The sequence below is a fragment of the Quercus robur genome, chromosome 3 (assembly GCF_932294415.1).
Source record: "Quercus robur chromosome 3, dhQueRobu3.1, whole genome shotgun sequence".
NCBI classification, from domain to species: domain Eukaryota; kingdom Viridiplantae; phylum Streptophyta; class Magnoliopsida; order Fagales; family Fagaceae; genus Quercus; species Quercus robur.
The window spans coordinates 38,985,733-39,057,821 of record NC_065536.1 but is presented as its reverse complement, the minus strand read 5'-3'; the positions used below and the strand labels follow the sequence as shown (position 1 = coordinate 39,057,821).

Genomic DNA, 72,089 nt, shown 5'->3' with positions numbered 1-72,089 from the left:
GAGATGGTTTTAGGATCTACATGCTTCATTGGAGGAAGAGTCTTCTGCTTCCTTTACTACCCACTAGGGGGTCCTTGGTGACCTTTTGCCTAATTGGGGCAATCTTGATAATTTTTTTTAAAATTTTTTTAATTTTTTTTTTACCATTCATGACTAAACTACACGTAGTTTAGTGGTGAGGCCTAAACTACACGTAGTTTATCCATTAGGTGTGTTCCTACCTCTTCATTTTCCCAATGGTTATCAACCGTTTCTTTTTCTTCTTCATTCTCTTCATCTCCATCTTCTCTTCACATTCTTCATAACTCTTCAACTTCCCCTTTTTTTTCTACAAAAACTTCCCTCTTCTCTCTTTTCCTCATATCAACTGATTCTCCCATTCTCTTAAAACTCCCTCATTCTCTCATTTTCTCTCCAAACTTTATTCATTTCCTTCAATGGCACCCAAGGCCAAGAAAACTTCCTATATCATTTACTCCGATGCATTTCTCCTCACCCGCTAGAGTGGAGCAATGAGATTGATGGAGCCTGCCTCATTGACATACTGGCCAGAGAACCACATCCCTATAGCTGAATCTATAAGTTATTCAAACTTTTCTCATTTTCAAGTTTCTCTTTGATTTTCCATTTTGATGTGTTTTCGGCCATTCAAATGCTTAGGTTTTGTTATGGGATGGGTTTAGATAAAAACCTGATACATTGGGTGGGTAGGAACATGTTTAGGAATGATTTTGGATGATATATGTTTAAAAATGTCGAAGGCCACTTCCTATCTATGCTTTTGCATGCGTGGGCTCAAGCTTGCGTATGCAACTTGAACTTATGCGTAAGCAGGTCTATTCTTACGTATGCAGGTCTGTTCTTGAGGCTCTACATATGTGGGTTCTAGCCTGCAAACTCAGGTCCTATCTGCATATGTGGGCCTTGAGTCACATACGTAAGATGCTTGGCAAAGGCCTTATGCTACCCATTTTAGCTTCTTTTTCCATTGTTTCACTTCTATATGCAATCCTAAAACCAATTTTTGTCATTTTTGCATATGAACATCATTGCTTCCTTCTTTTCATCTTTATTCTTGCATTGAAAACATCATTTTTCATCATTTTCACCTGAATCGAGAATCTAATGTTACTTTCTTCTTTTGCAGTCTTCATCCCCTTATGCTGGAAGGGGAATCACTAACAAGGTGGTGAAGTGGTACAACCTCCTTGTTCCCGAAACTAGAACATACATCCGGGAAGTGGGCTTTAAGCCTATCCTGAGCCTTTTGCCGGAAAGGTTTGCAAGTGCTACTTTGGTGCAATGCCTTATTGAGAGGTGATGGGGGTACTACTCATACCTTCCATATTGCTGAGCAAGAGATGACGGTAACTCCCTATCACTTCCACTGCATGACCAGCCTTAGCTTTGAAGGAGCCATCATTAATTTAGATAGTGTGTCAGGCATCTAGTTGGGTCTTGACACGTTGGGGAGGTAGTACTCCACCAAGACCATTTGTTACTTTGACTTGATGTTAGACTACAAGCTTCTCCCTCAAAGGACTATGGAGGAGTGCATCCGGATGGCTAGGGCTTATCTTCTACATTTGTTGGGAGCTTATCTCTTCACCAATGGTGGGAAAATAGCGTCCTTAAGGTGGTTGACCCTTTTTCAAGACTTTGCAGATGCATGGAGGGCCAACTAGGGGCAGGCATGTCTGGCCTATCTTTACTCTACCCTTGATGCTTTTAGCTAGGGCACCTTGCGGTAGCTTGTAGGGCCTTGGAAGCTCCTTAAGGTCAGTTCTCTTTCCATCTCTTCTATTTTTATTTGTAGCTTGTAGTCTTGCAAACTGTACCATTTCATATCTAACCTATGGCTTATGCTTCCTTTTACAATGATAGATTGTTAAGTATGGCCTCATAACTCTGGCCATCGATCTAAATTTGAGGGAATTCCCTCGAGTGAAGGCCCACCTTGCTGGGTTAACCTCGGATGAGGTAAGTTTAAGAGTTCCAATTTTCATGCTTCTTCATGCATTTCCCCTAGGACACTCTTCTTCTAACCATGTATCATTATAGGTTAACTGGATTCCATGGGCTGGCTAGCCCCTCCCTTCTTCTTTGGATTTGGAAGTTTCTACCATCATTGCTTTGGAGATTACCTGGCCCTTCGAAGAAGTGGGCTTGAGGGCATTCTAATTGGCGAAGAGGGTGCGATGTCAACTGATAGGAAGAGATGACCCACAAATTCCGATGGATCCTCCAAAGTTCATGCTTGCCCCACACTCCTTGACCAATGCTGAGTTTAAATTATGGGGGAGTGGCATTCCCTAAGCTGGGCAACTCCTCGATGGATTGGAATATGATGAATTCAACATCACTCGCCTCATGCCTTCCCTTACTACTCAGGTATATGTTCAATCTCTTCTTCTTCTTTCCTTTTCCTTTACCTTGTTCGTCATGGCTTCTAATGGTGGAAACTTGTAGCAGGAGGAGCCTGTTGCCAGTGAGCTAATTGATCCTCCACATCTTCCTTGGACAATCTATGCTGACGACCCTGATGGCTTTGCTTGGGTGCACGTCATGCCCTTAATCCCAATGTTATGGGCTATCATTTTCCTCCAAACACCTAGGTGGTGAGTTCTTCTTTCCCTTTGTTATTTTTTCTTCTTGCTATATCTCCTTTTTCCAGTCATTAACCCTTCTTTCTTCAAACTACAGCCCACCATCCAAGAGCATGAGGATTTGGTATGGTTGGCAAGGAATCTCTAGCTGGGAGGTGAACAACTATTCAAGGAGCTTGTTCGGTCATGGAGGGGCGGCCCACCCGGACAGTGGTGGTGATGATGATGATGATGATGGTGGTCGTGATGAGAAGGATTCGGAAGTGACTCCTAGCTACTAGCCAAAGAAAAGGCGACACCATTGATTACCTATAGTCAAGACATACAATGCATATATTTCTTTCTTTTTGTTGCTTTTATTGTTTTTTATTTCTTTTAGCAGACATTTGAATTCAGTTTGAGGCAAAGGCTTGTACTTAAGAATATCTTTTTACATTTATGCTTTTAATTGGGACTAATACTTAATTTACAAGATATATGGTTAATTGTATGTTTCCATACAATGTTGCTTCTTTGATACTTGAAATCTTGTACTTGAAATATGCCTTGAATGATCCTTTAGGTCATAGGTGTTGGAAAAACATGGTTTGTATCTCATACAAAATATACAGTGGAAAATTTAATGGATCTACTTTATTCGCAATTGATAACATGTACTATGTAAATTTCAGAATTTAAGAACATGAGAGCATACCTTGGTGTGGTGAAATTGAACACTTTTAATCTTCACTTTAATTCCACCTTTGCCCAAGATGTGTGGTCTCTCAATCAGTTTACATGTATGTGTTTAAGGGAGAATAAGAGAGTGACTTACACTCATATACACACCATTTCCATTCTCTTATAAAATTCTGTATGTTTCTCTCCTTATAACTAATTATCTAATTGGGCTACCTTTTGGGTCATTCCAATTGGGCTTTAGCATGTAAATTGGAGTGGGACCAAAAGGGAACAAATAAGACACTAGCTCTAATGGGTTTTGGGCTTTTTTGTCAACTATTGGCAAGCCCAAAATTACCATTAATTATATTTAATACCACTATATAAATATAATTTCACTCTAGGCCTTATTAATAAATTATATCCCAAGACTTTATCATACATATAACCCCTTCATAAAATATTCGTAGTAATACAAAGTCATGAATGTAGACTGCCACTTTGAAGATTACTACATTTTAATCCTTGAGTATCCAGTTTAATCCTTTAAGTTCTTCATCATATATTTATGAAATTCAATTTCATAAATATATATTTTAGTAACTCCTTACTAAAGTAGTTAGGCCTAACATTTTGTATAACCAAACCCATTAAACTTATCTCAAGGGAATAATTTATATCTCCGTTAAGAAATTATGAATTCCATCTTGAGAATATATGTTCCATCAACACTAAATGTGGCTGCCCAACATACTATGGTTTTGATCCTGACTTTAGATCTCACTCTTGATATATCAAAGAAACCTACACTTCATGATCAGGTCTATTATTCTCTTAGGATTAAGAGTTCATGTAAATAGAAGTCGTGAGATTTATTATTCATTTAACAGTCGTTAGGAGAATAATAAATCTCACAGCAGTCCAGTTCAATATGTCTTAACTCTTAAAACGTATCAACTAGAAATCTCCACTTCCATGATTAAGACAAATCATCTTAGTTGATATGTTATAGTCTTCGCAGATGAAATGCCCAATTTCATCACTAACTACGAACTAAAATTTTGAGTTTACAAAGAAGTTGTGACTTATATCTTTTGTGACTAAATCACATACTATGCATCTCATGGACTATAAGATAATGTCCAAATATTCATGTTACCATTATTTTAGATAATAATAAAACAACTTTATTAATCACAACACAATGTTATACATAATATCATATATAACATCATACAATAGGATTTAAGGACATATATCCTAACAGTCTCCCACTTGCCGTAAAGACTATTGTGCACTAATCTAACTCTCATTCCCACCAAATGTGACTCAAAAGTCCTTTGGGGCAAGGCTTTGGTAAAAGGATCTGTTATATTATTTGCACTATCAATCTTTGCTACTACTACATCTCCTTGAGAAACAATGTCTCGAATGATGTGATACTTTCTTTCAACGTGCTTTTCTTTCTTGTGATTCCTTGGTTGTGCAACCGCTCCACTATTGTCGCAAAACAATGTGGTGGGAACTTGCTCCATTCTCATAACACCAAGATTAGAAAGGAATTTCTTGAGCCAAACAGCTTCCTTTGCTGCTTCACAAGCAGCAACATATTCAGCTTCCATGGTGGAGTCAGCAATACAAGATTTCTTAACACTCCATGAACTTATGGCTCCACCTCCCAAGGTGAACACACAACCTGAAGTGGATTTTCTGAAATCAAGATCTGATTGAAAATCTGAATTTGTATAACCAATGGGATTCACACCAGTAAATAAGCATATAATCTCTCATTCTCCGTAAATACTTGAGAATATGCTTTACAGCTTGCCAATGTTTAAGTCCTAGATTTGATTGATATCAGCTGATCATGCCAACTGAATAACAAATATCTGGTCTAGTACAAAGCATAAGGAACTCGTCTCATGGTATATTTCTCTTCAAGAGTCTTAGGCCTTTGGTCATCAAATAGAGGAACTTTATGTCTGAATGGAAGCAATCATTTCTTAGAGTTTTGCATGCTAAACCATTCTAGAACCTTATCTATATATCCAACTTGTGACAAGCCTAACATTCTATTCTTTCAATCTCGCCAAAGCTTGAACCTTTTCAACTTGCATACCATATGCTCTTGGTTCTTTGCTATGAAAGCTTCCGGTTGCATCATATAGATTTCTTCTTCAAGATTGCCATTTAGAAATGTAGTCTTGACATCCATTTGCCAAATCTCATAATCATAATGAGTAGCAACGGATTAGAGAATTCTGATAGATTTAAGCATTGCTACTAGTGAAAAGGTTTCTTCATAATCAATACCTTCTTTTTGAGTATACCCTTTCTCGCCACTAGCCTTGCTTTAAAGGTTTCAACTTTTCCATCTATCCCTCTCTTCCTCTTGTAAACTCATTTGCAACCAACAGGTTTAATGCTGTTAGGCGCCTTTACAAGATCCCAAACTTGATTGGAATACATAGAATCCAATTCAGATTTCATAGCTTTGACCCAATGATGTGCAACTATATCATTCATTGCCTTTTTCATAAGTGTAAGGATCTGTTTCAGCCTCTTCTGAGATAGCTTCATAAGTTTCTCCCAGAGCTATAAATCTTATAGGTGGCCTAACTATCCTCCCACTACGACAAGGCTCCTGTGTACTAGTCATCTTATGAGTAATATCTTGTGGTGTATCCGAGACAACCACATCATTCCTAGTTTCATCCATTGATTGTTCAATTACAAATTCATTCATTTTAGCTAAAAAAAACTCTACTTTTAGGAGTATAATTATTCATATAGTCATTTCCCAAAAATTTGGTATTTGTACTAACAAACACTTAATTATCTTTATGACTATAGAATAAACCTCCAACAATTCCTTTTGGATACCCTACAAAGAAAACCACTTCTTTTAGATTGTAACTTGTCAGACTTTCCTTTCAACAAATGTGCTGGACAACCCCAAATATGGAGATGTCTCATACTAGGCTTACGTGCAATCTACAACTCTACAAGTGTTTTAGGAATAGACTTTGAAGGTAATAAATTCAGAAGATACATTGTAGTATTTGACGCGTATCCCTAAAAAGAAATTGGTAGAGTCAAATAACTCAACATGGACCTAAGCATATCTAAAAGAGTTCTACTCCTTCTTTCTGCTACACCATTTTGTTGTGGAGTTCCAGGTGTAGTCAATTGGGATATAATCCCATTTTCAGTTAAGTAATCCTTGAAATCCCCAAGAAGGTATTCGCCACCACGATCAGATTGAATGGCCTTTATGCGTTTACCTAATTGATTCTCAACTTTAGCCTCAAACTCTTTGAACTTTTCAAAGGCTTTGGACTTCCGTTTCATTAGTTACACATAACCAAATCTAGAGTAATCATCAGTGAAAGTAATGAAATACACATAGCCACCTCTTGCTTGGCTTGACATAGGACCACATACATCTGAATGTAGTAGATCTAGTAAATCTTGGGCTCTTCTACCTTTTGTATTAAAAGATATGTTGGTCATTTTGCCCTCCAAATAAGATTCACAAACTAGAAATCCATCAAATTCCAATGGCTCTAAGAGTCCACCTTTGACCAGTCTTTGAATTTCTTTTGAATTAATATGACCCAAACGCAAATGCCAAAGATATGCATCACTAGTAGAAGGAAACTTCCTCTTTAATGATTTCACATGTGAATTATTATCTAATTCACAATTATATAATTCATGCTTATCAGGAGTTAAAATATAAAGACCATTAACAATATTGCCAGAACGAATAAACACTTTATTCTTCTTTATTACAACATTGTCTTTCAAGATAACACAATATCCATGTTTACCCAAATAAGTTGCAGAAATTAAATTACTACGAACATTAGGTACATATAAACAGTCCAACAGCTACAACTGGAAATCTGCTCCTATCAGCCAAAGTAAGAAATAATTCCCCTTTATTTAGCTTTCTGGTCTCTTGGAACCCCTGCAAAGAGTTACAGATATGACTAGTACAACATGAATCCACACACTAGGAATCCGTGGGATTTTGTATTAAACATATTTCAAGGAGGAATGAAATTTTCATACCTTTATTATTGGCAGCTTTGAATTTTGGACAATTCCTCTTCCAATGACCTTTCTCACCACAATAGAAACACTTTCCTTTGGCGTATTCCTTCTTCTTTCTCTTGTTGGCAACTCCTAAGGCAATTTGTTTACGATCTTGCTTGGTGAAGTCCTTCTTCTTCTTCTTCTTTTTACCCTTGCCTTTCAACTTAGGTTGAGAAGTAGAAGCTTTAGTCATATTAGCATCAACACAGGCTGTACCTAGAATGCCTTACGCCATTACCAGTTCATTCATTAATTCAGACAATGTATAAATCTTTTTGTTCATGTTATATAATTAAGTTTAAATTCCTTGAATGATTCTGGCAGTGACTGGAGTATCATATCCGCTTGGGATTCTCCATCAATATCGGCACCTAAAACCTCTAGTGTATTCAGATGAGAGATCATCCTAAGACAATGCTCCCTTACTGAAGTGCCTTCAGCCATTTTGGTATTATAAATTTGCCTCGTAGTTTCTTGCCATGCAGAATGGCCTTGCTCACCAAACATCTCTTTCAGACTTAGCATTATGTCCGAATCTAGTTCTACATTCGTCATTTGATGCTGTAGAACATTTGAAATAGATGCTAGGATATAGCACTTGGCCATTTCATTAGATTTCTACAAACGATCATATTGCTATTTTTCCTCAGGAAGACATCTAATGATGGAAAGTTAGGACATGGTTGACTAAACACATATTTGTGCTCTTCAGCTGTAAGAACAATGTCCAAATTTCTTTTCCAATCAACATAGTTGGAACCAGTCAATTTGTTTTGATTAAGAATAGCAACAAGTGGGCTAAATGATGTCATAATTAAATTTGAAAACAATAAACATGAATATCATAAGTAAACGGGACATTGTCAATTTAGCATATAAACATATAGTATGGAACTTTAATAAAACCATAATATAAAATATGAAACGACAACCCAATCCATATTCAATATCCCTCAGCATAGAGTTTAAATACTATGATTGATTGAGAACTATTCTCATTATTAGTGCTATCATGATAACTCTTATCAAACACTAATAATATGCCGTTATACATTTAGCCTCTAAATAATAATAGTAAGAACTTAGCATAAAAGATATTATAATATTTAGTCTAGTGTATACCATTGTCTAGAGTCATGTGTAGCCACATTTCATCTACCATTAACATGTTTAACTTATAGTACCATGACTCAAAACACCATCCGCATGGAATGCAAAGCTCAAGGCTAAGACAAGGTGTTTGATCAAACCACTATAAACTAGGAAGTTCAATCTTGTAGGACCATGAAATAAATACTCTCCGCATGGAATGCTAAGCTCGAAGCAAAGACAAAGTATATATTCCATACTACTATGAACCGACAATGGAGGCCGTGAGATCCAACCCTTGTATCTCTCTCCCACTAGATATTTTAAAAGAAAGGTTTTTAATTAGAAAACATGTGTAATCTCATTACACATAGCCTTGTACTTTTAATTGTGAAAACACTTAGTGTAAATTCAAAACCCACAACTTTTCGATTGATTAAATGTATCTCTGGATCGATCGAAATCATGTAGAAAATTTTAATAAACAATCTGGATGACTCAATCGATTCTCGATTCCTATTCGATCGATCAAAAAGGAAAATTCGATTGATCGAAAGGAATTCTCGATCAGACAAAATTTTAATTAATTCATCACAATCTCTAGGGTTGACTCGATCGATTCTTGATTCTTGTTTGATCAATCGAAAGGGAACATTTGATCAATCAAAGGGAATTCACGATCAGTTGAAACACGTGAAACTGAATTTTCCAGAATTTTCACCAAGCAGTTTTCAACGGTTTTTCATGAACAAACTACCATCATATGAGTATAATAGATTTAGTTTGAGATCAAAACTGAATTCCATTGATGCTATAGCCTTAAAGTTCAATTTATCATACTTAATATCAAACTTAAACAACATCATAACATCAATATCAGTTTTTATTAAACAGTAATTTCAACAACCATGTAGAAAATTAATTGTAGAATCTTCTAACATCATGAAATTAATACCTCTAATTCCGAAACTCACAAAACATGTTATACAAATTCAAAATTGAAGACTGCTCTGATACCAATTGTTGGAAAAACATGGTTTGTATCTCACACAAAACATACGCAGCGGAAAAATTAACGGATTTACTTCATTCGCAATTGATAACATGTACTATGTAAATTTTAGAATTTAAGAACAATAGAGCGTACCTTGGTGCGGTAAAATTCAAAACCAAAGATTAGAAGTACTTGGGAATACTTTTAATCTTCACTTCAATTCTACTTTTGCCCAAGAAGTGTGGTTTCTCAATCAATTTATATGTATGTGTTCAAGGAAGAATAAGAGAGTGACTTACACTCACATACACACCATTTCCATTCTCTTATTAAATTTTGTATGTTTCTCTCCTTATAACTGATTATTTAATTGGGTTAGCCTTTTGGGCCATTCCAATTGGGCTTTACCATGTGGCTTGGAGTGGGACTAAAAGGGAACAAATAAGACACTAGCTCTAATGGGTTTTGGGCTTTTCTGTCAACTCTTGACAAGTCCAAAATTACCATTAATTATATTTAATGCCACTCTATAAATATAATTGCACCCTAGACCTTATTAATAAATTATATCCCAAGACTTTATTATACATATAACCCCTTCATAAAATATTCGTACTAATACAAAGTCATGAATGTAGACTACCACTTTGAAGATTACTACATTTTAATCTTTAAGTACTCGGTTTAATCCTCTAAGTTATTCATCATATATTTATGAAATCCAATTTCATAAATATATACTTTCGTAACTCCTTACTAAAGTAGTTATGCCTAACGTTCTGAATAACCAAACCCATTAAACTTATCTCAAGGGAATATTTTATATCTCTGTTAAGAGATTATGAATTTCATCTTGAGAATATATGTTCCATCAACACTAAATGTGGCTGCCCAATATACTGAGGTTTTGATCATGACTTTAGATTTCACTCTTGATATATCAAAGCAACCTACACTTCATGATCAGGTCCATTATTCTCTCAGGATTAAGAGTTTATGTAAATAGAAATCATGAGATTTATTATTCATTTGATAGTCATTAGGAGAATAATTAATCTCATAGTGGTCTAGCTCAATATGTTTTAACTCTTAAAACATATTAACTAGAAGTCTCCACTTCCATGATCAAGACAAATCATCTTAGTTGATATGTTATAGTCTTCGCAGATGAAATGCCCAATTTCATCACCGACTATGAAGTAAAATTCTGAATTTACAAAGAACTTATTACTTATATCTAAATCACATAAATCACATACAATGCATCTTATGGATGATGTGATAATGTCCAAATATTCATGTTACCATTATTTTAGATAACAATAAGACAATTTTATTAATCACAACACAATGTCATACATAGCATTATACAATAGGATTTAAGGGCACATATTAAGTATAAAAGAAGCCATTTGGGTCCCAAAACCCTCACCAACGTATTTTCAACTCAGAGAGCACTTTTCTAAGGTCCCTTAATGGCAGAAAATTCTCCACTTGATGTCTCGGCTTGGATTAGGAGGTTTAGTCCTGATTTCAAGGATTCCATCGACCCCTATGGTCTTTCTTGTGTCTTTCAATACCATCAAATAAGGGTGGATAAGCCTTTTCTTCGTGCTGCTGCCAACTATTGGGTCCCTACTTGGCATGTTTTTCACTTCAATGGAGTAAAACTATGCCCAACTATTGGGTGAACAGGAGATTGATGATCTCATCTTCCCTACCATGGGTGGGGATCTCCCCTCTTTGCTGCAAGTTGTGTTGGACGTCCCTCTTGCTACGACAAATAGGTGGTGCGTCTTTGGCAAACTTAACCTTAGCTTGGTTTTGGTACACTTTTCCAACTTGGCTATTCTCGTAAATGAGAGGCCACATTCATACTTTCTTCATGCCTTTTGCTTATAGGTTCTTTCAAGGTACTTCTTGGTCCAAGGGTCATATTGTGTGGAACTCCGAATATGCATGGTGGTTTCTGAGCTAAAGAGAGGTAACCCAGTGGGCTTGATCTTGGCGGAAACCTTCAATGGTTTGGATGCCTTTCATAGGAAGGAAGCAAACTTCTCTGCGGGGAGTCCTCTTCTTCTTTAGGTATAATCCCTAACTTTTGCCTAGGTTCTCAACCTAGCAAGATTCCTCTAATTTTGCATGGATTGCCTTTTGATTTTCAACCCATCGAGGCACCTTATATCCTCTTTCATTATTATTTATATTTTTTTCACTAATGCTCTCGCATGGTTCACCGTTGCTCATATTACTCCACTTGTCATATCTCAAGGAAATTTAGAGAGCGCTAAGGAGCTCCTAGTCATGAAGGTGCCTGTAAGGTTGAATTTAATCAACCATCTTGATGGCTTTATTCCGTGCCAAATTTGATTGTATTTCAGCATTTAGTAACCCTGTATTTAGGTGGGATTATTGTAAGGGTAGTGAGTGAGATAGAGTGTTGAGATGCTCAAGAGTGTGCAAGAAAACAAAGACTCACGACTTGATCTTGCGGGTGACTCGTGACTTCAAGCCGCCAGAAGCAGCACACGTGCCAAGCATGCCAGAAGTTGAAGCGTCATGCTAGCTGGAGCACTACAGGACAAAATAGGACAACTGGCCGTTCTATTATTGAGCAGCTGGATCTCGCGACTCAGTCAAGCCGCGAGCCACCCCTGTTTTGAAAAACCTGACTCTTCACATTCCATTCTCACCCCAGTATAAATATCCCTTATACCCACAAAAGAAAGACAGCTTCCAGAGAGAATTTTGAGAGAGAAACCCTAGAGTAAAACAAGATTGATTCATCTACAATCTTTACATAAGAGTCTCTTCAAATTCCTCAACTCTCTTCCTCTCCATTGTTAAACCCTTGAAAGGTCTTTTGCGAAAACCTGTTCTCACCATATCTATTACTGTGAGAGGGCTGTTTGGTGTTCTGGGAAGCAGTTAGGAAGGAACCAATCTACATTGGTTGATGCTATGGTCAAGTAGCGGAATCCGGGAAACTAGAAAAGAAATAGGTTTGGCGCAACCTCGTTGGAGCAAGAAGCATGGAGGGCTTAGGTGCACTGGTAGATTAGGCTTGGAAGGTCTATTGCTGTCCATGTATCCCAACTATATTTTCTAGTGGATTACTTACCGCTTGGAGGGCGACGGAGAGGTTTTATGCCGAGGGCTTCGGTTTCCTCTTTGATAACATATCGTATGTTGTCCGTGTGTTTTATCTTTCTTCTCTTTTATCTTTGCTTTTTATTATCTGCTGTGGGTTGTGATTTTAATTAGCTTAGATTGTTTACCAATTCTATTTATAGCTTTTGTTCATTTTCCGCACACTAGTTGTTTGTCATAAAGCTTGAATTGGTTAATTTGTAATTGGGGGTCTAAACGTTCAAGGGTGTTATATACACTATTTGAACTTTCAGTGCCTTCCACACCGAGGTGTTTACTAATAGGATCTTGGGTAGGCTTCATGAGGCTTGGCCATGCTGTAGGGTGACTAGAGGCATTGCTCCTCCTCAGTACATCTATCCCATTGTGGGGTACAAGCAATGGTTGGAGGATGACATGAAGTGGATTCTAAGGGACGAGAAAGCTTGCATAAAGACTAGCAAGAAAGCAAGGAAGGTTGAGTGACTACCTTGATATATCCCATATTTTACTTTTCTACACTTTATGATTCTCATGTTTTTTTTTTTTTTTTTTTTTTGAATTTAATAAAGGACTGGAGTGTTCCAAATTCCCTATGAAAACAATCTTATTACCTTTTAATTTGAGCAATAAAAGAATCAATTTTTATTATCTTTGCTTATCGTCATCTCATTCCTTTGTTTTGTTTTGTTTTGTTTTTTTTTTTTTTTTTCCTTTGCCGTGTAATTTTTGCCCATGACATCCCTTCGGGAATTTTCGCCATGCCCATGGTCTTTTCCCCTAACTTTTGCCTAGATTGCCCTTTTGGGTTTTCAATCTAGCGAGGTTCTTTTGTCTTAATTTTTGCCTAGGCTGCCCTTTTAGGTTGAAAACCTAGCAGGCTTTTTTTTTTTTTTTTTTTTTTTTTTTTTTTTTTTTTTTCCCTTTAAATGTTGTATTTCTGAAGTCTATCCATGTTAATTGGGTGAAGCATCACTTCTCCATCCAAATTTGTGATCCATGTAGCACCTCCAAACATGATCTTCTTAATGATAAAAGGCCCAAACCACCTTAGTTTCATCTTTCCTCTTGGATCAAAAGTCTCATCTTTAAGCACCTCTAGGACCAAGTCCCCTTCTTTAGGGCTTCTCAGTTTCACTTTCTTGTTGAATGCTCTAGAAACCCTTTTTTAGTACCCTTATGTATGATATTGTGTCATAGCCTTCTTCTCATCTATCAAGGCCAATTGTTCTTATCTTGCCTTAGCCTAATCCTCTTCTAGGACCTTGGTTTCCACCAATACCCCCAAAGATTGTATCTCCACCTCAATTGGAAGTATCGCCTCACTACCGTAAGCCAAAGAGTAAGGTTTGCCCCAGTCGACACACGGATAGAAGTTTTATAACCCCATAAGGCAAATGGAAGCTTCTCGGCCTAATCTTTGTATGTCACTACCGTCTTGTTGTTAGAGATGATCTCTTGGGGCATCCCAAATCGACATATGATGTTGTTTTCTAAGAACCAAGCCACATGCTTAGCCTTCAATACGAAGTAGGTGGCTGCTTCTACCCACTTGGTGAAATAGTCAATTGCCACCACTAGATGATCGTGGCCAAATTAAAGTCTTAGTGAGATGAACGGGCAAGACCGGATCTGAATCTCTCAGAGGAGTAGTTTGGAAACTTCAATATAGAGAACATAAGATTAGACGGTCATGGCTGAATCAAAATCCTAGAGAAAGCATAGGATTTGAAGGTCTTAGCCGAATCGAAATCCTAGAGAGCATAAGATTAGATGTTCGGGGCCATAACAAAATCCTCGTGGGAGCACAAGATTAGATGATTATGGCTGAATCGAAATCCTAGAGAGAGCATAGGATTAGATGGTCATGACTGAATTGAAATCCCAGAGAGAGCAAAGGGTTAGATGGTCATGGCCGAATCGAAATCCCAGAGAGAGCATAGGATTAGATGTTCGTGGCTGAATCAAAATCCTGGAGAGATGGCATTGGATTAGATGGTCGTCACTGAATCGAAATCCTGAAGAGCATAAGATTAGACGGTCGTGACCGAATTGAAATCCCGGAGAGAGAGCAAGAGATTAGACGGTTGTGGCCAAATCGAAATCTTGGAGAGAGAATAGGATTAGCCGTTCGTGGGTCTATCGAAATCTTGGAAGTAGCATAGGAATAGACAGTCCTGGTTGAATTAGAATCTATGAGAGAGCATAGGATTAGATGGTCATATCTGAATTGAAATTTTGGAGAGAGAATCGGATTAGATGGTTGTGGTTGAATCAAAATCTTGGAAGGAACGTAGGATTTGACTGTCGTGGCCAAATCAAAATCTTAGAGCGAGCGTAGGATTAGTTTTTTGTGGGTGAATTGAAATCTTGGAGAGATGGCATAGGGTTAGACGACTGTGGCCAAATTGAAATCCAAGAGAGTGAGCATAGGATTAGACAGTCACATCCTAATCAAAATTTTGGAGAGAATAGGATTAGACGATCATGGCAAAATCAAAATCTTGGTGAAAGCATAAGATTAGATGGTCGGGGCCGAGTTGAAATCTTGGAGAAAGCATAGTATTAGATGGTAATGGCCAAATCAAAATCCTGGAGAAAGCGTAGGATTAGACATCCGAGGCCGAATCGAAATCCTGGAAAGCGCATAAGATTAGATGGTCCTGTCCGAGTTAGAATCTCCAAGAGAGCATAGGATTAGACGGTCCTGGGCCAAATTTAAATCCTAGAGAGAGAATTTGATTAAACGGTCGCAGCTGAATCGATATCTTGGAGAGTGTAGGATTAGACGATCATGGCCGAATTGAAATCCTAGATACAACGTAGGATTAGACGGTCGTTGTTGAATCCAAATCTTGGAGAGAGAGTAGGATTAGACGATTGTAGCTGAATCTATATCTTGGAAAGGGCATAGGATTAGACTGTCATGGCTGAATTGACATCCTAGAGAGTGTAAGATTAGACGGTCATCTCAAAATCGAAATCTTGGAGACAGCATAGGGTTAGATGTCGCGGCCGAATCAAAATCTCAAAGAATGCATTGGGTTAGATAGTTGCCGCCGAATCGAAATCCCGGAGAATGCATAGGTTTAGACGGTCGTGGCGGAATCAAAATCCTGGAGAGATGGCATAGGATTAGATGGTCGTCACCAAATCGAAATCCTGGAGAGCATAAGATTAGATGGTCGTGACCGAATCGAAATCTCGGAGAGAGAGCAAGAGATTAAATAGTTGTGGCCAAATCGAAATCCTAGAAAGAGAATAGAATTAGATAGTCACAGCGGAATCGAAATCCTGGAGTGCATAAGATTAGATGATCGTGGACGAATTGAAATCCTAGAGAAACTAAAGGGTTAGATGGTCGAGACCGAATCGAAATCTTGGAGAGAGCATAAGATTAGACGATCGTGGTCGAATCGAAATCCTGGGAGAGAAAAGGATTACACGGTCGTGGCTGGATCGAAATCCCAGAGAGAACATAGGATTAGACGTTCGTGGCTAAATTGAAATCCTGGAGAGGGCATAGGATTTAACTGTCGTAGTTGAATCAATATCCCGGAAAGCGTAAGATTAGACAGTCATGGCCGAATTGAAATCCTGGAGACAGGATAACGTTAGGCAGTTGTGGCCAAATCGAAATCCCGGAGAGTGCATAGGATTAGATGGTTATGGCCAAGTCGAAATCCTAGAGAGAGCATAGGATTAGATGGTCGTGGCTGAATTGAAATCCTGGAGGGAGAAGAGGATTAGGCGGTCATTGCTGAATCGAAATCCTTAAGAAAGTATAGGATGAGATGGTTGTGGCCAAATCGAAATTCGAGAGAAAGCATAGGATTAGCCGTTCATGGCCAAATCGAAATCTTAGAATTAGAATAGGAATAGACGGTCCTGGTTAAATCGAAATCTACGAGAGAGCATAGGATTAGATGGTCGCATCTGAATTGAAATCCTGGAGGGAGAATCGGATTAGACTATGGCAGCCAAATCAAAATCTCAGAGGGAACATAGGATTTGACGGTCATGGCCAAATCCAAATCTTGGAGCAAGCGTAGGATTACTTTGTCTTGAGCGAATCGAAATCATGGAGAGATGGCATAGGGTTAGACGGTCATGGCCGAATCAAAATCCAGGATTGTGAGCATAGGATTAGACAGTCGCATCCTAATCAAAATTCTGGAGAGAATAGGATTAGACGATCATGGCGAAATCGAAATCTTGGTGAAAGCATAAGATTAGACGGTCGGGGCCGAGTCGAAATCCTGGAGAGAGTATAGGATTAGATGGTAGTGGCCAAATTGAAATCCTAGAGAAAGTGTAGGATTAGACGTGTGAGGCCGAATCGAAATCCTGGAAAGAGCATAGGATTGGATAGTCCTGGCCGAGTTAGAATCTTCGAGAGAGCATAGGATTAGACAGTCCTAGGCCAAATTGAAATCCTGGAGAGAGAATATGATTAAACGGTCACGGCTGAATCGATATCCTAGAGAGAGCGTAGGATTAGACGATCATGGCCGAATTGAAATCCTATATACAACATAGGATTAGACGGTCGTTGCTGAATCCAAATCCTGGAGAGAGAGTAGGATTAGACGGTCATGGCTGAATCGAAATCCTGGAGTGCATAAGATTAAATGGTCGTGGACGAATCGAAATCCCAGAGAGACCAAAGGGTTTAATGGTCGGGACTGAATCAAAATCTTGGAGAGAGAATAAGATTAGACTATCGTGGCCGAATCAAAATCCTGGGAGAGCATAGGATTAGATAGTTGTGGCCGAATCAAAATCCTAGAGAGAGCATAGGATTAGATGGTCGTGGTCGAATTGAAATCCTGGAGAGAGCATAAGATGAGACGGTTGTGGAGAAATCAAAATTCGAGCAAAAGCATAGGATTTTCCATTCGTGGCCAAATCGAAATCTTGGAATTAGCATAGGAATAGAAGGTCCTTGTTGAATTAGAATCTACGAGAGAGCATAGGATTAGACGGTCGCATCCGAATTGAAATCCTAGAGAGAGAATTGGATTAGACGGTGGTGGCTGAATTGAAATCTCGGAGTGAACATAGGATTTGATGGTCATGGCCAAATCAAAATCCTGGAGTGAGCGTAGGATTAGTTTGTCATGGGCGAATCGAAATATTGGAGAGTTGGCATAGCGCTAGATGGCCATGGCCGAATTGAAATCTAGGAGAGTGAGCATAAGATTAGACAGCCGCATCCTAATCAAAATTTTGTAGAGAATAGGCCCCATGAGGCATTAAAAACATGTATTGAGGAAAATTTCATCATGTTCATGCATTCTTCATAGGTGTTGTGCACTGTTGCATGTTAGGTGTTTGACAGAATGTCCTAGTGACATTCTTGTGTTGAATTGGACTCAAGTGAGTTCCTTTGCTTGGGTTTACTCTTGATTGACCATGTTTAACTTGTTTTGATCAATGAGAGTGTGTTCTAAAAACTTTTCCCAAATTGTCCCTCAATGCCATGCCATGCACACACTAGGCATCCTCTAGGCACACCCCATGCACCTCCTACTGCACTCACTTGCATCAGCACATGCACAACACATGCACAGTCTCTTATTTTCATGCATTGTATTTATGTTTACATGTTTTAACACTTATAGCATGCTCTTTTAAATTTGTTTGCTTTGTTTTGAGTTGGCTAAACTCTGTTTTAAGTTGCTTTACTTATGATTTGAACTAACTTGAATCTAATCAAGTTTTGTGTTCTGTCTTATGGTTGTGCACATGTTTCTTGTCTGTTCTATGTTCCCTTATGCAGATGTCTCCTACCAAACATTCAACTTCCAAGAAACCAACCTCAAAGCGTGCATGCACAGATTTTGACAACTTTAGGTCCATGGAGGCAGACTTAAAGTATAATGACTACTACAAAAGAGCAACCTTTATCATGGAAAGGGTTGTTAAGTTGGAAAACCTTGTGGACACTTTCATACCTGAAGTGTTCAAGGAAAGGACATGGACAAAATTGTTGAATCTTGTTGGAGTAGTGTACTTAGGAGATTATTAGAGAATTTTTCTCCAATGCTAGTGTTGAAGGGGATAATATAAATTGTTGGGTAAGGCACAAAGAGTTTGTCATCACTAAGGACAATATTTAGGAGTTCTTAGAAGTTCGTCCTCCTTCACACCGAATCACGGTGCAATATGAGGATAGATTGGACTCTACTGAGGAGATGGTAAAGATACTTGGTGGTACTCCTAAGAAAACCTCCATGAATACAATCTCATTCAGTCCAGAGATGAGAAACCTTGCTCATGTGATGATTAACAATTTATACCCGGTCACCAACCTCACTACATTGTCCACTCCAAGGACAATCTTCTTGTATGATCTCTTCACTCACAAAGAGATTGATATTTATGGACACATCTTCCACATTATGAAGAGGAGCATTGAGAAGCAAAATTCTAGAACAGTTATGCCTTTTCCCTCACTGATTATGGGCCTAATTGCGAAGACAAGACTCAAAATTCCGAGTGGTCTCACAGTCGTTCAGAGGGACTATCCCATCGGTGCACACACAGTGACTAGGAGCATAGCTCACATCAAAGGCTCCAAAACAAGGTGTGCACCAGAGATTGATAGGCTCCAAAACAAGGTGTGCACCATGGGATCATGTGGAAAAGAAGGGAGGAGATACAGAGGAGGAGATTGATAGATTCACTTCTGCACCAGAGACTTCAGCACAACCATCCTCTTCAGCCCCCACTCGAGGACCAGACAAACTCGATCGTCTTCTTGCCAGAGTAGAACAGATGTACACTATGCTAGACTCCCATGTGCAGCACACCGCGGACCAGTTTGCTTATGTCCAGGGTCAGATCATAGCATTATCTTCTCAGATCGACGACTTGTCAGTAGCCCATGGTTTAGATTTAGAGTCTGATCAGTTCTAGCCTCTTTGACCATTCCGGTCAAAAAGGGGGAGAAAATTTTGAGGGGGAGCTTGCACAGTTAGGGGGAGCATAGCTTAGGGCTTAGAAACATTGGTTCATTCAGGCGGTTTACCTGTGTTTACTTTAGCTTTTATAACTATTGGTTTATTGTTTTTACTGTTTTCGTTTAAAGCTTTAGTACTCTGTTTTAATTTCAGTTTATATTCAGTAGTTGTGTTTACCTTATTGCTTTGTAGCATTTTTTTTGTGCTTTTAAGATATTGCTAATATGTCTTGAGTACCTCACACTTGTACCCTAGTAGGATCTTGTACCCTAGTAGGATCTTGTATCCTAAATGCATATACTTCGTGTGTTGGACATGCAATTGATCCTTGTGAGTGATCTTCATTGTATTTCATGTCCAGATGAGCATTTACTTGTTAAATGTTCATTGTAGTCATTCTTTAATGACTGTTCTTGTATGATCAAGATATACTTACATGTTTATATTGTGTTTACAAACTTGATCGCATTTTACTTGCTCATATACGTACCATGTATTCAACTTGTCATAAGCTTAATGAAAGTTTTGTTTGTGTGCAAGTGTTTCAGGTTACAGGTATATACGTGCAAGTGCTTCACAACTTCTAGATTAGGTGTGAGTGAGTTTTGCCACTGTTCCCAAACTCACGTTTAAGTCTAGAGTCTATTTTTAGAGGTTTTGTCACGGAATAGCCAAAGGGGGAGATTGTAAAGTTGTAATTTACAACTATGTCTTTTGTTGGCTTTTATTCCATACCAAATTTGATTGTAATTTTATTCAATCTTTTATACCTTGTATTTATTGTGGGATTTAATTATAAGGGTTGTGTGATAGAGAGTGAGTGTGTGAAGACTCAACTAATTGAAGACAGAAGAGTTTTTGCGGGTATTTCGCGACTAAGCATCCCGCGAAATGATGCATGTGCCTTGCACATGATTGGAATGCGAAGAGATAGGATAGATGGAGACAACTGTGTTTTGTGAGTAGCTCGCGGGTAAGGCCTTCCTGCGTGACACTCGCGAAACATTCTGTTTTGCTAAACTATGCTATCCGATACACACTTTCTATACCCACACTATATATACCCACATTACCCACAAAAGTTGAGGAGTGCTTCAGAGAGAAACCCTAGCCACAAACCTTGAGAGTTAGAGATTGTTATACCCACAATCCTCTACATAATTGCTTGTGGATTTTCCTCAATTCCTACCTCTCGATTTCCATATCATTGAGAGGTTGATAGCCCAAACACTTATCACACCCTTTCAGAGTGTCAAGTAAGATTTTGGTGCTGCTGGGAAGTATTGGAAGAAGCCAAGGATGGCATATGCAACATGGAGCTTGTTGTGGGATCCAGAGAGCTAGACAAGACATAGTTCCAAGAAGCCTTGTTGGAGTAGGAGCTTGGAGGGTTTAGGTTCATCGGGTAGATTAGGGTTGAAGGGTTTTTTGCTAACCCATGTATCCCAACTGATTGTCTAGTGGATCGATTACTGCTAGGAGGGCGGCGGAGAGGTTTGTCACCGAGTTCTTCGATTGCCTCTTTGATAACACATCAGCGTGTTATCTTGTGTTTGCATTCTTCTTCCTTACTATTTTACCTTTCATTTTACTGTTGTGTTATAATGTTTATGGGTTAGAGTAGCTTGTTTGTTTATCCGCTCACATTTACCCTATTCCGCACTTAGTATTAAGTTAGAGTAAAATCAATCGAGCCGTAACTTTAATTTGGCGGTCTAAATAGCTCTTGTGTTTTAACACATTTTCGAGCATTCAGTTCTCCATCAATTGTGGTGTTTATAATATACTTGCTACCAAAGAATTATAGACATGGATTGGGTTGTCGTTGCATATATTATATTATGGTTTTATTAAAGTTCCATACTATATGTTTATATGCTAAATTGATAATGTCCAATTTACTTATTATATTCATGTTTATTGTTTTCAGATTTAATCATGGCATCATTTAGCCAACTTGTTGCTATTCTTAACAATAAAAACTGAATAAATCCAACTATGTTGACTGCAAAAGAAATTTGGACATTATTCTTACTGCTAAAGAGCACGAGTATATGCTTAGTCAACCTTGTCCTAACTTTCCATCATTATATGCTCCTCTTGAGGAAAAACAGTGATATGATCGTTGGCAGAAATCTAATGAGATGGACAAGTGCTATATCCTAGCATCTATCTCAAATGTTCTACAACATCAAATGTAGGATGTAGAACTAGCATCGGACATAATGCTAAGTTTAAAAGAGATGTTTGGTGAACAAGGCCATTCTGCAAGGCAAGAAACTATGAGGCAAATTTATAATACCAAAATGGCTGAAGGCACTTCAGTGAGGGAGCATTGTCTTAGGATGATCTCTAATCTGAATAAACTAGAAGTTTTAGGTGCCAATATTGATGGAGAATCCCAAGTGGATATGATACTCTTGTCACTACTAGAATCATTCAAGAAATTCAAACTTAATTATAATATGAACAAAAAGATTTATTCATTGTCTGAATTAATGAATGAATTGGTAGTGGTGGAAGGCATTCTTTATACATCCAGTGCTGATGCCAATATGGTTGAAGCTTCTACTTCTCAACCTAAGTCAAAAGGCAAGGTTAAGAAGAAGAAGAAGAAGAAAAAGAAGAAGGACTTCACCAAGCAAGATGGTAAATAAATTGCCTTAGGAGTTGCCAACAAGGGAAATAAAAAGGATTACGCCAAAGGAAAGTGTTTTCATTGTGGTGAGAAAGGTCATTGGAAGAGGAATTGTCCAATATTTAGAGATGCCAAGAATAAGGGTATGAGAAGTTCAATTTTTCTTGAAATATGTTTAGTAAAAAATCCCACGGATTCTTGGTGTGTGGATTCAAGTTGTACTAATCATATCTGCAATTCTTTGAAGGGGTTCCAGGAGACCAAAAAGCTGGGTGAAGGGGAATTGTTTCTTACTTTGGCTGATGGGAGCAGGATTCCAATTGTAGCTATTGGAGTGTTTAATTTATACTTTGATTCTAGGGTTTTAATATTGGAAGACTGTCTATATGTACCTAATGTTTGTAGGAATTTAATTTCTGCAACTTATTTAGGTAAACATGGATATTGTGTTATCTTGAAAGACAATGTTGTAATAAAGAAGGATAAAGTGTTTATCTGTTCTGGCAATATTGTTGATGGTCTTTATATTTTAACTCCTGATAAGCATGAATTATATAATTCTGAATTAGATAATAATTCACATGTGAAATCATTAAAGAGAAAGTTTCCTTCTACTAATGATGTATATCTTTGGCATTTGCGTTTAGGTCATATTAATTCAAACAGAATTCAAAGATTGATCAAAGATGGTCTCTTAGAGCCATTAGACTTTGATGGATTTCCAGTTTGTGAATCTTGTTTGGAAGGCAAAATGACCAAATGACCTTTTAATGCAAAAGTTAGAAGAGCTCAAGAGTTGCTTGAATTAGTTCATACGGATGTATGTAGTCCTATGTCAACCCAAGCAAAAGGAGGTTATAAATACTTCATCACTTTTACCGATGATTACTCAAGATATGGTTATGTGTACCTAATGAGACGGAAGTCCGAAGCCTTTGAAAAGTTCAAAGAGTTTAGAGCTGAAGTTGAGAATCAATTGGGTACACATAAAGGCCATTCGATCTGATCGTGGTGGCAAATACCTTCTTGGGGATTTCAAGGAATACTTAACTCAAATTGGGATTGTATCCCAATTGACTACACCTAGAACTCCCCAACAAAATGGTGTAGCAGAGAGAAGGAATAGGACTCTTTTAGAAATGGTTAGGTCCATGATGAGTTATTCAACTTTACCAATTTCCTTTTGTGGATATGCACTAAAAACTATAATGCATATTTTAAATTTATTTCTATCAAAATCAGTTCCCAACATACCTAAGGAATTGTGGAGTGGGTGCAAGCCTAGTATGAAATATCTCCATGTTTGGGGATGTCCAGCACATGTGTTGAAAGGGAAGTCTGATAAATTGGAAGCTAAAACAGAAGTATGCATGTTTTTAGGGTATTCGAAGGAAACTAAGGGTTATTTATTCTAAAATCATAAAGATAACAAAGTGTTTGTTAGCACCAATGCAAAATTTTTGGAAGATGATTATATGAATAATTTTAATCTTAGAAGTAAAGTTGTTTTGGCTGAAATAGGTGAACCTGTAAATGAACAACCAATGGATGAAACTAGGGATGATGTGGTTGTATTAGATACACCACAAGATACTACCCATGAGATGTCTAGTATACAGGTGCCTCGTCGTAGTGGGAGGATGGTTCGGCTACCTATAAGATTTATAGGTCTGGGAGAAACTTATGAAGCTATCTCAAGAAAGGCTGAAACTAATCCTTATTCTTATGAAGAGGCAATGAATGATATAAATGCAAATCTGAATTAGATTCAATGTATTCCAATCAAGTTTGGGATCTTGTAAAGGTGCCTAATGACATTAAATCTGTTGGTTGCAAATGAGTTTACAAGAGGAAGAGAGGGATAGATGGAAAGGTTGAAACCTTTAAAGCAAGGCTAGTGGCGAAAGGGTATACAAAAAAAGAAGGTATTGATTATGAAGAAACCTTTTCACCAGTAGCAATGCTTAAATCTATCAGAATTCTCTTATCCATTGCTGCTCATTATGATTATGAGATTTAGCAAATGGATGTCAAGACTGCTTTTCTAAATGACAATCTTGAAGAAGAAATCTACATGATGCAACCGGAAGGTTTCATAGCAAAGAACCAAGAGCATATGGTATGCAAGTTGAAAAGATCCATTTAAGGACTTAAGCAAGCATCTAGGTCATGGAACATTAGATTTGATCAAGCAATCAAGTCATTTGGTTTTGAACAAAATCTTGATGAACCATGTGTGTACAAAAGACATCAAGATAAAGTAGTAATGTTCCTAGCGCTTTATGTTGATGATATTCTACTCATTGGAAATGATGTGGGGGTAATGTCATTAGTAAAGGTTTAGTTGTCAAGCCAATTTGATATGAAGGACTTGGACGAAGCTAACTTCATTCTAGGGATTAAGCTTTGGCGAGATTGCCCGACTAGAATGTTAGGTTTGTCACAAGTTGGATATATAGATAAGGTTCTAGAACAGTTTAGCATGCAAAACTCCAAGAAAGGACTGCTTCCTTTCACACATGGAGTTCCTCTGTCTGATGACCAAAGGCCTAAGACTCTTGAGGAAGAAAATATGATGAGACAAGTTCCTTATGCTTTTGCAGTGGGAAGTCTTATGTATGCCATGCTTTGTACTAAACCAGATATCTGTTATTCAGTTGGCATGGTTAGCCGATATCAATCAAATCCAGCAGCAAAACATTGGCAAGTTGTAAAGCATATCCTCAAGTATCTATGGAGAACAAGAAATTATATGCTTGTTTATCGGTGTGAGGATTTGATACCTATTGGCTATACAGATTCAGATTTTCAATCAGTTCTTGATTTCAGAAAGTCCACTTCAGGTTATGTATTCACTTTTGGAGGTGGAGCCATAAGTTGGAGGAGTGTTAAGCAATCTTGTATTGCTGACTCCACCATGAAAGCTGAATATGTTGCTGCTTGTGAAGCAGCAAAGGAAGCTGTTTGGCTCAAGAAATTCCTTTCTGATCTTGGTGTTGTGAGAATGGAGCAAGTAGGGGTGTGCATGGGTCGGGTTGAGGGGATTTTTTGACCCAACCCACCATGGTGGGTAAAAAAAAATTCAACCCAACCCAACCCAACCTACATGGGTCGGGTTGGGTTGGGTTGAACCCATGGGTTTGACAAATTTTTTTTTTTTTATTATTAAATTGAGTAGAAAAAAATATAAATATTAATATATTAAAAAAACCTAAAAACTAGTATGAATGTAACTCCTTAAAGGTAAATAATACTAATGACTAAAAAACAATAGTAATTTATTAGGGTTTGTGTGAACTAATTGGCTTTTATATAGGATAAGAAAAACTGGTTATTTTAAAATTTTTATTAATTATATAATATATTATATATATATATATATATATATTAAATTAGTATTAGTAGGAGGAACCGAGGAAGTGCTGTTCTACAGCTGGTTTTTTTTTTTTAAAAAATTATTAAATATATAATATATATATATTTAAATATATATATATAAGTGCCCTACAACTAATTTAAAAAAAAAATTATTAAATATATAATATATTTTTAATATATATTAAATATGGGTGGGTCGGGTCGGGTTTGTAATTTTATGACCCAAACCCAACCCGACCCACTATAAAAAAATTTTTTGTAACCCAACCCAACCCAACCCACCAAGCCTTAAAAACCGACCCAACCCGGCGGATCGGGTTGGGTTGGGTCGGGTTTGGCGGGTCGGTGGGTTTTCTGCACAACCCTAAGAGCAAGTTCCTATCACATTGTTTTGTGACGACAATAGTGGAGTGGTTGCACAATCCAAAGATCTAAGGAATCACAAAAAAGGAAAGCACATTGAGAGAAAGTACCACATCATTCGAGACATTGTTGCTTGAGGAGATGTAGTAGTAGCAAAGATAGATAGTGCAAATAATCTAGCAGATCCCTTTACCAAAGCCTTGCCCCAAAGGATTTTTGAGTCACATTTGGAGGAAATGAGAGTTAGATTAGTGCACAATAGTCTTTAGGGAAAGTGGGAGATTGTTAGGATTAGTGCCCTTAAATCCTATTGTATGATGCTATGTATGACATTATGTATGACTTAATGTTGTAATTAATAAAGTTTTTTTATTATTACCTAAAATAATGGTAACATGGATATTTAATTTGGACATTATCATATAGTCCATGAGATGCAGAGTGTGTGATTTAGTCATAGAAGAAATAAGTCACAAGTTCTTTGTAAACTCAGAATTTTAGTTCATAGTCGGTGATGAATTTGGGCATTTCATCTGCGAAATCTATAACATATAAACTAAGATGATTTGTCTTGATAATGAAGTAGAGACTTCTAGTTGATATGTTGATATGTTTTAAGAGTTAAGACATATTGAACTGGACAGCTGTGAAATTTATTATTCTCCTAACGACTGTCAAATGAATAATAAATCTCACGACTTTTATTTACAAGAACTCTTAATCTTGAGAGAATAATGGACTTGATCATGAAGTGTAGGTTGCTATGATATATCATGAGTGAGATCTAAAGTTATGATTAAAATCTCAGTATGTTGGGCAACCACATTTTGTGTTGATGGAACATATATTCTCAAGATAGAATTCATAATCTCTTAACGGAGATATAAAATATTCCCTTAAGATAAGTTTAATAGGTTTGGTTATTCAGAGTGTTAGCCCAATTGGAATGGCCTAAAAGGCTAGCCTAATAAGATAATTAGTTATAAGGAGAAAAACATACATAATTTTGTAAGAGAATGAAATGGTTTGTATGTGAGTGTAGGACACTCTATTATTCTTCCTTGAACACACATATAAACTGATTGAGAGACCATACTTCTTGGACACAAGTGGAATTGGAGTGAAGATTAAAAGTGTTCCCAAGTACTTCTAATATTTGGTTTTGAATTTCACCGTACCTAGGTACACTTTCTTGTTCTTATATTCTGAAATTTACATAATACATGTTATCAATTGCAAATGAAGTAGATCCGTTAATTTTCCGCTGCGTATGTTTTGTATATGATACAAACATGTATTTTTCCAACAAAGGACGCATTCCAATTCGTATCTGATCTCATTCAGCATTCCAACCTCTATAAATAGAGGGGGAAAAAAAATCAGAATTAAGGGCTCTTCTCTTCTAACTTTTCAATTCCCCTTACGTTAAAGATGTTCTGGAATCTTTTGCTTTAGGAACTTCTTTTTTGTAAGTAAGGTATTTTAGACCTCAAAGAGGTGAATAAGCTTATTTGATTTCTAAAATATTCACTCATTAGAAGAGGACGCTCATGCAAAAGGTTTTATTTTTTTTATTTTTTTCCCCATAAATTATTATGATGCATGAATATGTTTAGTATGTTTTATGATGTCTTGTTCTTTAATATATAATTGTCATGCTTAGATACTTTGCTAGAATTTTCTTTGCATGTTTTTTAGATGATTATTTATTGTAATTCTTTTTCTTAAATTTCAAAAATCTGCTAATGACTATCAATGCTTTTCTTTTCTTTTCTTTCTTTTTTTTTTTAAATTTTTTTATAAAATCTCAAAACTAATCTGTATTTTCAGATCTCATTTTTTTTTCTAACACAAAACCGATCTGTATTTTCAGATCTTATTTTTTTATTTTTTTAATGAAAACTCAAAACTATTCTGTATTTTCATTAAATATAGATCTGATTTTTTTTTTTTCCTGTAATCTCAAAACTGATATGTATTTTTAAATCTAATTTTTTTTCTCTAATCTCAAAACTGATCTGTATTTTTAGGTCTATTTTTTATGAAATCTCAAAACTAATCTATATTTTCATTAAATACATATCTTTTTTTTTTTTTTCTAATATCAAAACTGATCTGTATTTTCATCAAATTCAGATTTGAGTTTTTCTAAAACTCAAAATTGATATGTATTTTCATTAAATACAAATCTAATTTTTTTTGAAAAAGTTTTCTTTGTTTTAAAATTGTAGATTTTGAAATTCAAAAGAAGGGATTGAAAGTTAGGTTAAAGTTTTTTTTAATATGTGATGCATGCATAATAAATTTGTCTAATGAATGTGAATCCTACTTCAAAAGTCCTTTTATTTGTTTCCAACAATAGATCTAGTTTTTCATAAACCAATTTTTTTTTTTTAATTCACAAAACAGATCTGATTTTTTTATTTTTTTTTATTTTTTTACCTTACACAAAACAGATTTGATTTTTTTACAAACCAAGTCTTTTTTTTTTTTTTTTTAATTTTCAAAATTGATCTGAATATTCTTTTTAAAAGAGAACATCATTCATAAGGTAAATTTATTTTAGTTAATTTTTGTGAAGTGTCTATCATGTGTGTTCAATATATCATTCAACATTATGCAAAAAGGGTATATTGGTCATTAGAGTCTAGAAGATCAGACTTTGTCTGGGTGGAATAGGTGTCTAACATCTTTCCATTCTATAACCTAGCCCCTGAGCTTAGGATTTTTGAATAGGCAGCTTAGTGTTTTGTCTTTAAATTTTGGTAGATTATAACTAGGATCAAAACTTTGTATTTTTTTTGTATAGATTGTAACTAGGACCCAAAGCCTTGTAAGGTTAATTTATCAAAGTTATACTTTTCTTTATTCAGTCAATGACAACGAAGTATTTTAATCATGTAATTTGTATTTATTTATTTATTTTTTTGTATAAGAAGTAAGTGGCGACTTCACACCACTTATTCAAAAAGAAAAATGCCCTTAAAAGCACTCAAGTCTCTTTTTTGAGAGCATCCCGATTTTTACAGTCTCTCACAAACCTAATCCATCTTATGCATGGTGAAGTATCATGGCAACATAATTTATTGTTAGACAAGGTATACGGTAGCAGGTGGTAATGGGCACTCTATTAAATTTGTAGAGATAACTGGTTATATCTACCATCAACTTTCCAACCCACCTTTAGACCTGCTGTCCCTAATGATGCACGGATCTCGTTGCTAATTGATCCACATACTACAGCTGGGAGGTCAGACATGATCCATCAATTCTTTGTTCCTACTGATGCAGCGGCTATTTTAAGTATTCTCTTGAGTTCTCGACCACATGATGATCGTTTGGTGTGGGCATTTACATCTAAGGGAGAGTTCACAGTCAAGGGTGCCTATAAGGTGGCGATGGCTTCGGCTAACACGGACCAATCTGGTGAGGAGTCCAATAGTCAAAACCGTAAGTTATTCTGGAAATCAATTTGGAAGCTTAACGTCCCTAATAAGATTAAATCTTTTGCAAGGAGGGCAAAAGCAAACCTAGTTCGTCAGAACGTTATTAAAAACTCTACTTGTAAGGCTTGTGGTGAGGAGGTTGAAAGCAGCGGGCATGTGTTTTTGGGACAATGTTAAAGCTCGTGAAGTTTGGGATATCTCTGGCATATCTTTCAACACACGGGGTCTTGGGTTCCAGGAATTTATAGATCTCTTATGGCATTTGAAATTTGTGGAGCAGCAGGGCGATGAGATATTGGAATTGGTTATCACAGTAGCATGGTGTCTATGGTTTAATATTAATGAAGCTAGACTGGGTAATGCGAGGGCACAAGCATCGGCAATCTTACACAAGGCTTGTTATTTGCTGGAGGAATTCCAAGTTGCCAATTTCAGATTGTCATCTCCAGTGAACAATGGAGAGGTTCGGTGGGCACCACCGCCAGAATCTTGGTACAAGATCAATACCGATGGAGCTGTTTTCACTAGTTTCCATTCTATAGGTATCAGTCATTATCCGATATGATGCTGGGAGAGTGGAGGCTGCTCTCAGTAAACGCCTTATGCTACCCTTAGGACCCGTGAAAACTGAAGCAAAGGCCATGGAAGAAGGGATAACGTTTGCATGAGATGTGGGTGTCCAGGACATTATTGTGGAAAGCGATTCCAAGATCTGTTGGCATATGCGGAACTTTTACTAAAAAATAGCAATGGATTACAAGGCTTTTTTTTTTTAATTTTGTGATGCAGAGCTGCTGCTCCTGCACAATGCTAGCCAGATTTTTCTGATCTGCATAAACCAGTACAATAGCACTTATTTATACTTGAAAGAGCCTTCTAGACTTCTAGATACAAGTAACTGACCCTTAGGAACACAGAACACCAACAGACCTGAAATACTAACAGCCATCATCTAGAAATTTCTTTATTAAAATTACAAATTAATTCTAACACCCCCTCTTAATTTGTAATCTTTAATTGCTTCTTGAACCACTCCATTCTGTCAACTGTAGCTGCTTTGGTGAGAACATCTACTGGCTGATCATTGGTACTGACAAATTGCAGTTGGATTTCACCTTCACCAACCAAGTCTCGAATAAAATGGTGCCTAAGCTCAATGTGCTTAGTCCTTGCATGAAAAACAGGATTCTTAGTCATTGCAATAGCTGACATATTGTCACAGCAAATAACAGTAGGTTCTTCAATTTTTTGTTGCAAATCTGAAAGTAATCTCCTTAGCCAAATAGCTTCACATGCTGCATCAGTTGCTGCAATATATTCAGCTTCTGCTGAAGAAAAGGCAACTGTCTTTTGCTTCTTTGAACTCCAAGCAATCACATTTGATCCCAAGCAAAAGATGTAGCCAGACGTGCTTTTTCTGTCATCAAGTGATCCAGCCCAATCACTGTTAGTGAAACCAACAAGAGTGTTGCCATTCTCCTTTTTGTATAAAATGCCTTGCTTCTTGGTGCCTTGCAGGTAGCGAAGAACTCTTTTTGCTGCTGCATAATGCAACTTGCTAGGTTGATTCATGAACCTTGATATAAGGTTGACTGTATGAACAATATCTAGCCTTGTATTTGTGAGATAAATCAAAGAACCAACAAGGCTTCGATACGTCTTTGCATCTACCTTTTACGCTGCATCTTCTTGCTGCAATTTCTCATTAGAAGACATAGGTGTGGACACTGGTTTACATGCTGCCATGTGAAATTTTTTAAGCAAATCTTCAATGTACTTTTCTTGGCAAATAAAAACTTCACTGGTGGACTGTCGCACTTGAAAACCAAGAAAGTATTTCATCAAACCCAAATCAGTCATCTCAAATTCTTTCATCATGGCCTTTTTAAAATCCTCAACCATCTTCCTATTTGTGCCCATATAGATCAAATCATCAACATATAAGCAAATTACCAGAAAATCTCTAGTACCTTCACGCTTGACATAAAGTGATGGCTCACATATGCTTTTTTGAAAACCATTTTGGTGAAAGTAGCCGTCAATTTTGCTATTCCATGCTCTTGGAGCTTGCTTTAGGCCATACAATGCCTTACAAAGTCGATAGACTTTGTCTTCTTTGCCTTTCTTCATGTATCCCTTCGGTTGCTCTACGTACACTTCTTCTTCTAAGTCACCATTTAAAAATGCTGACTTAACATCAAGCTGAAATACTTCAAGCTCCATTTGTGCAGCAAGAGCTAAGAAAGTTCTAATAGTTTCCATGCGAACAACGGGTGCAAATGTTTCATGGAAATCTACTCCAGGCTGTTGCGAATAGCCTTTTGCAATCAAACGTGCCTTATGCTTTTGAATTGAGCCATCTTCATTGTACTTAGTTTTGTAAATCCATTTTAAGCCAATCACATCTCTTCCATTAGGCAGGTCCACAAGCTCCCATGTCTGATTCTTCTCAATGCTAGCAATTGCTTCATCCATGGCTTTTGCCCACACATTCTCCTTTGCAGCATCTTCAAAGGTTTGTGGCTCACTAGCAAATAATGCAAATTCACAAGATTGATATATATCTGACAATGAGCGAAACTTCCTTGGAGGGCTGTCTGAATCATAAGTATCTGCATTTGGCAAGACCGTGCTTGAAGATCTAGTTGGAGATGATGTTGCTCTTGGGGCTTCTTCAGAATTCATGCTTGGAAGTGAATTAGACTTGTCTTGAAAATCAAGAGAAGCAGGAACTTCCCAGTTTTTGCTTTCTTGGACATTTTCCTCCCATTGCCATGCTGCCAACTCATCAAAAATAACATCTCTTGCAATCACTAGCTTGTTTATCTTGGGATTCAAAAGGCGAAATCCCTTAGACTCATCACTATAGCCAATGAAGATATACTTTTCCCCCTTTTCATCAAACTTCTCTCTTTCTTGTGAGGGAATATGAGCATATGCTATGCAGCCAAAGACTTTAAGCTGATTCACCATAGGTTTTCGCTTATGCCAGGCTTCAAATGGAGTCTTGTCTCTAATTGCTTTTGTTGGAGAGCGATTGAGAATATATGCTGCTGTGTTGACAGCTTCTGCCCATAGCATGTTGGGTAATCCCTTGCCCTTGAGCATGCTTTTAGCCATTTCTTCAATTGTTCGATTCTTCCGTTCAGCTACTCCGTTTTGTTGAGGAGTTCTTCGAATTGTGAGCTGCCTTTGAATGCAATTTTCTTTACAATATTGCATAAATGGCTTATAGATAAACTCCCCACCACGGTCAGTTCTCAAGGTCTTCATTTGATGACCACTTTGCCTTTCAACAAAAGCTTTAAACTGAAGAAAAAATGAGAATGCTTCTGACTTTTGATCAAGAAAATAAATCCACATCATCCTTGTATAATCATCAACAAACAAAAGAAAATATCTTTTGTTGCTCAGTGATGGAGTTCTAGTTGGCCCACATATGTCTGCATGCACAAGCTCTAAAGGAGCACGAGCTCTCCAGGCTGTCTTTGGAAATGGAAGACGATGCATCTTGCCATATATACAACCTTCACAAACGTTGTCATTTTTCTGAATTGAAGGAAGACCAACCACCATATTTCTTTGCTTCAGCAATTGAAGGCCTTGATAGTTCAAATGGCCATATCTTAGATGCCAAAGATGAGACTCATCAACAGCCTCACTTTTCAAAGCAATTTTCTCATGTAATGGCATGCTAAGAGGGAAAACATTATTTTGTGACATTCCAACCTTTGCCACTGTCAATTTGTTTTTCTTATCATACACAGTACACACACCATCATCAAAGTATAAAGAATAACCTTTTCTAAGCAATTGACCAACACTAAGAAGGTTTTGTGATAAGCTTGGCACATAAAGAACATCATGAATAAATTTTTGGTTACCTTCTTCAGTATGGACATCAATGGTTCCTTTTCCTTCAACTTTCTTTAGCTTCCCATATCCAAGCTTTACTACAGAAGTATAGCTCCGACCAAGTTCCACAAAAGACTTGGAATTCATTGTCATATGACTGCTGCATCCACTATCCAGGAACCATGTATCTTATGTTTCATGTAGAGCATTCAAGCAAGAATAAAATAACTGATTTTCTTGACTATCTTTTACAAAATTGGCATCATTTTTCTCTTGTTTATCTTGGTACCAGCAATCTCTTTTAGAGTGATTAGGAATTTTGCATCTAGTGCATCTAAAACGACATTCCCTTGACTCATGACCAGGTTTCTTGCAAATAAAACATTGACCACTAGAGGTACCTGGTTTTTGCTGGTATTTTTCTCCATTCCTTCCTCGTCCTCTGTTCTGCCCTTCTTTGAAGTTGCCTCGACCTTTTCCATACTAACCCTTCTTTTGGTAATTGCCTCCTCTTTTCCCTTGTTCTTCTTTGGAAAATTCATTATGAGAAACATTCAGCTTTGATTGAAATGCTTGCTCCAATGGCTGGCTTGAAAATCTGCTCATCCTTCCTTCATGTGCTTCAAGAGACCCCATCAATTCATACATGGTAAGAACTTATAGATCTTTGGATTCTTCTATTGCCACTACTACATGATCAAATTTTTGAGGCAAACTTCGGAGTATCTTCTCAACAAGTTTCTGCTCTTGAATAGCATCTCCATAGCTCTTGATTTGATTAACAATCTCAGCAACTCTTGAATTGAAATCTTTGACAGATTCTATTTCTTTCGTTGTCAAATTATCAAAGTCTCTCCACAAATTTTGAAGCTTAACGAAGATGGCTTTTTTTGAGCCTTGAAACTCCTTTTGCAGAATCTCCCATGCATCTTTTGCCTTTTTAACACCAAAGATTCTAGGATAGATAGACTTGCTTACCCTATGATGAATGATCCTCAAGGTAGTAGCATTTTTCTTCAATTTCTCCTTGTACTCCTTTTGATTTTCATCAGTCCAGGAAGAATTCCCAGTTCCAGGTGGGTCTTGGAAACCATCTTCAATCAAATCCCATAGATCTTGGGAAATGAAAATGGTCATCAATTGAGAGCTCCAGTAGTCATAGTGTTCTCCATTGAAAATAGGAACCTGGTTTGTTGAATAAGAAAACAAGACATCTCCAGATTTGGCATCCATGGAGATTAACTAAAGAGAGGTTTAAAGCTGGGTGAACAAAGAAAAATCAGGTGTTGTATAAGTGCTGTATAGGCTGAACAGGTTGAATAGGCTGGCTTTGATACCAAAATTTGTTGGCATATGCGGAACTTTTACTAAAAAATAGCAATGGATTACAAGGCTTTTTTTTTTTTTTTTTGTGATGCAGAGCTGCTGCTCCTGCACAAAGCTAGCCAGATTTTTCTGATCTGCATAAACCAGTACAATAGCACTTATTTATACTTGAAAGAGCCTTCTAGACTTCTAGATACAAGTAACTGACCCTTAGGAACACAGAACACCAACAGACCTGAAATACTAACAGCCATCATCTAGAAATTTCTTTATTAAAATTACAAATTAATTCTAACAAGATCATCATTGATGCCATGACAGGGATTAATGCATCACCGGTAACCATTGATAATATTTTCTGTGGGATCCGACAAAAGTTACGGGAGTTAAGAAATTTACAACTATCGCATGTTAGTAATTGCCCAGCTTACATCTTGGCTCATTATGACAAAAATACCGACAATTATGTAACTTGGATAAAAAAAAAAATCATAATATGACTGAGTTAGTTGTCTTAAGATGTATTGTAATTATCTTCTTCTTAGTAAAAATTACGATCTTCTTATCAATATATATATATATATATATAGCTCTTACAAAAAATTACCACATTAGACCCTCTCAATTTTTATTTTCACGATACACATATATAAAATAAGTTATAAATTTAGCACATAAGTGTGTAAAATTAAATTCCATTCTTATAATTCCAATTATATTCTATTGTTTTGATCATGTGTCTATGAATGATGACCCAATATATTGTCAATAAATTGTAAAAAAAAAAAAAAAAAAGGATTTTCATAAAATATTTATGTGGCTATAAATCATTAAATATAAGATCAAGGATAACTACAGCTCTTGAGAAACTTTTCTATCTCTATCACCACCGGTAAGTGTGTGTGCATAGATATATATATATATATATATATATTGAAAAAAATCTCTCTCACACATAGGGGGAGAGGGAATAGAGTTCTAATCCAAAGAAACATCACAAATTTCAAATAAAAAACCATACATGATAGTTTTTAAGGGAAGATACGATGTAAGTTTTTTTTTTTTTTTTTTTTTTGGGTAAACCAGAGAATTATATTAAAAACTAAAGAGGAGCAACAATAGCATTCACAGAGCGATCAAAAGTCACTCCAGAATTGTCCAAATTAACTAAAAACAGCACCTCAAAAGGAGGGCTTGAAAACACAAAAAAAAAAAATCAACATTAAGTAGAGCACCATGCCGTGCAAGAGTATTCACACATTTGTTCACCTCTCTGTAACAATGTTGGATCTTTACTTGAGGAATGAGCTTCAACCCTTACAATCTGCCAGAATCGGATTGTTTGAACTAGAGGAGTCATCGGCCTTACCGAGAAGATGGACCAACAACTGGGCATCCAATTCAATTATCACAGTAGGCATATTAAGTTAAATGCATAACTGGATGCCATCTCGAAGTGCCCAAAGTTCTGTTGCAACACTGGTAGCCCATCCTATAGCTCTCGCATAACCTCTAATCCAAGCCCCCGCTACATCCCTTATAATTCGACCCCCTCCCCCAGCTCGACCGAGGTTCCCCAAAGAGGACCTATCAGAATTTAATTTAAACCAACTAATTGGCGGCAGTAACCACTTCACTTTAACTGTTGACTTAGTAGGTGCATCATGACAGTTTGCTCCAATAAAAACATATTTTGTCGCCTTCGCCATCACTTCCTCTTTAAGGTGTGGGGAAGGCCTGGCATTCTGAAAAACCACCCTATTTCTTCGGGTCCAAAGGCACCACAGCCCTATCGGAAAAACAATATTCCAATCAATCCCCAGAGATCCAAAGCAAGCCGCATTACACACATTTAGTCTAAGCCAGTCCATTAAACTCGTCCCATATAAGCAGGTTGTTTGCATGAGGGAAGAAAGAGAATCCCAAAAAGCTTTAGCAAAGGTACACGTTCTCAATAAATGGTCAATGGTTTCCGAGGAGTTGTTGCACAATGAGCAAGTATCAGAATTGAGGACACCTCTTTTTGTAAGAACAGCTCGCACCAGGATACTTTCATGGCAGCACTGCCATATGAAGCATCTGATCTTGGGTATAGAATTCGCTTTCCAGACCTAAGCTCCTCTGAATTGCCCATTGTCCATATTGCCCATTCTGGAACATGCAATGTGATACGCATCTTTGGGATCAAAATCACCATTTGGTGAGGATATCCAAGCCAACCGATCATCAATGTTGGCAAGCTGAGGAATGGGCGTAGCTTTAATATCCAAAAGGATGTGTCTCGGAATGGGGAAAGCATTTAAACCAGTCCCATCCCACAGTGGAGACCATATCCTTAATACGAAGAAATTCTTCCTCTCATTGGAGAGGACCATGAAGAAGGCTTCTAAGAGTGCCTTTATCCAACCACCTATCAAACCCAAAAGACAGATTGCTATCTCTGCCAGCCACACACTTAGATCCTTCTCTGAAAACATCGTGACCCTTTGACAAAGCACTCCAAACTTTAGAGCAAGCACGCCTAGAAGAGTTCCTAGCTATGGATCTTCTTCTCAGATACTTTTGGTTGAGCACCCATGCCCACAAGGACTCCTTTTCTTTGTGAAGGCGCCAATTAAGCTTGGCAAGAAGGACTTTATTTTTCTCATATGCAACTAATAAACCCTGCCTGCCCTTTTTCTTTGGTTTAGTGATTTTTCCCAACTAATGAGATGGAGTTTCTTTTTAGTTTCCGAGTCACCCCACAAAAAATTACGGCTAAGCCTATCCACTGCTCTAGAAATTTTTGGAGCAATGTCCACACATTGCATGTTGGAATTTGGGATCGTTGACGTTAAGGACTGTGTGAGAACCAATCTCCTTGCAAAAGAAAGCAGGTGGGCTTTCCATCTAGCAAGTCAGTTCTAGACTCACTCAAGGATGAAGCTATAATCCTAGTTAATACCCGTATGCTTGATCGAGAAGCCCAAGTACTTCCCTAGATTAGGGGTAGACCAAAAACCCAAGATGTCGTAGAGCCTTTCCCTCTCATGGATGTGGAGGTTTGGAGAAAAGAAGACTCTGGATTTCTGAGTACTAACCTTTTGCCCGGACATGTCACAGAAAGAATCCAGAACATATCGAATTGCAACACAGTTCTTTTGGTCCACTTTTGCAAACAAAACAAGATCGTCCACGAAAAAGAGGTGTGAGAGAGCGATACCATCTTGAAAAGCTAGAACAGGATTCTAGAGTTTATCTTCACATTTATCAGTAATCAGGGCTCCCAGCACCTCCATACAGAGAATAAAAATATATAGCAAGAGAGGGTCCCCCTATCTTATACCCCTGGATGGCAAGAAGGGGCTTAGGGCACCTCCATTGAAAAGCATTGAAACTGAGGAGGTTGAGACACAATTAGAGATATGAGCTGGTTTGGGAACTGAAAAAGATGAAGTGTATCTCGGATAAACCCCCACTCCAATCTATTATATGCCTTTTCAAAATCAATCTTAATAGCCATAACCTCATATCTACCTTTTTTTCTAAAGATGGTGTAGATCATTTCTTGAACAATAATGGCAGTATCCACCCCCTTTCTCCCCAGGACAAAAGTAGTTTGGAGAGGAGAGACCAAGTTAGAGAGGATAGGTCTAATACGCGTAACAATGATTTTAGTAATCATCTTATACACAATATTACACAAACTAATAGGTTTGTAATTGCTGAGCTGTTCCGAACTGGGGCACTTAGGAATGAGCATTACCAGAGTCTGATTAAGGAACTCAGGAATTTTGCAAGAAGAGAAAGCCTCCCTGGTTACCTTTTTGACTGAGTCCCCTACCAATAACCAAAAACATTGAAAGAAACCTGCATGAAGGCCATCAGGACCCTAAGCTTTATACGGTTTGAGGGACTAGAGAGCTGCACGAATTTCATCATCAGAGACTGGACACTCAAGACCCCTTTTGTCGGCATCTTTAAGAGCACATATCCAGAAGGGGGGAGGGGGTTTCCAATTAGCCAGATAAGAGATTGTTGAATTCGTGGTAAAGAGCTTGACAAAACCTTCCTGAATAAAACTAGAAATTTTAGAATCCCCATCAAGCCCACGACCCATTCAATCTTTCATACTAACAATGCGATTCCGTCTCCTTCGCACCAAAAAAAATGTATGAAAGAAAGCCGTGTTCCTATCTCCTTGCACCAATAAATTAACTCTTGACTTCATAGCCTAGAATTCCTCCTCAATCTTGGACAAATCCACATACTCACCGATAAGTCTTTTTTCCAGCTCAATCAAGAAATCGTGTGGCCTGCTAGCAGGTGCCACTTGAATACCTTTTAACGGAGCTCTAAGAATTTTTTTTCTTTAGAAAGATATTGCCAAAGTGATCCTTGTTCCAGACCTTCGCTTTAGAGCTGAATTGATCAATGGCCAATTGGAGGTTCGGGGCATTAGTCCAAACATCTCGAACCAAATGCGGGAAAGAGGGATATGAGATAACCAAATTGGTTGGAAGCGAAACAGTCGGGGAAATAAAGTGGAAGGCGGCCTGTGAAGACACAACAGAACAAGACAATGATCAGAGTGCACTCTCTCCAAGTGCAGCACATGAGCTTCCGGGTATAGCTCATTCCACTCAGACGTCACAAACACACGGTCAAAACACAACATATTATTTAAAGCAGAACACGATGTAAGTTATACTATGTAAACACAACATATTATTTATAAATAAGCTTATTTTATATTTTTCATTACATTAAAGAGAGAGAGAGAGAGAGAGAGAGAGAGAGAGAGAGAGTAAAATATTGTGGTAGGCGGTATTTACTTTCACTACAAAGCATGGAAGAGAGAGAACTTAAGATATTATGATTGCATGCAGTCATGCATTTATTTATTTGAAGTTCTAGAGTACAAAATGCATGTATTAAATTTAGGAAACAACTTTACGACTAGTTTGACACCATCTATCATAAGAAAATTGAAGATTCGGCCAGTCTGAAGCTGCTATGGCAAAATCTTGCAGCCAATTTGTGAGGATAACTTCTTGATCCGATGCTGGTAAGCTGGAGAGTACTTCATCTATTGCGCTCTCTACTTCCATCTTTTCAAACCTTGTCAACACGGGATATGTCAACCCGTTGCTTGCATGGCAAAATAATGGTAGCCAAAACAATAGCAATCTGAACTTCACTTGCCTTGAAATTTTCAAGTCTTCTCCAATGAGATCTCGAAATAATATGGCTACAAGAGAGAGAGAGAGAGAGAAGATTAATGAATATATTAACTAAGTTAAGAATTTCTATATTTTCCCACGGACGTCAAACGTTTAAAAAATAAATAATAAATAACATTTTATTTCTATAAGATCAAACATTATGAGTTTTTATTTTATTTTTATAAATAAATAGAGGGGATGATAGGAGGTGGGTTGTTGTTGTTTTTTTTTTTTTTTTTTTGATGAACATATAGGAGGTGGTTTTGAATCGCAGAAATTAGGAAATACAAATTAAGAGTATTGTTACCACTGGACTAGCTATCATTGGAGTTCCTTTGTTCACTTTGTCTATAAGCTAAATCTCACCTCATATGTGGCCTTATCTACAATAAAAAGCGGACTTTAAGCTGAGGAAAATAGAAATTAATAGTTCTATATATAAAGTGGATATTCATATTTGGTTACAGTATATACAGTCAAATGGGATTTGTCGTAATGCTGTGTTGTGTGTGTGTGTATATATATATATATATATATAGTTTAGTAGCTGTGCACATAATTTAGTTATGTTCTAATTTTTATTTGCATAAAAGTGAAGAAGAGGAGTAAGGGAAGTGAGTGGAAATAAGAGAGAGAGAGAAAGAGAGAGATAACCTGAGATCTTGACAATGAAGCCCTGGACCCTAACATTAATAGTTGTGAGGGAGAGAGATGCTAGATCAGAGGCAAAGCTCCATTGCACCAAAGCATCATCCACAGTCCCATAATCCTTAACCTTGGTTGTTATCCACAACAACTCCTGAGCTAGTTTCTCTGCCATCACCTCCTCCACTTCACCCTGATCAGTCTCACGGCCTATTCCCCCCAGTTGCCCCTTCTTTTGTAACTCATGACATGTCCCAACTTTTGCTACCATAGACCTTATAGCATTTACGCAAACACCAAGTCCTTTCATATAGGAAGACAAGTAAGAACACATCGGAAGCATTCGGATTAAGCTTGTGCTCCATGTGCCATTGTTGTTATCATGATGATCATAGTCTGTTACCGTGCGTTTGAGAGTTTCACATAGAAGATTTGAGGTATGTGCAAACGCTGAAGCTAGAGTCATCCGATTGATCTGGAGAAGCTCCATGTGACCAAATCTAGCATTCTCTTCCATTATCCTATCAGCCATTGCCATCGTAAATTGGTATTTCCTCGACGTGGCTGGGATCTCGTTCAGTAGTGCAAGGATCTACACCATACAACAAACACAAAAACTGAGAACATCATAAAAAAATTTAGTTTATGACTGAAAATAAAAATATACAAATTGTAATTTTTTAATACTAGAATAGTTTATAATGTATAAAATATTGTACGCAAAATTATTTGACTTTGATAAACACACAACAGAACAGATTAAATAGAGATGTTATCAAAATTTTAAACTCTAATGAGTAAACTAATTAATTGACTAGCTACTTCAATAAACATATACAAAAAACGAACAAAAATTAGCATCTCCCATCAAAATTATGATCAACCACCAATTTTCATTAAATAAAATTTACCAATTATTATCTCCTCCATAGTAAAATTCTTAGAAATTTTAATGTTTCTTCACCCCCCCCCCCTCCCCCCCCACCCCCCCCCCCCCCCCCCCCCCCAAAAAAAAATCTCCTGTATTCAAAATACTAACAAATATTATTATTATTATTATTATTATTATTTCTTTAAAGTCCCGTTTTTATTTCAAGCACTATATATCATCCTCATAATAAATCTCCCATAGTAGCTATTCCTTTAGGCAATACTTGGAGACATAAATAAATTATGCATGCCACCCACATCACTACCACATAAGCTATCACTATGTTCTTGAATTTATTATGAGGTCTAACCTTGATTTGAAGTCATCCTTTTGATGTCTAACCAATCATTCCATCCCATTATTTTCAACAATATAAGATGAATTTATTATTATTTTCTTCCTCATGATAAACCGTGCTAAACAAATTCTAATTCGTAACTAGCTTTTCCATAGTGTAGTACAAGAAGCCAATCCTACAAATATTAAATGAACACATTCATCCATGGATCCTATATTTTTTTCATCCCACAATTGTCGAGGTTTCGTCTTTGTAAGTAATGAACTCATTTGAATAAACTTCTTTTATAAAATCTATTGTCCCTTCAAGACAAAGGTGTTAATCTCTGTTGATGGAACAAAACCAACACCAAATTAAGAAATCTCGATAAAAATGTGTTTGACTCCAAAAAAAAAAAAAATGAAAAAAGTGAATTTTGTTCCACATTTGGAAACTCAAGAGATAATGTCTCAGCCCCAGCCATTCTATGGCTATTATCGTTGAACAATTGCTTTTTGTACTTGAACAAAGAAAATCTCATCATTTGAATGGGTCATTAGCTCATCTTGTCCAAATATAACTTTAATTATCTTCATCTTCCACAATTTGTTTATTGATGATCTTAATTAGGGCAGCAATCATAGATTGCTCGAGAATTCCAATCTACAGCAATGTCTTCTCTAAAACTCTGTTCACCATTATCAAAGGTGCTTGAAGCAAAATAATCCATAAACCAATATTGCAATAATAACAAGACTTGAAGTTCTTGAACAATTGTTTCTCTAAAAAAAAAAGTACTTGAACAATCATTTCTAAAATAGTTTTCTTTGCAAAAAATTTTAGTTTATCTCCAATGGCTATGCCAATTAAGGATATTATCCATCATCTGATTTAGGGTTTTATTAGATTGCCCTAACTTAGCAAGTTATGATTGTACATTAACAATATCAATGTTCCTTCGTTGTCTTATAGTCTTTTTGAACAAAAAGAAAAAAATTCTTAATTTTGTTGATAGATTGACCTTTACATAGTAAATAATGAATATCTGACTCTACAAAATTTTGTAAAGACAGAATTTTCCAAGTATATGAGTTGCCCATATAATGCCATGGGAAAAATATAGAATTGAAGAGGAAGATGAATGAACCTTTCTGGAATTTAAGAAGTTATAAAGAGAACATTGACATTATAATTAGTAAACTAGCTATGGTAATAATTTGATGCAAATTGAGACCTACTATGATGATTAAATTAGAAGATTAAATCAAGAGAAGAAGAATGTCTTGGTGTGCCACTCAACCAAAGCTAATAGATGCCACCCAATGCTACTAATCATTGATATCACTCAGCATGACCAAACAACATACTTGTACTTGATTGATAAGAGGAATCAGTCAACTCCAAAGTAATGTATATTGGCAAATAATTTTTTGAATCAAACAATATCTATTGTCTTCCTCATTTTTCATGATATTTATAGACAATATACAATGCTTGAAAATTTAATAGATACTTACAATAAATGCTTGACAACTTCCATCACAAAGTATAACTTCCTAATCTTTTTTTCTTTTTCTTTTAAAAATTTTTTTTTTTTGGGGAGGGTGCAAGGGCTGGAGTTTAGGTATTCAAAGAAGTTTCACATACATATACACTTAGATTAGATTAGAATATAATTTCTATTTTTAGATTAAAAAAATAATAGGCAATCTTACATCTCTGTACATATATAAGTAGATTTTAATAATTACATCTCCTAAATAATAATGATAAATAAAAGATATTTGAATAAACATATGATAATGATAAATAAAAGATATTTAAATAAACAAATGACACATGTCGCCACATAGCCACCATATAAATTTAACACTGCTCCTACATCAGAGGACATGTCCCCCAGATAATGTGGCTTTGCAACAATATATGCATATGATTCAAATTCAAATCACACCCAATGGTGGTGCCACATTAAGACTTGTGGGCCAAGAACCCCCAAATATATATATATATATATATATTATATAAAAATATTTAATATATATGCTTATTCTGTTATTCATATGCTTCCCTCTCCAAATTTTATGCATAAGAACAATCAAAATAGTTGGTTTGTCTCATGTTCTCCCTAACTCCCAATAAAAATTAATCGACATCTATAAATAATTTTAATAAAGTATATATCTAAATTGAAAGCAAAATTGGTTAATGGTTTCCATATTGGATGACTTTAGCTCTCTAAAAGGCTATAGTTTACAATTTTTAAGAAATATACTCTTAACTGTTCGATCAAATTCCTACATGATAGTTGATTAAAAATAAGTTAAAGATATCAAATTTTTTTTGTCAATTTTGACAAAAGTTAATCAAGTCTAACCAATATACTTTTGTGGCAATCATACTGGGCTAGGAAGTATTTAATTTGTGGTTATCAAAAAAAAAAGGAAGTATTTAATTTGCATATTGCTTTGTGTTTCTAGAAATATAGTGCTTTTTATATAAAATTTTTAAATTATAGATAATATATATATATATATATATATTTACGTATACTTAATCATCACATTTTTGGCAGTGCAATTGGTTATATTTGGTGTGATTTCTGTCTATGTTATATCATTTAATAAACTAAACTTTTATTGCATATGTTTTTAGACAAATAGTAAATTCACCATTTGTTTATATTGCATCCTTATACATCACACGTTTACAACGTAACTTGAGGATTAGATGTGAATAACCATGTGGTCTATAAAATGTTTTAAATTTTAAGTTTCCAAAGCTTCAAATTTATAATACAAAAGAGGAGTTATTATGATTTTATAGATAGATAATAGATAATATCTAGCCTTTAGTATTATATTTAGCTTTTAGTAACCAGGTACAATAAGCACTAGCATTGGGGTGTAAACACCCCCAGTTGCTTTTTTACAACCCAAGACACCTAAAACCCACTTCATTCAAGTTTGAATTCTTAAACTAATTTGCCACCTTGCTATAGAGGTTACATATATGTATGACTGATATCCAAGTTTTGAACATATATGTTCCTAAGACTTGGACTTGAGATTGCCACCTTGCCTTATTACGCAATATCAGTCATAGTTCCTAAGAAATCAAAGCTCATTTTCCTCAAAATTTACTTTCTCTATTCTATCATCTCATTTTACAATTCACTCAATATCCAAATTTTTATTTTTACATACAACTTATTAAAATAATATAAACTACCCTATCAGCTCACTCTCTCTTTTCTCAACCACCTCTCTCTTTCATTTTTTTTTTTTGGGTACTTTTATACTTACTTTTATGTTTATGTTTAGCAACCATGAATAGTAGGTTGTATATATACAAACTTAGTATTCATTGTTGCTAAAATTTTTAGCAACCCACACCTAGGTAAAGCTAAATTTGAGCAGGTGGGAGTTGTTAAAATAGCAACTGTGGTTTTACACCACCCAATACCAAGAGCCTTGGTTTAGAGGGTGTAAAGAATGTCCTCTGTTCGCGCTCTCTTTCTCTCGAAGAAGAAAATGAGCTTGCTCGTAGCACCAAGAAAGTTAAAGACTCGCATAATGGAGATCTTGCTAAAAGGAATATCCATCCTGGAGGAATCAGCTCATCAAGCAAGCTTTCTTTTAGAGACAAGCTCGTGGGGGATATTCCAAGAGCTTACTCCCAAGCTTTCGATTTTTCGGACCACATGGATGCTGAATCGGACTCGGATGAGGAAACAGAGGACATCTATGAGGGCATGGTTGTGATAAGGCTATCCAGAGAAATAAAGCAATGCATTAGAGCTCCCTGGACAAAAGCTCTTATTGTGAAGGTTTTTGGCAAAACAGTGGGGTTTAACTTCCTACATGCAAAACTTATGGGACTTTGGAAGCCAGCAGGGAGGATCGATATGGTTGATCTTGGAAGGGACTTCTTTTTGCTTATGGAGGACCTTGAGTTGGTCCTTAAATAAGGCCCATGGTTTATAGGTGAACACTTTTTGTCGATATAGAAGTGGGAAGCTAATTTTAAGCCTTTTGAAGCATAGGTTCCCTCGGTAGCAGTCTGGGTAAAACTCTATGAGTTACCCATCAAATACTATGAGGCAGAAGTCCTCTGACAGGTAGGGCGAGCGTTGGGTACAGTGCTTCGTGTGGATACGCACAGTGCAACGAAGGCGAGGGATCGGTATGCTCATATTTGTGTACAGGTTGATGTTAGTAAACCGCTTATCACCTTGATCCACATCAGGCAACGTAACCAACCGGTCTCTTACGAAGGAGCAAGTAAGTTATGCTTCTCCTGCGGTCGGCTTGGCCACCGGAAAGAGACATGCCAGTATACCATCAAGCCTTCGTCTCCACCTCTGAAAGATTCCAAGGCACTAAACGACGCTGAAGTTACGGGTCAAATGCCAGCTACGTTTGAGGCGTGGACAGAGGTTTAGATCGAGGATCAAAGTGCTTTGGACAAAGTAGACTCTGAAGCCTCCTTTGGTCCTTGGATGGTGGTTTCACGTAAAAGGAACGACCATAAAGGAGCTAAGCGAAATAGTCCGAACTTGTTGCCTGGGAATGGAAAGTCTCAACATCAAGATAAGTTTATTGAGCCGTTAGAGAATTTTGGAGTTAAAAAGGTTTGGGCCGGGCCAAGTAAAGCTAAAGAATCGTATAGGAAAAGGAAAGTCCAACCTGATATGTTTACAAGCCCAACCTTGAGTTTTTCCCCTCTGGTTGATCAGTCACCAACATTCTCATGTTGGTTAGTATCTACGGGGTCAACTCAAAAGAATGTAGAGAGTGTGGGCTGAGCTAGCAAAGATTTGAACAATCTCAAGTCCAAAACTTGTTCTGTCAAGGGCAAAAAGGAGATAGCGTGTAATAGGGCAATTTTATTAGCTTCTACCTCTGCCACATCAGATAAAGCAACTCCTAATGTTACCACTTTGGAAAAAACAAGCTTCTCCACTCCCTCTGATTGGTCTACAAGCATCTCTAAAATTCGAACCGAGCTGAATGGTGAGTTCAAACTCGGAGCAAAGCCAAACAACAAAGTGGGTGATCATCGTGGACGGGTCAGTTGTGGAGATACCGATTGGGTAGAAAAGCTGAACTTATCCACTGAGCTTACCCATGGGTCGGTTCAAAGCGTGGATGCGTCTATGTCCACTGAGCACAGTCATGGGATTCCTGCCATCGACAGAGTTGGATTGGGGACAGTTGGAATACCCATGGTGGATAATCTTAGTCGGCACAGCAGAGATGGAAGAGTTGGCTGCGAGCCGGATGCCGGACAGAGGCCAGACGAAAGTAATTGTAAGGATGACTAGATGGAATCTGATGGAGGAAGCAAAATTCCTACCTCCAATTGATGAGTGCCCAAACTCCATCCATTGTTTAGTCATGAATATTATTGTGTGGAATTGCAGGGGGCATCAAAGCCCTCTTTTCAGAGTCATGTTAGGGAACTGGTGCATAATCATGATCCAGCCATTATGATCATTATGGAGACCCGTATTGGGGGTGAGCAAGTTAAGGATATCACTGACAGACTTCCTTTTGATGGGGCCATTCACACGGACATTATTGGGTTTGTTGGTGTTCTGTGGCTTTTGTAGAATTCAGACAGAGTTTAGGTCACCCATTTGGCTTTGTCGGAGCAAGAAATCCATGTTATGGTTAAGGTATTTCCCTCTAATTTTGAATTTATTTGTACTACTGTGTATGCTAGTCCTAGATTCCATGAGAGATGTGTTTTGTGGAATAATTTAAAAAATGCTGCCAACCTTCATGATAAACCTTGGGTTATTGCTAGAGATTTTAATGAGGTCATTTTGGAAGGAGATAAATATAGGGGAAGGATCATTAGTTCTAGTAGGTCTCTTCTTTTTAAAGAATGCCTTGATCATTGTTCTATGGTTGATATGGGTTTTGTTGGGCCTCGTTTTGCCTGGACGAATAAAAGGAATTTTTCTGCACTTGTTCAAGAAAGGATTGGCCGTTTCTTTACTAATCCTAGCTGGTATGCCTTGCACTCGGATACTAGAGTTACTCACCTCACTAGATGTGTGTCGGATCATTGCCCGATACTTCTTGAGACCAATCCATCCAATAGGGTGTTTCTGCCTAGGCCTTTTAAATTCCAAAATTTCTAGCTATTGGATTTATCTTTTTTGGGATTTGTTAGGGAGGCTTGGGGTAGGGCTAGATCCCTTCAGGAATCCGTTGAGATTTTCTCTAGGAAAGCTACGGATTGGAACAAGAATCATTTTGGCAATATTTTCAGGAAAAAGAAAAGAGATATGGCTTATTTCAATGGCATCCAAAAAGCAATAGCTAATCACCCGTCGCATTCCTTGCTTGAATTGGAGAAAGTGTTGCACAAAGAGCTTAATACCCTTTTAAACCAAGAGGAGGAGTTGTGGGTGCAGAAATCTTGTATTAACCAGCTGATTAAGGGTGATCGTAATATGACCTTTCACCATATGTCCACTATTGTTAGGAGAAGGCGTAACAAAATCACTTGTATTAAGAATGACATGGGAGAGTGGATTCTAAGTGAAAATGGGGCTATGAACCACATTAGAAGGGGGTTTGAGAGGTTATTCATAGCTAGTCTTGACCTTGCTACTCTCAACCCCATGCGGCCTCCCTGGTGGCTGGACAACCTTTCTGATGAAGAGAGATCCAGCTTGGGTGGTATGGTTACGGATGCTGAAATTAAAGATGGTCTTTGGGCTCTGAAAGCTTTTAAAGCTCCAGGTCTTAATGGCCTTCATGCAGGTTTCTTTCAAAGATTTTGACTCATTGTGGGGGATTCGGTAAAGGAGGAAGTGTGGAAAGCGTTTACAAATTGTAAAATACCTGAATATTTTAATAGAACAAATGTGGTTTTGATTCCGAAGAAGGCGGGTCCTGAAAGCTTGGGAAATTATCGCCCAATCAGTTTATGCAATACAGTGTACAAGATTGTCACTAAGATCCTTGTAGCAAGGATTAGACCATATCTTGATAAACTTGTTTCCCCCCTTCAATCTACCTTTATGCCGGGTAGGAGAAGTGTTGATAACGCCACTGTGGTGCAAGAGATTATCCATACTATAAGTAATAAGAAAGGTAGAGTGGACTATATGGCTATCAAAGTGGACCTCAAAAAGGCTTCTGATAAAATTGAGTGGAGTTTCATTAGAGAAGTGCTCATTGTCGGGGACGTTTTTGCGACAAGGGCCGAAAATGCGAAAACGGCCCAAATCTCCCCTTGGGTTCTTTAGAAGTGTTTGTTTATGAAGAATCAAGCCCAAAATTCACAATGTATAAACAACAAAGGCTAATGGTGCTTTGACAAGAGAGAATCAAAATGCTAACAGTAGAAATGTAGAAAAAGCATAGAAACATAACAGGTCTAAAACTTCGACCCACAGTCACACAGAAGAAGAAATTGAGGAAGGTCGTGAGGAAGAGAGGGAAGGTTCCCCTGTACCCATGTTTCCACCCCTAAGGTTCAGAATTGTGAGAATATCTCTTGGCTCAGTGGGTTTTTGCTCTCAAGTTTCAGCTTTATAGGGAAAATGTGGTTTAACAGGTCTGAAACTTCGACCCGCAGTCACACAGAAGAGGAAATTAAGGGAGGTCGTGAGGAAGACAGGGAAGGTTCCCCTGTACCTATATTTCCACCCCCAAGCTTCAGAATTGTGAGATTGTTGACTGGCAAAATGAGTTTTTTGCTCTGAAGTTTCAGCTCCTTAGCTAGAACGTGGCTTATGGTTTTTTTAGTTGAAGAAAGACTCTTGTATTGAGCTTGGGGTGTTGCTCTCAAAGTAAAACCTCCTACTTTGTTTTGAATCTGATTGTGGAATTTATATTGAGTTTGGGGTGCTCTAAGTGACTGGTTTTTGGTCAATAGAAAAGACTTTGGACCCCAAGGTGTTAAGCAAGTAGTAATTTTCAGGTTTGCTTTTGTTTGGATAAAAGGAAGGATTACTTTTATCATCATTAAGGGAAATGCTTGACTAAACCCTCATTGGCTCCTCATTTTCAGTTGTTTCAGACCATTGGGAGGCTCAACTAGATGAGAGCTAGCAGCTGAAGTTGGCCAATGAGAGCCAACCATTTTTAAAGGAAAAAAAGGTTCGGACAGAAACTTTGGGCCACAGTCACACAGAGCATAAAAGCTATTTTGGGGTGGAAATTTTGGATACAAGACCTCCTCCATGAGCCTAAGGTGCTACCAGTGTCCCTTACCCACTTGGTAGCACGCATGGGCTGGGCTCATGCAAAAGGTCCGAAAGGAACCGACCCATACCTTCCAAACCACACTTCCTCAATTTCCCCATAAGTTGCATGGGCTTGGGCCATGCTTAAAAGAATAAAATATAATATAATACATGAATTGAGCCCACAAGGAAGTCAGGCTTGGTTGAATCGGGCTTGTAGAAAATGTGTCGCAAAAATGGGTATCAACATTAGCCCCCCGAGCACGCGTGGTGCTTGCGGCATGCGGTGTGAGTAGTTGATATTTCCCATTGCTTTGTAAATGTTGTGAGTTTGAGAATTAGTCCATCCAAACACTTCATTTTTTGTTGAGAAGGTACACGTAGATGAAGCTTGTTTGTAGAAATGTCGTGCGTCATAGCGCCCACAAGTCCAAGAAAGTCAAGTTGTAACCAAGTGATAGGTCCAACACGAAATGGTCCTTGCCTTCCATGCCTCACATGTATATAAATTTCATCATGTATCGACACATTATTGTACCGCTTGCTTACTTGACCTCGTACTTGGTAGTATAGATTTTGGTGGCGGGACCGCGTAAGCCAATTGGAAGATGGAATTGGAATACCTGGCATGACATTTGTGTGTCGCCCTTTAATATCTTTCCATATGAGTAAGAATGGCTGTTGAAAGTAAGCCTTCACTTGGGCCAACACCGTGGGCCCTAGGTAGTTTAACTTGGTCCATTAGATGGTCTGCATCCACTTATTCCATTGTATACTTCTTTCTTCAATCAGAGCATTTCAAAAGGCACTCGGCTTTGCCTTCCATGTACACCTTGGTAACTTCATCATTCTTTCCTTCACATTGCTTCATATATATTGGTGTTTGACTTTTCAAAGTTGTCTCTTTAGCCTTTAGTTGTGATTCAGACAACTTTTCATCTCACGCCACCTTGGTTTGTTTCTTTTTCTTTTTCTTTTTTTTTTTTGGTTAACTTCCTTCCTCATATGCAAATAACATGCCCTGTTTACTTCTTTCCTTTCACTTTAAAAGTGAATCTGGTCACTTTAAAAGCTAGATGAAATAACACGCTACTTGCCTCTTGCTTTGACACGTCATATGCCCATCTTTTTCTTCGAATTCTTTTGGCTTTTTAGGAACAACACTTTACCAAAAATTCTTAGGTCCCTCTTCAAATAGCTTAAACACTTCACTACGTCTCTGTTTCTTCCTTCTTTTCTCCTCCAGTGACTTTCAAATTCACGCCACTTCCTTCTTTAGATCCTTTGGTTACTTTTTTTTTTTTTTTTTTCTCCGCTGACATGTCCTCTTTTACATAATATCACATATTTCCTTTCTGAACTCTTTAGGAATAGAAAAGAGATTTAAGCTTGGGAGGCTTCGTGGCTAGAGAAGACCCGTAAGGTTCTTTCTCTAGAGAGGAACTTCTATCCTCCACCGCTATTGCTGAATGAGGGCGGTGAGATGGTAGCAGCGAGATGACGAGATCTTTGTTGGTGAAGAGTGAGAGACCTCTGTCAGTGATGTGAAAAGAACCAGTCACTAAGGAGCAAACTTTTGTTGTAGAAAAATGCTGAATAAGCTAACTAGATGTTGATTCTGTTCTTTGCGTAAGCTTGATAAAATCAGATGTGACCCACCCAAGTGAGCTAATTTTGTTTTTGCCGATCTCTTGGCTATATTTGGCAATGTGTTGAATAAATTGTTCAATTAAATTTGTAGAGTAGCTTTTCCTGGAAGAATGATAGTCTCATTGCGTAGATTCATGAGGCTGAGCCATTGTTCTCATTGAAGCCAAAGCTCATGTCGAAGTCGATTCCCATTGATTTGGATAGTCATGGAAATTAGTTTGCAATGCGGCTATGTTTGACTTCGTGTTGGAAGTAAATTGTCCCCATTGTTTGTTGTACATTTGAATGAGCGAATTGGGTCCATATGAGGAGATGATGATGAAACGACACATTGAGGATGATTTAATTTTTTAGTAGCTTTATTGTTGGCCAATTTGGTGAGATCGTGTTTGCCAAGATTAATTTTGATGAGGTCGTAGCCATGAGCGATACTACTGGCTGTCTTGGGACAGCTTATTTGAGATAGAATGGAGCGAAAATATCACTTGGCGATGTAGTGTAGGGGTGTGACATAGCTACTACATTGGTTGGCAGCCCCCTATATCGTATTCTTGCGATGAACGCAAGTGAGAGTGATAGTCACCGAGTGGTAGTCGCTTCTCGATTCAGCAAGCTTGAAATGAAAGTGTAGGAATGAAACTTGAATTACTAGTGCAGGGGCGCATAGCGGTTGAGTAAGCCTTTAACCCCCAGCAATGCCATTGAGAGTAAGCCATGTGTTGCATAGCTTGATTATTAGCATGAATTGGTGGAGCCGAAGTTGGTGAAGCCGAAACACTTTGCATAGACAGCAGCTCCATTTGTTTGAAAATGAAGCCGAAATTTCTTGGGCAAGTTAAAATTTGTTGTGGCAAGTCAAAACTTGCTGCCAACCCCTTTTCATTCCAATAGGGACTGTTGAGTGCGCCGCATTACCGTCTTGCATAGAATAAGTGTACTTTGGCAAACTACGCCATTGTTGGTAAGCCACATATCTTCTTCATTTTCTTTTCTTGATTGCATATAATAGTATATTAAGCACATCGTACTATGGTTTCTTGTAGGGTGACTTTGGCTTAGGCAATTGTGGTGCCGTCGTTGGGACTTTCATCCGCGAGGCCAATCTCATTATCAATGCATCATTTTCTGAGGTTGAAGCTACTGCATATAGGAACATAGTGCGTTTGTGCACAGGGCCATGTCACCTTAAGTTCCAATGTTAAAAGACGAAATCATAGGTTACTGTAAAATTGAGTGCCCGAGTTGAAATTGAGTTTCTTTTGTCTAGTCTCGTCACTCCTAGCTCACCTCAAAAGGATTGTAAGGCTTCTTTGGTTGAGCCTGGTGATTGTTTGAATGAAAGAACATCGCCAAAAACTTGATTGAGGATAGGCCGATTGTTTTGTGTTGAGCTTTTGGCTTCGGAAGTTTGGACTGGTTGTAATGTGTAATAGAGGTTGCTACCTTGGAGACACTTTCTTTTGTATTTCGCCTTTGTGGACAGCCCACTTGTATATAGAGCAGCTTCCTTTTACTTGTATTCGTGAAAACTTTGAACTTGTGCTGTCATGGTTAATAGATACACTTTGTGTTTTGTACCAAGAAACACATATATGATGTTTCAACATGTAATCTTGAATTTTGGAATGAAAAGAATGATTTGTACCTCAAGGATGTGAATAGTTTGTATTTAGTACCTTGAGAATGAGTTTGTACCATTCTTCGATAGGCTATGAGCATGTTTTTGTTGCGAAAACAACCTTGTATGACTATGAGCATTTGAGTATGTTGAGGAAATCTTGCTTGGGAAGGTCACGTGCACCTTGTGATTGAATAGAAAAATTTTGATAGATTATGCGAACTTAGTCTCTTGAAGATGACTTGTGCTTAACTGGATAGCTTGTGGATATGGCTTTGCCTTTGCAATGGCAAGTTAGTAGACATGTTGCTTGGTTGCCATGTCTTTACGAACAGGTTTTGGCTAAGCGCACGTCTCGCTGTTTGTGCACCATTTTTTAGCGCTCTTTTGACGGGCAGGTTTGGTTTCACAGACAGCAACTTATATATAGTGAAGCTTGGCTCGCCACTTGGTAGTCAACTTATTCTCGACATGTATTAGGTTGCTATTTCATTAGTTTCAAGAAGCCCCCACATATGGGCTGCGTTTTTGCGCATTGCAGCTCATGGTGCATTTGTTCGTCACCATTTCATAGGGCGATCGCGTCCTCACATACAATGCATAGGCTTGCTAATTTCTTGAGGAAGAATTTTATCCTCGCATATAGCAAATTACCATGTGGCAAAGAGGTAGTGATCCGTTACATCGACTTTCCTATATTTGCAAGGGATGGTTATGTCCTCACATGTAGTGAAACATCGCGCTTGAATTATAAGATATTATGTTGGCTTCCCTACCGCTTTGTAAGACTTGCCATTAAGAAAATGTTGGCTTTCCCTACTTCGTTGAGGGCTTTGCATCCTCGCAAGTAGGGGTCTTGCCACACATGAAATATATGACATCTCGCCGGCTTCCTAATCATTCAGTAGGGATTTCCTTTAAGGACGCATTGGCTTCCCTACCTTGTTGAGGGCTAGTCGTGCCCTCACAAGTAGGGGTATCGCCATAATAAAATGTCTCATTGGCTTCCAAGCCATTTGATAGGCCTTACCATTGAAAGAGTATGTGTTTGGCCTTCCCTACCTTATTGAGAGTATTTTTTACCCTTGCATGTAAAGGCTTTGCCGTAAGAGTAATTTGTTGGTTTTCTTGTGCTTCACAAGGTTTCTCATTAGAAGAAAGCTTTGGCTTTCCCTACCTTATTAAGAGTATTTTTTTACCCTCGCATGTAGAGGCTTTGCCGTAAGAGTAATTTGTTGATTTTCTTGCCGCTTTGCAAGGTTTCTCATTAGAAGAAAGCTTTGGCTCTCCCTACCTTATTAAGAGTATTTTTTTACCCTCGCATGTAGAGGCTTTGCCATAAGAGTAATTTGTTGATTTTCTTGCCGCTTTGCAAGGTTTCTCATTAGAAGAAAGCATTGGCTTTCCCTACCGTATTGAAGGCATTGCACCTTCGCATGTAGGGATCTCACCATGCTTGGATAACATGATAGTTCATCGGCTTCCTAGTATTTCATAGGGCTTACCTTCGACAATTGGTATAAGCGAGATGTATTGTTGTCGCTTATGAACGAGACGTCAAAGCGACAAATGATATGCTTCTTAATGAGTTTGGCTACAACCATTCCCATCACTTTTCTTGATTCAAACTGCTTCTGCCCACTTAGTGAACTATTTAGTGGCGGTGAAGACCCGAATGTACTCATTCAAGGGTGCATGGATCGTTCCGATGAGATCAAGCCCCCGAGTATAAAAGGCTATGGAGTGCTCACGTCTTGAAGGCTTATATGGTGTGTGCATATAAGCTTAGAGTGCACTCGAAAGTGTGGCGACTTTAGCGAATTTGGTTATGCCAAACCAATGGTATCCCATCGCCGAGAGTTGTTGGTGGGATTTATTCCTCCCTTAGTACTCACCATATTCCTCCAAGCTGAATTCCAAAAATGGGGTTCCTCATATAGAAGGCAGAATATATTCCTCTTTGTCGAAGATTTGTTGTGCCGCAGACAGCGTCTCCATACTCAGCTAACTTGGCTTCTAATTTTGGGACAATGATAGGTTAAGCGTCGGAGATGTTGGCATAGGGTTGTTTCATTCCCAACACCACAGTTTTTCTCCCACGCTTCGGTTAGCCTCTTTGTCGAAGATACATGGTACCGTAAACAGCGGCTCCATACTTTTCTTGCTTGGCTTTTAACTTTCGGACAATGATGGGCTAAGCATTAGAGACGTCGGTATAGGGTTGTTGCATCCCTAGCACAACAATTTTTTTCATTGGCCTCGATGCCACTTATGCCGAGTTTTCACATTAATACTAAGATTCCACTATAAAATCTTTGGAATGGATTTCCAGCAACTAGCTTGTGATTTTTGAGTTGTTTGACATCAACGTTTAGAGCGAGCTCTAGTGAAACGCTCTTCAAAGGTGCGCGCAAACCTTCCTTATTAGTTGGCTTGGTCGCGGATTTCAATTGCAAGGATTGAGTGACAAGAACAATTTTCTTGATGATGGCAATGTTTGAACTTCCATCTTCGTGTATAATCTCAAATCTAAGAAGGATTAAGGCGTTGTCATGGCTTAGAATGCATGCGCTTGTCATGACTTGAGATATATGAACATGCCATAGCTTGGCATGCGCGGATCAACCAAGATTTTGGATGCGTGAGCTCGTCATAGCTTAGCGTTCATGAGCGTGTCACAGCTTTGGTGAGAGGGAATTGAGTTCAAATTTTCTTTGTCGTTGGTTGCTCCGAGAAGGTTTCCGTTTCACCCTAAGTGCAAATGTGATTTATATTAGTAAGCGATAGTCATGGCCAAGCGAAGTAGCATAAATGACTTATAAAAAATATTTTGATTAAAAATTTGAAAGATTAAAATGGTTTAAACGATATGTATAAAAAAATGAATTAGCGAAGAGAGTACTCGAGAGTCTTAGCTTAAGCATGCTTTAAACGATAGTATGTCGCTCGTATGACTTCAAAACTTGGCTTATGAAATGTCGCCTCTTAAAGACTTGATGTATGGTGTGTCGCAACCTCAAGGCTTGGTGCATGGAACGTCTAGCGCCTTACGATGGGCCATTTAGCTATGGTCTTTAGCTCTTTAGTGAAGACTTCATTTAGAGGTGACGCCAAAAATGTTTAGCTGCGAAGGGTCGCACATAGCAGCAATTATTGTTGTGCTAAAATGAGTTAATCACCCGCGGCAGCCCCCATATGCTCGGCGCTGGCTCAGCAACAATACAACTTGATATATGGTATGTCGCTACCTCAAGGCTTGGTGTATGGAATATCTAGCGCCTTGCGGTGGGCTATTTAGCTATGACCTTTAGCTATTTGGTGAAGACTTCATTTAGCGGTGACGCCAAAAATATTCAGCTACGAAGGGTCGCATACGGTGGCAATTACTGTTGCGCCAAAATTAGTCAATCACCCGCGGCTCCCTCATATGCTCGACGCTAACTCGGCAACAAGACTACTCAACAATAAAGGACACATGTGTTGAGAAGCTGTTGAGGATGAGCTTTTAGCCGTTGTTGTTAGGGTTCTTGGTTTTGAAATTGATGTTTAGAGCTTTGCATTGTTGATTATTGGTCGGAGCCGTCATTCCCTTCATAGTTGGACTTGTGGCTCACCATTTTTGCATTTTCAAGCTACAAAAAAAAAAATGTTCACAAATATTATATAAAGCAAGAGATGTAGGATAATTCATCAATAAGAAAGACAGCTAAAAAAATAATATAGATGAGTGGAAGAAAATTTTGCCCTTGAATAAGAAAGTTGATTCTCCCTCCATCCTTCACTTCTTGGATGGCTTCCGGAGGTTAAAGCAATTTTGTCACACGATTTGGATCGTCTCCAGTAGCTCAATGAGCTATGGATAGAACTTTTTCAAGCTCAACTTCACAATGCTCTTCTTGCGCGGTAAAGCATCATACGGTTTCCCTTGGAACGACAAGTTGGTGTAAGAAACACCATCTCTTTGCTGATTCCACACCTTTGGAGGCACCATTTCTCTTGTGTCAGCTGCTTGACTCCCCAGCGGAGTCGCCAAAATGTCGGGGACGTTTTTGCGACAAGGGCCGAAAATGCGAAAACGGCCCAAATCTCCCCTTGGGTTCTTTAGAAGTGTTTGTTTATGAAGAATCAAGCCCAAAATTCACAATGTATAAACAACAAAGGCTAATGGTGCTTTGACAAGAGAGAATCAAAATGCTAACAGTAGAAATGTAGAAAAAGTATAGAAACATAACAGGTCTAAAACTTCGACCCACAGTCACACAGAAGAAGAAATTGAGGAAGGTCGTGAGGAAGAGAGGGAAGGTTCCCCTGTACCCATATTTCCACCCCTAAGGTTCAGAATTGTGAGAATATCTCTTGGCTCAGTGGGTTTTTGCTCTCAAGTTTCAGCTTTATAGGGAAAATGTGGTTTAACAGGTCTGAAACTTCGACCCGCAGTCACACAGAAGAGGAAATTAAGGGAGGTCGTGAGGAAGACAGGGAAGGTTCCCCTGTACCTATATTTCCACCCCCAAGCTTCAGAATTGTGAGATTGTTGACTGGCAAAATGAGTTTTTTGCTCTGAAGTTTCAGCTCCTTAGCTAGAACGTGGCTTATGGTTTTTTTAGTTGAAGAAAGACTCTTGTATTGAGCTTGGGGTGTTGCTCTCAAAGTAAAACCTCCTACTTTGTTTTGAATCTGATTGTGGAATTTATATTGAGTTTGGGGTGCTCTAAGTGACTGGTTTTTGGTCAATAGAAAAGACTTTGGACCCCAAGGTGTTAAGCAAATAGTAATTTTCAGGTTTGCTTTTGTTTGGATAAAAGGAAGGATTACTTTTATCATCATTAAGGGAAATGCTTGACTAAACCCTCATTGGCTCCTCATTTTCAGTTGTTTCAGACCATTGGGAGGCTCAACTAGATGAGAGCTAGCAGCTGAAGTTGGCCAATGAGAGCCAACCATTTTTAAAGGAAAAAAAGGTTCGGACAGAAACTTTGGGCCACAGTCACACAAAGCATAAAAGCTATTTTGGGGTGGAAATTTTGGATACAAGACCTCCTCCATGAGCCTAAGGTGCTACCAGTGTCCCTTACCCACTTGGTAGCACGCATGGGCTGGGCTCATGCAAAAGGTCCGAAAGGAACCGACCCATACCTTCCAAACCACACTTCCTCAATTTCCCCATAAGTTGCATGGGCTTGGGCCATGCTTAAAAGAATAAAATATAATATAATACATGAATTGAGCCCACAAGGAAGTCAGGCTTGGTTGAATCGGGCTTGTAGAAAATGTGTCGCAAAAATGGGTATCAACACTCATGAATGCCAATCTCCCCCAAAATTTGATTAGCCTTATTATGAGTTGTGTGTCCTCAGTTTCCACTTCCATTTTGTTTAATGGAGGTAATATGGAGCCTATTTTTCCTTCGAGAGGAAATAGGCAAGGTGATCCGCTTTCGCCATATTTGTTCATCCTTTGCATGGAAGCTCTTGGTTACCTTGTTGATGAGAAATGCAAAGATAAAAGTTGGTCTCCTGTTAAAAGTTCCAATAATGGAGTTGCTTTCTCGCATTTATTCTTTGTGGATGATTTGGTCTTATTTGCCAAGGCAGACCTTGTTAATTGTTCAACTATTTGGGATGTCCTTGATAGTTTTTGTGCTAGGTTCGGGCAGTCTACTAGTGAGAGCAAATCAAGAGTCTTTTTCTCCCCGAATGTGGATGTGGATACTAGGGAATCCTTGTGTGATATTCTAGGTTTTCATTCAACTCCAAACCTAGGAAAATACCTTGGATTTCCTTTAAAGCACCATGGAAACAATAATGAGGATCTCAACTTTGTGTTGGAGAGAGTTAAGCAAAAGTTGGCTGGTTGGAAAGCCAATCTCTTGTCTTTGGCGGGAAGGGTTGTTCTCATTCAAGCTTCCACATCTACCATCCCCGCATACATTATGCAAAGTATGGCCCTCCCAAAGAAGTTTCTTGACAACATTGACAGGGTCAATCGAAACTTTTTGTGGGGATCGACGGATGAGGCAAAGAAAGTTCATTGGGTGGCCTGGCATAAAGTCACTAAGTCTAAAGCGGAAGGGGGTTTAGGGATTTAGGCAGCCAAGGGTAGGAACTAAGCCCTTTTGGCCAAGTTAAATTGGCTGTTTAGGATGGAGAAAGATGCCTTATGGGTGAAAGTCCTTAATAGCAAATATTGCTCTTACCGAAGACTAAATGCAAAGAATTGTGATAAGCTTCCTTGTTCTAGGACTTGGAAAGCTATGAAAATGGGGGTGAGGTGTTCAACAAGGGAATCCGATGGATATCGGGGAGAAACAGTAGCTTGAACCTTTGGCATGATAATTGAATGCCCAATGGAAGGTTGAGAGATCTCATTCAAGGCCATCTTTCCATTGAGGATGAGTCGTTAAAGGTTAAAGATGTCTTTGGGTTGCATGGTTGGGATTGGTCTGTGCTCTCCTTTCAACTTCCTAACAATACCCTTATGGAGATCAACTTTATTCCCTATTCGGTAAGAGCAATTCAGGGGGAGGATAGACTGATTTGGTCGGGAGCTAATCGGGGAAACTTTGATCTTAATCATGCCTATGCATTAGCAATGGGGAGTGAACTGGATGTTGGCCCCTTTAATGGGATGTGGGTTTAGAAATTGGACACCATCCCACAGGTTAAAACCTTTATGTGGCAATGTTTACATAATGCTATTGGAGTGGGAGAGTGCCTAGTCAAACGGTGCATTAGTAATTGAAAGTTCAAATATGTGTATAAACACTCTTGAACGTTTAGACCCCCAAATTACAACTTAACCAATTCAAGCATTATGTCAAACAACTAGTGTGCGGAAAATTAACATAAGCTATAATATGGAATTGAAAAAACTATCTAAGCCAAATTAAAATCACAACCCACAGCAGATAATAAAAAGGCAAAGATAAAAGGAAAGGAAGATGCAAACACAAAGACAACACGCGATGTGTTATCGAAGAGGAAATCGAAGCTCTCGGCGTAAAACCTCTCCGCCGCCCTCCAAGCGGTAAACAATCCACTAGAAAATGTAGTTGGGATACATGGACAGCAAAAGACCCTCCAAGCCTAATCTACTCAGTGCATCTAAGCCCTCCAAGCTTCTTACTCCAACAAGGTTGCGCCGAACCTTTTTCTTTTCTAGCTTCCCGGATTCCGCTACTAGACCGTAGCATCAACCAATGTAGATTGGTTCCTTCCTAACTGCTTTCCAGAAATCCAAACAGCCTTCTCACAGTGATGAATATGGTGAGAACAAGGTTTGGTAAAATACCTCTCAAGGATTTGACAATGGAGAGGAAGAGAGTTGAGAAATTTGAAGAGACTCTAATGTATAGATTATGGGTGAATCAATCTTGTTTTTCTTTAGGGTTTCTCTCTCAAAATTCTCTCTGGAAGCTCTCTTACATTTGTGGGTAAAAGGGGTATTTATACTGGAGTGAGAGAGGAATGTGAAACGTCAGGATTTACAAAACGGGGGTGGCTCGCGGCTTGACCTCGCGACTTGACTGAGTCGCGAGATCCAGTCGCGAGATAACTGTATGGCCAGTTGTCCTGTTTTGTCCTGTAGTGCTCCAGCTAGCATGACTGTTCACCTTTTGGCATGCTTGGCACGTGTGCTGCGTCTGGCGGCTTGCAGTCGCGAGTCACCCGCAAGGCCAAGCCGCGAGTCTCTGTTTTCTTGCACACTCTTGAGCAAACTTCACTCTATCTCACTCACTACCCTTACAACAAACCCACCTAAATACAGGGTTACTAAATGCTGAAATACAAGCAAATTTGGCACAGAATAAAGCCAATAAAATGGTTGATTAAATTCAACCTTACAGTAATGATGATATCTGCCCCTTATGTCATAAAGAGCCAGAAACAATTCTCCATAGACTTCGAGATTGTGGGACCTCGAAACAGATTTGGGAAATGTTAGGAGTAAGGCAAAATAGCAATTTCTATGAGGGAAACTTGGGTCAATGGCTGGAATACAACTGTAAGAACAATACTTGCAGGTTAGGAGAGCAACCCCCTTGGAGAATCATCTTCCTGTTTAACATTTGGCTGCTGTGGAAGCATCGAAATGCAACAATTTTCAGGAACCTGCATGCTCAACCAAATGTCCAAAAGGATGCGCTTTTCCGTTCCTAGGAGTTTCAGCACTGTGGTTTGAACAACAAGAAGTCAGGCAGCAAGAGGGTGGTGCAAGTGAGGTGGGAAAGACCTCAAGTTGGGTGGGCATGCCTAAATACCGATGGTGCAGCTGTAGGGAACCCAGGCCGAGCTGGGTGTGGCGGCCTTATCAGAAATGAGCATGGAGAGTGGCTAGGTGGTTTCTCTAGGAGTATTGGCTGTGACGAAAGCTTTATGGCAGAACTTTGGGAGCTTAGGGATGGTTTAACTCTCTGTATTGACTTACATTTGACTGTCGTGGATGTCCAGCTTGATGCTAAAGCAGTTGTGCAACTCCTTTCAAATTCATCTAGTGCTGATTTTTGTGCAATGCCTCTCCTTGATGACTGTAGGAATTTGGTGTCACAGATAGGCCAAGTTCGGATCAGCCACTGTTTTCGTGAAGCAAATTCATGTGCTGACTTCTTGGCTCGGTTAGGAACTCATCAGGATAGTTGTTTTGTTTTGCATCATGATCTGCCTGTGGATTTATTGGGCATGTTGAGCTCTGACAGAACTGGAGCGTATCATATCAGATCCAAATCTGATCCCCCCCCCCCCCCCCCCCAAGTTCTTTGTCGTTAATTCAAGTTTCCTTTTACCCAAAAAAAAAAAAGAAAAAAAAAGTTTTGAGGAAAAATGTCATGAGACCCACCTGAACTTTGATGCAGCGGCTATTACATCGCTCAACTTTTCTTCTAGCCAATTTACTCCCTAAACTTGACATGTGTCAAATTAATACATCCGTTAGTGCTGTTGAATCTGCTGTTTAAAGTGAGCTCACGTTACCTCACGTTCAATTATATTATAACAAGCCAAACACTGATACAAACAGAAGCTAAGAGGACTGAGGGAGAGACAGGCCATGGCATCGCCGGACATCGTGCTCCAGCAGCCGTTCTTGGTTGTTTGTACGCAACAACGCTGGTAACATGTGCACAGATTTGGCTTGTTATTTTTCAATTAAGGAAGTTTAATAGATGAACATGTGCACGGATTGAGCTTCAGTTTATATTCTACCTTTTATGATCAGCAATTCTTCATCTTGATGACTAACCAGTACCAATTACCAAGATAAACAATAAAACAAATTTTTAACCAAGAAATTAATTTATTTAAAAAAAAAAAACTAGAAACAGATTGTTAAAGTTAAAAAAAGAAAAAGAAGTGAAAAGTGTGTGTATGGGAAGTACGAGGTTTATAGATGGCTACCCACCTTCTATTAAACCAAGGGTAAGGGTAAGGGGGCACAGATCAGTTGTAGATTTCTTTCAAGGAATTAAGTTCAATAGGCATACATGGGTGTTGTTGCTGTCAAAAGCCACGAATGGCGGAGAAAGCCAAGGATGGCCAGATCAGCAGCGGAAAAGACGAGCGGCGGTGGGACAATGAAGTCTGGTGATGGGTGGCAGATTTAACAGCAGACTAACGCACATATGTGAAGTTTAGGGAGTAAATTGATTAAAAGAAAAGTTGAGAGGGTGTAACTACACCAAAGTTCTTGGGTCTCTTGGCGTTTTTATCTCAGTTTTGAGAATACAAAATATAGACTTTTTTTGCTCTCCAAAATACTAATGCTTTTACTAAACTCAATGCACCAGGAAAGACAGACAACTCAAAAAAAATCCCAATTTTACAAACCTTTTCGAATCAGTCCTGGGTCCTTCCTTCCCCCACTGAATCTCAAACCCGCCAGAGTCACTCAGTCCTAGCTCTGCCTACCATCAGTTAACGCCGCCATTATCTCCAATGGTGGTTTTCTTCCACCAATCTCTCACCACAGTTACCCATGCACAACCACTACTGACGCACATGCAACTAAAGAACCACATCCTCCAATTCTTGAATCCCTGTCATTAGTTTCTCTTTAGCACTAGATTGAAAAGTGTGTGTGAGATAGATAGAGAGGGAGACCGATCTAGAAAAGAGAGAGAGAGAGACCAGTGCTTCAGTTTAGGATCCACCGCCGTCGGTGATGGTTGTCGGTAGCTGTGATAAAAGGGCTTAACCCAATGAGAAAAATAGAGTGAGAATGTGTTAGGAGGGAGGTAAAACACCAAGACTCTTAATATAATTTCTGATAAGAAAGAAAGTAACGATTTGAAAGGAGTGATGGATTTATTTGTTACGTTTAGAAAACCAAAACCAAAACGTAGATCTAGCAATGCAATGCAATGGACTTATCCAATGTTAGAAAGATTTCGCTTGCTTGTGTCGGATTCTGTCAGATTTTTGCGTGGCACGTTAACGTTGCATTGCAATTTGCATGTAGGCCACTTGTTCCCTAATCCGCCAAAAACTGCCATCTGGAATATTGCCTATAAATGGGCGCATATAAGCAGTGCAACGCACACCTCTTGATTTAAGATTCTTTTGTCATTCACTTAAATTATTATTTTGGGTTTCTTTTTAAGGACCGACAATTATATATATATATATATATATTAATGGTTTTTATTTTATTTTATGTTTTATAAGGAAAATAATTTTATCAATTAGGAAAAAAAAAATTAATATTTAGAATCAGCCGACTATCAAATAATCAAATTACTTTAGGAACATGTGGTCGAAAAGAAAAAAAAAATTATTAATAATAACAAGTAGTAACTAGATAGGCTAGGCTTACTTGTGAAAGTGCTCTACCAAGGGCTTGAACTGAGGGTCCATCAAGTCCTTCATGAACAACCAAATCCAGCGAAGGAAAAGAAGAAGAAGATGATGATGATGAGGGTCCTGGTAAGGCCAATGATCCAACGAATCCAAGGAGATATTGGGGAGAATAGGGTATTGATGAGGAAGGCAAGTAATCCATTAAAACCCTAAGAACCCAGAGAGTGAGCCAAGTGATTAGCATGACCATGAACCGCATATGATCCATGGCCTTCCACTTCTCCGTCTGTTGGGTTTTTGACACAGAAACCAGCGTCTTTGCTGCTGCGTTAGCTGTGGACATGAAAATGGAGCTCAAGAGTGATGAAGGTTGCTTTGTCTTGTACCCATATGCTATACTCATATCAGCTTCCATTCCCATTTTCATGTTTGTTGTTGTATCTTAGCGAGATTAATAGTTTTTTTTTTTTTTTTTTAAAGGTGGTATATATGTTGGAATATATGGAGAAAATTAAGCGTATATTAAGTGGAGAGGGCTTCTTATATGGGAGCTAGCCATGGCCAAGTGGTCGCTTCTTCCGATTGACATGTAGAAAGATTATTATGGAACATAATGGTATATCTCTGAAGCATCTTTTCTTTTGTATTGTAGTTCGGTATGATGGTCTCCAAACTGGCATTGTACACTTATGTACTGTTCTCTGTTTTGTCAGAATTTTGACATTCGTTTTATTTGGGTTTATTTACCATATCTTTCCTTTTTCTTTTTCTTTTTTTTTTATAATAAATATGATAGAATTTTAGTATTTGGTGTTCATTCTATATCATTGCTCTTATTATTAGATTAAAATACTAATCAGTTTTTTATGTACATGTGATTCGAATCCCAAAAATTTATTTAACGACAATTTTTTTTTATCAATTGAGTTAATTAAAATCCAAATCTTAAAATCTTATGTCATTGTTTTAATATTTAAAATGTAAAATAATCATAAGTCCATATCCATAACAACTTTTACAATTTTTTGCACAAATAGTTGAGGTGATAAATTATGATGTATATACAATAAAAGTGATATTTGAGGTAGTGATACTACACCAATCATAATTTATCATGTTATGAAAAAACAAATTGTTGTACCTCTATTATTGTTACTATTGATACAATAACCTTCTTGTTAATTATCTATCTTTTAAATATTACACCATTGAAAGTGTCAATGCACTTGTTCGAGGCTCCCTGAAGAGAGAGGGGAGGATGAAAATATAGATTTACAAATAAAAACTAAAGAAAAACACACAAAGATCGAGTTGGGACAATGAGGCCTCAAAAGTACCAAAAAAGTGAGGTCTTGAGATGTCATGTTTGAGTCCTCATTTACCTCACATGGGTGGCCAAGTTTAGTTCAATATAGTTTAAAGCAACAAGCTATAAATTTAAGTGCATATATGTAATTATTGATAAAATAACACTTATTAAATTTCTAAATTATATATGCATTTTATTTAAAATTTCTTTATTGATTTTGAGATATAAAATTGCTAATTAAATTTTTATATATTTTAGCTGTCATCTTTTTTTTTTCTTTTTTCAATTGATAATAACTAGTCTGGTTAATTTTTTGTGATATAAAAACTTTTAATAATAATTTTAATTAACAAAAATTATTTCTGCATAAACAACTACAACAAATAACGTGAGTAAAACTTTGTAAACGATTCATTTATTTCAAAAAAAAAAAATTATATAATTAAGAAATTTCATATTACATATTTATATAGTATTTTGTTATTATTGATGGTGAACTGAAAATTGAACCTACTCCAATTTGTCCATGAGAGTCGTCCAGGTCAAGAAAGCAAGAATGGCTCTACCTAGTATGACAGTCGTCCATAAGCACACGACGGGTCATCCATGAGGAAAACACATGGACGACCCCAGACACTTGGGAAAATTCCAAGAAAGTTTGTCTACAAGAGTTAGTGAATTGAACCACGTGTTACTATTCCAAGTAATGAGTAAAATCCAAGTTCATTGCTACAACTTCTTACTAAGTACTTAACTTCCAATGACGGTTATGAAAGATAAGATTAAATATTCTAACTCCTATAGCGGTTGCGGAAGTTAACCCTGAACCTTCTAACTTCCTCAAAAATAGGGGAAGCTACGAAACAAGTAACCGCTTCAAGTACACACTATATAGACACTCATTCATATCAAATGAAGGTTTTAGACAACTCCTAAAAAGTTGGAATTCCAGAATTTAAGAGAGAAACTAACTTAAGCATTGGAGGGTTCTTGGCCGGTCCGCCCCAGTCACCTTTGATTGTGTGTTTTCCTTTTTAGGCCTTTCAAGCAACTACTAGATCATTGAAGCCCAGAGCATTCAGTCTACTGATTTTTTGTGTAACATTAGTTGGAGCCATCTGTGGGGAAGATTAATTTTGTGTTTTGCAGTTTATCTTTCTCCGACAAAAGGTTGTATGGTTTGGACAAGATCAAGGGCTGCTAGCCCAGGCTACCAAGAGAGTAGAGATGCTTCTAGTAATCCCCACCATGATCGACAGTCAGCACCTGTAATGCAACCGCCTTCCATCCAACATGTACAGTCCATGGTAGCCACCATGGCGGAATTAACCCATCAGAATCAAGAGTTGACTAGGGAGATTAGTCTAAGGAGGCAACACCATGAAAGATACACGAAGGACAAGCCTAGAGTCAAGAAGATAGAGGAGGAAATGTTGAGCCCAAAAGCCAGTCAAGGGGTACTGCTTCACGAAAGGTGCCACACTTGGAGAGGGATATGGATCAGATGAGGAAGTCCATGGACGAGATGTGGGAGAACATGAGAAGGGTGAATCCCATAGATGATTTAGTTCATCGAACAGACTTCCTTTTCACGGCTTCCATCAATAGTCACCCTTTGCCTCCTAAGTTCAAGATGCCTTCCTTAGACTCATATGATGGAACGCGTGACTCTTTTGATCATATCACTACTTTCAAGACTACGATGCACCTTCAAGGGGTTCCAGATGAGATTATGTACGAGGCCTTCCCTACCACCCTCAAAGGGCCAGCACGAGTGTGGTTCAGCAAGATACCTTCGAATATTGTAAGTTCTTTCAAAGAATTAAGTAAGCTGTTTGTCAACAATTTTATCGGAGGACAAAGGCATAAACGTTCATTGTCCAACCTGTTAACCATAAAGCAAGGGGAAAATGAAAGCTTGCAGTCCTTCATTACTCGTTTCAACAAGGAAGCCCTGACGGTGAACGAGATAGACGACAAGTTGTTATTGGTAGCCTTCCATAATGGAGTTAATTCTAATTTATTCATCTATAAGCTTTATGAGCAAGAGCCTCAAACCATGGCTGAACTCGTCCATTTAGCCCAAAACTTCATGAATGTAGAAGATGCAATTATAGCTAAGCAAAGGAAGAGAGTCGAGTGAATGGAAGCAAATCTCTCATGCCATCCTGAGCAGGGTCCTTGTCCAAAGAAGGCATGGGCAGGAGAAAAGATAGATCGAGACAACAAAAAGGCAAGCTCTTCAACACGAAGTCAACAATACATGCCCTTGAACATGCCGCTTGAACAAGTGCTTATGCAAATCAAGGATGATCCTTCCTTGAAGTGGCCGGAAAAAATGAAGGGAAATCCCAACAAGTGCAATAGGAACAAGTATTGCCACTTCCACAGAGACCATAGGCATGACACGGATGAGTGTTTTGATTTGAAGTAGTAGATAGAGAATCTCATCAGGGAAGGAAAATTGAGAAATTTCCTTGGACGAGATCACAAAGATGAGAAGTTGAAGGGAAAGTTAGAAGAGTCGTCACGACCTCTACTTGGAGAAATAAGAGTTATTATAGGAGGGATCTCGATAGGACAATCTTCCAAGCCAAGGAAGACGTACTTGAAGGTAGTGTAAAACATCCAACTTTTAGGATGATCCCCAAGGCAGAGGGTAACAAACGAGTAAGTCATTATGTTCACGGACAAGGATGTTGAAAGGATTCACCACCCACATGACGACGCGATTGTCATCACTTTGCTTATTGCTGATTATATGACCAGAAGGGTGTTGGTGGACAATGGGAGTTCGGCGGATATCTTATATTACCCTGCTTTCCAGCAAATAAGGCTTGGATGAGATCAACTTCGTCCAGTAAATTCACCTTTGGTAGGATTTGGAGGAATGAAAGTACAACCCGTGGGTACCATTACGTTACATGTGGTGGTAGGAACATATCCACAATAGATAACCAAAGAAGTAAATTTTCTTGTCATAGACTATTCAATTTCATACAACGCTATCATTGGAAGACCGAGTTTAAATAGTTGGAAGGCAATAACATCTACTTATCATTTGTTTGTGAAGTTCCCAACATATTACGGAGTGGGTCAAGTGCAAGGAGACCAATTAACTGCCAGAGAATGCTATCTAGCCATGTTAGCCATGGATAAGCACGTGCAGACGATGAGCATAGATGAGAGAAGGGTTACCACGGAGCCCACAGAAGCATTGGAAGATGTTCCTTTGGACAAAAGCAACCTCAAGAAGTTCACAAGGATTGGAACAAGCATGGAAATGAAGACGAAGCAAGACCTTGTCCATTTTTTAAAGAAGAGCATGGATGTATTCGCATAGAGTCATGAGGACATGCCGGGTATTAACCCAAGTGTAATCACTCACCGTTTGAACGTGTATTCTTCCTCTAAGCCTGTGCATCAAAAGAAGTGGGCTTTTGCTCCCAAACGAGATAATGCTATTAAAGAGGAAGTCCAAAAGTTAACCATGGCAAAATTTATCCAAGAAGTTTATTACCCGAATTGGTTAGTTAATGTGGTGATGGTCAAGAAAGCTAATGGCAAGTAGAGGATGTGCGTTGACTTCACTGATTCGAACAAAGCTTGCCCAAAGGATAGCTATCTGTTGCATTGCATTGACCAGTTGGTGGACTTGACTACGGGTCATAAATTGCTAAGTTTTATGGACGCCTTCTCAGGCTATAATCAAATAAGGATGGACGAGGAAGACCAAGAGAAGACATCTTTTGTTACCATCCAAGGTTTGTTTTGCTACAAGGTGATGCCCTTCAGTTTGAAGAACGCGGGAGCAACTTATCAAAGCTGGTTAACCATATGTTCTGTCCACGGATTGGACGAAATGTGGAAGTTTACGTAAATGATATGCTGGTAAAGATTTTGGACGAGGAAAAGCATCTGGACGACCTTCAAGAGACCTTTGATACGCTTAGATGATATAACATGAAATTGAATCCAAGCAAGTGTGCTTTCGGAGTCTTGTCTGGTAAGTTTCTTGGGTTCATGGTTTCACATAGGGGAATTGAGGTGAATCCTGATAAAATCTAGGGTAATACTGAATATAGAGCCACCAAGGAACATCAAAGAAGTCCAATCTCTCACCGGATGAGTTGCTGCCCTTAACAGGTTTGTCTCTAAAGCTACTGACAAGTGCTTGCCATTTTTTAAGATTCTTAAAAAGGCATTTGAAGGGACAGACAAGTGTCAAAAGGCCTTTCAAGTCCTCAAGGCCTACCTCACAGTAGCTCATCTACTAAGCCCATCTATACCAGGTGAAGAATTATATTTGTATTTAATGGTGTCCACACATGCATTGAGCTCAGCGTTGATTAGAGAAGAAGGGAAGATGCGGAAGCCGGTTTATTATACAAGCCGAGAGCTAACAGGGGCAGAAGGTCGATACCCAATGATGGAAAAGCTAGCCTTTGCTTTGGTCATGGCTTCTAGGAAGTTGAGGCATTACTTTCAGGCTCATGTCATAACATCCACTAAAGAAGGCGATGAACAAATTGGAAGCCACAGGACGATTAATCCAATGGGCCATGGAACTTAGTGAGTTTGATATCAGGTACTAACCAAGAAACGCGATAAAAGCACAGGTATTGGCGGATTTCATTGCAGAATTCACTCTCAACCAAGGTGAGCAAGACGAGGTGGATGAAGCTCAAAGGTGGGTCATCAATGTGGATGGCTCATCCACGTTATATGCAGTAGGAATTGGAATTATACTTAAGTCCCCGGAAGGAGATAAGTTGAAATATGCAGCCTGTCTACAATACCAAACCACCAATAATGAGGCTGAATATGAAGCTCTCCTTAAAGGATTGGAATTGGCTAGGTCCTTAGGGACGGAGTCAGTAGTCATCCAAGGGGATTCACAGTTGATTATCAATCATGTGAATGGAATGTGTGAAGCTAAGGAAGATCGGATGAAGAAGTATCTAAGTAGGGTAAAGCAACTTGTCAAAAAATTTAAAGAAGCCAGTTTTGTTTAGCACCCGAGGGAGGAAAGAATGGCTCTAGTTAGTATGACAGTCGTCCATAGGCACACGGGTCGTCCATAAGGAAAACACATGGACAACACTAGACACTTGGGAAAATTCCATGAAAATTTGTCTACAAGAGTTAGTGAATTGAACCACGTGTTACTATTTCAAGGCATGAGTAAAGTCCAGGTTCATTGCTACAACTTCTTACTAAGTACTTAACCTCCAATGACGGTTATGGAAGATAAGATTGAATATTCTAACTCCTATAGTAGTTGTGGAAGTTAACCCTGAACCTTCTGGCTTCCTCAAAAATAGGGGAAGTTACGAGACAAGTAACTGCTTCAAGTGCACAATATATAAACACTCATTCATATCAAATGAAGGTAAGCTTTAGACAACTCCCAAAAAGTTGGAATTCCAGAATTTAAGAAAGAAACTAACTTAAGCATCGAAGGGTTCTTGGTAGGTTCGCCCTAGTCACCTTTGATCGTGTGTTTTCCTTTTCAGGCCTTTCAAGCAATTACTAGATCATTGAAGCCTGGACCATTCAACTTACTAATTTTCTGTGTATCATCAATTATTATTATTTTTTTAAACTCTTTTAGAAGAATTTCTTATGCTTATATTTTCATTAAAATTTTAAATTATATATTTTTATATTATTAGTAACAAGATTTTTAAGTAATTTTATTTCAGAATTAATTTCTCTCTCTCTTAATTTATACTAAAAATGTACTTTAACCCCAACGAAGTTCCTAATCTAATTTAATTTGGCCTCTGAAACTTAAAGAGTAGTTCAAGCTCATGAGAATTTTATTTTTGCTCAAGGAGTTTGATTTTTAAATCAATAAAAAAAAATGACAAATTGTGATTAGTAAATTATAAAATAGGACTTAGGAAGTACAAACACTTCATTTAGGGTTTTGTACTCGTGTTGTATCCATGTTATATTAATTTCGTATTAACTGTTTCATGTTATAATTTTTCAAAAAAATACTTTGTGTCACTATGTTGTACCCATATTGTTTCCATGTCTGTGTTTTTGTTTGTGTCGATGAGTAGGACACAAAAATTAGAATATAAAATTTGTAATTCCTTAATTATTATTTATGCTCCATTTGCTTTGATGTAAAATATTTTACATGAAAATTGTTGATACCCAAAAAATTACAACAAGAAGATCATGCCTATGGAGAAAAAGAAAGACGTGGGCCTTGGAGAAGTGAGACACAGTTCATGGAACGGGGGAGGTTCATGGGCCTTAGGAGAACCAAAAGGCCTACCAAAAAGGGTCCTTACAAAGGACGGAGAAGGAAAAAAGTTCAAGAAAATAAGATAGGGAGGGAAGACCCAACAAGAGGAGCAAATGAACCCTAAAGTGGCCTAAGAACGGGTCCTCGAGAAAACAACGTCTATAACATGGAAATCCCAAAAAAGGTGCAGATGACCCAAGATTAGCCTAAAAGTGGGTCATCTGCACCCTTGGAGAAAAAATGACGAGAAAAACGCTAGAGGATCCATCAAAATCAAATTCCTCGGGGGAAGGAAAACATAAAAGGGTCAAGTAATGTTTTAAAATCCAGAATTCAACATGAAGGGACCAAAGGACCTCGATCGGAGAAGAAAAGCATGGAATAAGAGGAATGGTATTCTTTCCAAGTTCATCTGTCACGAAAAGGAATCTAGGCTATTTTCAGAAAAAGTGGCTTAGCATGTGGAGTCACTATTAAGCTAAAAAAGTCTTTTTAAGTGTCACATTCCCAACCTAGAGAAGAGAACCTTGGTTGACACATAGGAAGGCCAACATGAATATTCAAATTCATGGAAAAAAAAAAAAAAACCATGAATTACCTAGTAGGCTGAAGACATCTCTGCTCGATGAATCAGGCCATACTTA

At 38.0% G+C, this 72,089-nt stretch overlaps 2 protein-coding genes across 2 annotated transcripts; one reads left to right on the top strand and one right to left on the bottom strand.

Moving 5' to 3' along the window:
- Positions 1-37,896: 37,896 nt before the first annotated feature.
- Positions 37,897-64,295, bottom strand: LOC126719607 (uncharacterized). Its single transcript, XM_050422140.1, has 5 exons — positions 63,891-64,295; positions 40,409-40,991; positions 39,482-39,780; positions 38,917-39,085; positions 37,897-38,369 (listed from the first exon to the last, which is right to left on the bottom strand). The coding sequence occupies exons 1-5, from the start codon at positions 64,293-64,295 to the stop codon at positions 37,897-37,899; spliced, it is 1,929 nt and encodes a 642-aa protein (XP_050278097.1).
- A 2,383-nt stretch (positions 64,296-66,678) lies between these two features.
- On the top strand, positions 66,679-67,326 carry LOC126719606 (uncharacterized). Its single transcript, XM_050422139.1, has one exon. It carries the CDS (start codon positions 66,679-66,681, stop codon positions 67,324-67,326), a length of 648 nt encoding a protein of 215 aa, XP_050278096.1.
- Positions 67,327-72,089: the final 4,763 nt, after the last annotated feature.

Excerpts from the sequence above, each read along its gene's own strand:
- LOC126719607 (XM_050422140.1), bottom strand. The coding sequence starts at position 64,295 with ATGGGAATGGAAGCTGATATGAGTATAGCATATGGGTACAAGACAAAG. Across the intron at positions 39,781-40,408 it reads CTTCATTGTCAAGATCTCAG|CCATATTATTTCGAGATCTC; the intron begins GTTATCTCTCTC and ends TCTCTCTTGTAG. Across the intron at positions 38,370-38,916 it reads CTGGAACAAGGATCACTTTG|GGGACTCAGTCAAAAAGGTA; the intron begins GCAATATCTTTC and ends GGTTATTGGTAG.
- LOC126719606 (XM_050422139.1), top strand. The coding sequence starts at position 66,679 with ATGGATCAGATGAGGAAGTCCATGGACGAGATGTGGGAGAACATGAGA.